Source organism: Benincasa hispida, chromosome 4 (genome assembly GCF_009727055.1).
Source record: "Benincasa hispida cultivar B227 chromosome 4, ASM972705v1, whole genome shotgun sequence".
NCBI lineage: Eukaryota > Viridiplantae > Streptophyta > Magnoliopsida > Cucurbitales > Cucurbitaceae > Benincasa > Benincasa hispida.
Genome location: NC_052352.1, coordinates 68,038,386 through 68,104,683, shown reverse-complemented (window position 1 = coordinate 68,104,683; position 66,298 = coordinate 68,038,386). Strand labels below are relative to the sequence as shown.

Sequence of the window (66,298 nt, the reverse complement as noted above, 5' to 3'; positions counted from 1 at the left end):
CTGGACGACCCCAACAGCAACAGCAACAGCAGCAGGGTAGAGTATACGCTATGACACATCAGGAAGCGGAAGAGGCTCCAGATGTCGTAACTGGTACAATAACTTTATATAATCAATCCGCTTATGCATTATTTGATCCTGGTGCTACGCACTCATTCATATCTAGTATGTGTGCATTACATATAGATAGAGTGCCTGAGCGTATAAATGAGGATTTGTTTATCTCTACGCCTGTAGGAGATACTCTAGTTGTACATGAGTATTACAGGAATTGTGAAGTAATTCTTGGAAATCAGAGTTTATGAGTTGACTTGATTCCATTAGAATTACTAGAGTTTGATGTTATCTTAGGTATGGATTTTCTAAGTAAACACCATGCCACTATAGATTGTTTTAAGAGAGAAATAGTGTTTAGGGAACCAAGTGAAAAAGAAATAACCCTGGTAGGAAGTAAAAGAATACTTCCAGGAAGTTTAATATCCGCAGTGAAGGCTAGAAAATTGTTGAGTAAAGGATGTGAAGCCTATTTAGCCTATGTAGCAGTTTCACAGGATAAGAAACTGAGACCTGAGCATGTACCTGTGGTACAAGAATTCTTAGATGTGTTCCCTGAAGAGTTACTAGGCTTACCACCTGACAAGGAAAAAGAAATAAGCTTGAGATAAAACTTTGGAAAATGTGACTCAGATTGACTCTTTTCTAAAAGGAATAATGTTTAGTTTCAGATGCAGCAAGCCTTTTATCAATCAACTCCTTTCGTTTCTCAAAACATTCTCGTTTTTTTTTCTAAACCAGCAATGCATTAGATGCCCTTCTTAAGATAAATGCTGGATAAAAAGAAAAAATTATGAATTCACTTACCCATGCGTTGTTCCAGGTATCCCACTTTCGTTTTAGCTTGCCCCCACGAGTGTCATGCGAGCATCAAACTACAGGTGAGAACCCTTCACAACTAAACTCATATCTTATATTCATGCGTCTCAAGATACAATTTCTTCAGACTAGATAAAGAAGTTTTATGGAACGCGTTGGTCTAGGAGACTTAACTTCGTTTTGGCTTGCCCCCACGGGTGTCATGCGAGCATCCAACTACGGCTCAGTTCCTGTTCCAACTTTTTAACTCATGCCATTTTGAGGTTTTTCTTTCGAAGTAATGACAGAGGAGTTGTGTTTAACATTTTTCTTATTTTGTTCCCTTTCTTTTTGATGTACTCATTTGATGCGTCTTAACTCAGATTTCCCTCATCCCCAAATTTGGAGATGAGCTATACTCATCCCAAATTTGGAGACGAGTTAAATCCTCATTGCTAAAAGAGAAACAAAATTTCAAAAAGGCTTTGAGAATCCAAAAGGAGTTTAAGACTTAAAGCTTGTATGCGTTAGAAAGAAAACATAGTCTTTTTAGAGAAGTTCAGGCCTTGTTGATTTTCCTAACGCCTACTCTATACTAGATTTCATATTGTTGATATCATTGAGGTCAGGCAAAGCACAAGACTAGAAAATAGCTAAATAACAAAAATAAAGTATGCTAAGGTCAAACGCAAGGAACAAAATGATAGACACTTCTCATTCATTTTCATAGATTCACATGAAACAAACAAACAAGTCAAGCAAATACAAAAGAACATAAACTAAGTCAAAATACAAAAAATAACCCAACACCCCAAAACTCTATTATGCTGGCACGTCATCTCTGCATTCTTCTCCAGGATCTTCATCCATAAAGCGCAAAGGGATTCTAAGATGTGCAGGCAATAGAGGCAGAGCAAACATTCCAAACAAGACTTGGCTGATGTACTGCATTGTATAAACGAATTGGTCTTGCATCCTTCATGTTTGCTGCCTTCGGTAGTCTCTTAGAACCAAGATTTGTTGCTGAAGACCTTCGATGGACACGGACAATGGTCTAAACTGATCACTGATGAAAGTTTTCAACTCTTCTAGGTCAGTGCTGCGTTGAGGTGGTGCTGGTACTTTACTTCTTCCAACTGGGTCTTCAAAATTTGTTGCGTTGCTTGATCCTAACTCAGTTGGTTTAAAGATGGTTGGAGGAGGCACGAGATTGGGAATTGGACTTGGTGAGGGCGAAGGAAGGGAACAAGGGATATCTTGATCCATATGAGTTGGTTCTTGGTGCGTTTGATCAAGACTCCCTTCTGGATGGGCCACTGGCGAGTCATGGATAGTGAGGTAGAGGCTTGGGCGCGCTTCTTCATCCGTAAGTTCAAGCTCTGCTTCAATATCTTCATGCTCTGAAGCTTCATCACTGTGTTCAACAATCTGGACGCGTCTTCTTTTAGGGGCGCGTTTGGATGATCAAGGTTTGGTTGCCACTTTTTTGGCAGGTAAGGCAGGTTGATGCGATGAACTGCGGAGTAAACGCCTTATTAACTTGATATCTATCAAACCATCGATCTCTTCATGATCATCCCCCAGAAAGATGCCCCCACGTTCATATAGTGCACAGATCAGCCATGGGAAGTAGAGTTGTCTTCTTGGTTTGTTGTTGATGGCTTTTATCTGATCCCTTATTATTCTTCCAACGTCTAAAGGGATGCACTACATAATATAATAGGTAGCCAAGACGCATTCCTTTGACAGTGTTTTATCATGCATTGTAGGCATGATGCTCCGTTTGATCAGATAGTACCATAGATTCGCGTCTGGAGTTAAATTCCTGGAAGCTAGCATCTTTGCTCCGTTTCTAGATGTTTGCCACTTGCTTCCAGGTTTGGCTACCGTTCGTAACGCATCTTCCAGTTGGCTTGGCGTTGGCTGCTCTAAGATGCGATTACCTTCCGCGTCCGAATTACTATCGATGTTGAACACTTCGTTGATCTTGTCCGCTGAGAAGTGCACTAATACCCCATCAACGAAGGTGTGTTCTTCTCCATGTCAAACTCGCTGGTGTAGAACATGCAGACAAGGTTGGGCCAAATACGTGTGTGCCCAACGCAGAACTAACTCTGACCCATTGCGTTTATTGTTTCTGTTATGTAGACTGGCAGTGGGTTGTGCTCAGAAAAGAAGCCCTTTTCTACAAGTATGTCACTGAATTGACGCTTTCTTCTCGAGATCTTCTTAGGTAACGTGTCGGTACCTTGCGTTTTCCTGCCGCGTATTCTTTGGCTTCCTTTGCTAGCTCTCTCAATTCATTCTCCAATTCCCTTTGGAGAGCTATCTTCTTTCATCCTTGCCTTGCGGGCTGATAGTCTTCCAAGTCCTTCTCTAGTGCGTCGTGCCTTGAGCTACTCCCATGCGTTGCATCCTCAGGGCCGGATACTGATTGCTCATTTTCTTCCTCCAATATTAACTTTCTTTTCCTTGTCACTCTCTTTGATTTTAAGGGCCCTTCATTCACGTCGGGTTGACGTGATTGAGACGCGTCTGGGCCAATTCTTCCATCTTCTTCTTCTAATTCCGCCTCTAGCATCATAACGTACCGCTCGACTTTGTCCAATTCAAGTGATGCATTAGGTGGGTCGGAACACATCACTTGATCTTCCTCTTGACCTTGATTGAGGCTTACCAAAATGGCTCCAAATACTTCCTGCTCGTCCATTCGAGCCAATTCCGCCAACTCTTCAGGGTTACGCTCTAACGCAAGACTGTCAGACGGGGGTCTGGGTGGAGTGAATGGAGGGGTGCCTGCTGGGGTATGCGGTGGTTAGCTTGACGCGTCTGAGTCGACTGGGTAGATGGTTGCTAAGGGTTGGATTGAAAGTGGAGGCGGTGGACGCATGGCTGGAGATGGGGCATTGTGAATGTAGGCTGGAAGTGGGTCATGCGTTGCACCCACCGGGGTTATGTTAGGAATGAATGGTGGTGGGGCAGGCTTGGTGTAGGGCTTGTGGCTGTCGTATATGACGGACGCAGCTTCCGTTTTGCAGGTGTTTTGGGCTTTGGCTTAGTGGTAGTTTTGGGTTTTGGTTGAGAGGTCTTAGCCAGAAGGGTTACGATGGCTTTGGAGGTTTTGGAAGGGAGTTTTGTGGGTATTGTTGTGGGCTTCGACAGCCATTGAGAGGAGGAGGTTGCTCTGCCGTGCGTGGGTTTTATTTGGACAGGGGCTTTGGAAGTTTTTCTGGGGCTCGAGGGAGGTGAAGTCGAAATGGACGAGGAAAAGTAGGAACTTACCGACGAGTCGTTCCCAAAGCTCATGGCCTGGTTCTGACTATCTGATGCAGACAACATTGTGGCCGGAGAGGAGCTTGAGCAGATCGGAGGTGAGGGAAACGGAGAGGCTGGGGTTTTTTTTTTTTTTTTTGTTTCAGAGAGCTCGAGAGGAAAAAGAGAGCTCGAGAGGAAAATGAAGCGTTCGATTTTTTTATAGGCTGAGAGAGAGTTAGTGGGCTGACATCAGGCGACGCCTGACGTCCATAATAAATGTGAAGCTAAAAGGACGTCTTGGGTTTCTAAGCACTTGAGTGCTTTTGTATTCTCGAGACGCATCCCTTCAATTGGGCCATGCATTAGACTTGAATCTAACGCGTCCGTTATTCCCAACTCGATTATATACAACTTTAAAAAAAAAAAAAAACAAATAAAATTTCCAACTTATGAAGGCAAAAATAGAGAACAATCAATCTTAAAACCGACAAACAAACAAACCAACAAACTCAAACGCATAGGTAAAATACAGAATGCAAAAAGAATAAGGGAAGAGAAAGCGTCCCTGGAATATGTAGCGATGCGAACGCAGGGATGCTTCGACGTGGGCCTCAGTTGGCTTCACGTAGTGTGAAAGATGATTTTTGACATTCCATGCCATCTTCAAAGTATGGCTTCACTCTTTGGCCATTTACTTTGAATGTGTTGGTGCCATCCTCCCGTGTTAATTTCACTGCTCCATATGGAAAGATTGTCTTAATGATGAAGGGTCCTGACCACCTAGATTTTAACTTCCCTGGAAACAAACGCAAAGGTGAATTGAACAAAAGAACTTTTTGGCTAACAACAAGCTCTTTCTTACTGATGTGTTGGTCGTGCCAACGTTTTGTCTTCTCTTTGTATAGCTTGTTGTTCTCGTACACGTTCAATTGCCACTCCTCGAGCTCATTGAGCTAAAGTTTGCGTTGAGCGCCCGCGGCGTCCAAGTTCAGATTTAGCTTCTTAACTGCCCAAAATGCCTTGTGCTCCAACTCTAAAAGTTAGTGACAAGCTTTGCCAAATACTAGAGAGTATGAAGACATACCTATAAGGGTCTTGTAGGCAGTCCTGTAGGCCCAGAGCACTTCATCCAGCCTCTGTGCCCAGTCCTTCCACGTTGCGTTGACAACTTTCTCCAGGATAGATTTGATTTCTCGATTGGATACTTCAGCCTGACTGTTTGTTTGTGAGTGGTAAGCAATAGCGATCTTGTGCCTAACATTATATTTTGCAAGTAATTTAGAAATGATGTGATTAATGAAGTGCGTACCTTCGTCACTTACCAGGGCTCTTGGCTTTCCGAATCGTGTGAAGATGTTCCTGGTAAGAAACTTAGAGACAGTGGACGCATCATTCCTAGCACAGGCCACTGCTTCTACCCACTTTGATACACAGTCTACTGCAAGCAGGATGTATTGTTTACCGCAAGACAGGGGAAAAGGTCCCATAAAATCAATACCCCAAACATCAAACAACTCAACTTCAAGAATATTGTTCATGGGCATTGCGTCCCTTGAAGAAATATTCCCGGTGCGTTGGCAGGGGACACATTTACGAACAAACTCCCTCGCGTCTTTAAAGAGGGTGGGCCAGAAGTATCCGCTTTGAAGAACCTTCACAGTGGTTCTTTTCCCAACGAAATGCCCTCCGTAAGGAGAGTCATAACACTCGGCCAAGATGTGTTGTGTCTCCTCCGGAACGCATCGACGCATTATAGAGTCAGGGCCTTGTTTATATAGAAACGGTTCATCCCAAAAATAAAACTTGCTGTCATGAACTAACCTTTTGCTGAGAGTTGAAGTTCCCAAGGAATTGCTTGGTAGTTAAGTAATTGACTATGTCTGCGTACCAAGGTTCCCTTCCTTCAACTCTAAACAGGCTTTCATCAGGAAATGCGTCCTTGATTTCACTTTCTTGATCTTGCATTTCTTGATTTTCTAGTCTGGACAGGTGGTCAGCCACTTGATTCTCTATTCCCTTTTTATTCTGGATATCAATCATTTTTTTGTCCTTTCGTTTTTCTTGAAAATAATGCGATTTTTTTTTTATAAATGGGAAATAAATATCAAACTCCTGTAACAGCAGCACCCATCTTATGAACCTTGGTTTCGCGTCCTTTTTGCTCATCAGGAATTTTGTGGCTGAATGATCGGTATATATGGTGGCTGACGCACCAACTAAGTAAGATCTAAACTTCTCAATGCCAAACACTACAGCCAACATTTCTTTTTCAGTGGTGGTGTAGTGTTCCTGAGAGTCATTCAGTGTTTTGGACGCGTAAGAGATGAGATGTATCAAATTACCTTTCTTCTGCCTTAACATTGTTCCTATTGCCACATCACTCGCATCACACATGAGAATAAAATGTTGCGTCCAGTCAGGTGCTATTAGTATCGAGGCTGTCGTCAACGCATATTTCAATGTTTCAAACGCGTCAGTGCAGTCTTCATTAAAATCATAAGGCCAGTTCGCCTCTGGTAATGCACTCAGAGGTCGCACAATTTGAGTGAATCCTCTAACGAACCTTCTATAGAAGCCAACATGCCCTAGAAAACTTCGTAAAGCTTTAACATTTTATGGTGGTGGAAGTTTTGCTATGACATCTATTTTGGCTTCATCTACTTCCAACCCAGCCTTGGATACTTTATGGACTAAGACAATTCCTTCAGTCACCATGAAATGACATTTTTCCCAATTCAGCACAAGGTTTGTTTCTTCACATCGAGCGAGGACAGCCTCCAAATTATCTAGGCATGACTGGAATGAGTCTCCAAAGACTGAAAAATCGTCCATGAAGACTTCAGCGGTCTTTTCTAAGAAGTCAGAGAAGATAGCCATCATACACCTTTGAAATGTCCCAGGTGCGTTACACAGCCCAATGGGCATGCGTCTGAATGCAAATGTTCCAAAGGGACAGGTAAATGTAGTCTTCTCCTGATCTTCTGGGTCAATCAAAATCTGGTTATAACCAGAGTATCCATCAAGAAAGCAATAAAATCCTTTGCCCGCAAGTCTGTCAAGCATTTGGTCGATGAAAGGAAGGGGGAAATGATCTTTCTTAGTTGCTGCGTTGAGCTTCCTATAATCCATACAGATGCGTCAGCNGAAAGGAAGGGGGAAATGATCTTTCTTAGTTGCTGCGTTGAGCTTCCTATAATCCATACAGATGCGTCAGCCCGTGACAGTCCTCGAGGGTATGAGCTCATTATTGCTGTTGACTATCACAGTCGTTCCCCCTTTCTTGGGAACGCATTGGACTGAACTTACCCAACTACTGTCGGATATAGGATAGATGACTCCCGCGTCTAACCATTTTAAAATTTCTTTCTTGACCACTTCTTTCATTATGGGGTTCAACCTTCTTTGAGGCTCGATCGACTCCGACTTCCCTTCTTCTAGCCTGATCTTATGCATGCAATAGGATGGGCTAATGCCACGGATATCCGCTAGCGTCCAACCTATTGCATGCTTGTGCTTTTTTAGCATCTGCAAGAGAGAGTGCTCCTTAGGCTCTGTAAGATTTGTGGAAATGATCACAGGTAAAGTGTTGTTTGTTCCAAGGAAGGCATATTTCAGGTGACTAGGTAACTGTTTCAACTCAAGTTCTGATGGTTCCTCAAGTGATGGACGCGTTGGTTTTGTCCGCCGCTCACTCAGACTTGGCGTCTCTGATTCTTTCAGGTTTTCCTCCAACGCGAGGACCTCGCATACATGGGTCTTTTCTTCAGGCAACTCAATACTGTTCAGTTGACAATCTTCACTATCTGGGAATTTTAATGCGTTTAATACATTAAACTTCACCTCTTCATTGTCCACGCGCATAGTTAATTCATCTTTATGCACATCAATTAAAACTTTCCCAGTAGCTAAGAAAGGGCATCCAAGGATAATTGGTACCTCCCTATCTGCTTCATAGTCCAAGATAATAAAGTTTGCTGGGAATATGAAGTTGTCAACCTTTACTAGAACGTCTTCAATCTTTCCTTCTGGGTACTTGATTGTTTTGTCAACAAGATAAAGAGTAACAAAAGTAGGTTGTGCTTCGCCAATTCCCAGTTTCTTAAAAATTGAAAGTGGCATGAGATTAATGCTGGCTCCCAGATCGCACAATGCATGACCCACATCCAATCCTCCTATCGAGGAAGGAACTGTGAAGCTCCCAGGGTCCTTCTGCTTCTTGGGTAGACTGTTGCTTACTAACGCGTTGCACTCCTGCGTTAGCGCGATTACTTCTGTCTCATTGACTCTTCTTTTCTTCGTCAAAATGTCCTTAAAAAATTTGACATATGTTGGCATCTGCTCCAAGGCCTCTATAAGTGGAACGTTGATATGCAATTGCCTTAAGAGCTCAAGAAAGCGCTTGAATTGTTATTCATCATTTTTCTTCATCAGTCATCTAGGGAATGGTGCGTTCAGAGGCACCTCAGGCTTTCTTGCATTAGACATACTGGGTTCTGAATGGCTTGTGGTCTCGGGCGTTCTTTCTTCTTGATCCATTGAACATGTGATGTGTTCTTTCGAAGGACTGTTGTTTCTTGGATTCATTCTTCTTTCTTCAAGAGCTCTTCCACTTCGCAACGTCACCGCATGACATTGCTTCTTTCCATTGTTGCTCCCAGGTGTTTCAGTGTTGCTAGGTAGAACTCCAGGCTGCCTGTTCTTCAACTCGCTTGCTATCTGCCCAACCTGTATTTCAAGGTTTCTGATAGACGACGCCTGGCTTTTTAACAATGCGTCATTCTGGGCTATGTACTCCTTTAATAGGTTCTCAAGTGGAGATCCTGAGCTCGACGCCTGTCCTCCTCTATTAAAGGGCTATTGATGTTGCTGATGCGTTTGTTGAAATGCAGGCGGCGGTCCATTCCTTTGCTAATGGTTCGCCCCTGGGTGGTGCTCCTGATGATTTGCTCCTGTCCAAGAAAAATTCGGATGGTTTCTCCATCCTGGGTTATATGTATTGGAAAATGGGTTGTTTTTAATGAAACATACTGACTGAGGATTTTGTGGGCAATCCGCATAAGAGTGAGGATCTCCACAACCCACATAGCTAAACATGGGCTGCCCGAACGCTTCTACCTGATTCACCTTCTGTTGATTTGATGCGTTTCCTAGCTTTATGTTCTGCAAAAGGCTGGTCATCGTAGCCACTTGAGCAGAAAGTATGGCTAATGCGTTGGAATCGATAGAATTAACATTCTGAGATCTCTTCTTCCTGTCAGCTCTTCCACCATACGTATCGTCCACCCATTCCATGTCGTGTTTAGCAATGCGGTCTAATATCTCCTTAGCCTTGGTGTAAGATTTGTCCATAAGTCCACCACCGCTGCTGCGTCTGCTGCCATCTGCGATGCTCTATTCAATCCTCCATAAAACGTCTCCATTTGGATAGTTAGTGGTAGTCCGTGGTTTGAGCAATTCTTGACCAATCCCTTAAAACGCTCCCATGCGGCTCTTAAGGTCTCAGTTTCTTCTTGTTCAAAGTTCATAATCTCTCGACGCCTCCTCGTGTTGGTGGTAGGTGGGAAGTATTTTTGCATAAATTTCTCCACTAACTTCTCCCAGTGGTGATTTCACGAGGCTCCAGTCAGCTTACCCATTGTTTTGCGTCGTCACGCAAAGAATAGAGGAACAAAAACAGCTTGATTGCCTCTAGGATGATTCCAGGAATCACAAATGAGTTACACGTTCCCAGGAAACGCTTCATGTGGGCGTGAGGATCTTCACCACGACCACCTCTAAATTATCCAGCAGTCTGGAGCATTTAGAGCATTACAGATTTCATCTCGAACCTGGTCCCATCTGATGTCGGGTAGATGATTCCTAGAGAGAAATCATATAGTATAGGGGACGCGTACTCCCTCATGGGACACATGCTGTTGTTCGCCATTAGGATTGGATTCTATGCAGCATGAGCTAGTTGCTGATTTGTTTGTTCTTCCGCCATTGCTCGTTGCCTGTTCTGTTGTCTGAGAAATTGTTGGCTCAACCTTCGACGACGATTAGATCGGTTCCTACGTCGGAAGGTCTTTTTAATCTCAGGGTCATATCTGAGTTTGGGAGTGCTCTCCCTGCTCATAAACGTTCACAAGCTTAAGGTTAGCTTGTAATACTCCCTCGACTGAAATGTTCCTAAAAAAGATACAAACAAAATTTCTAGTTAGTCTTGTTTCTGAATCCCCGGCAACGGTACCAAAAACTTGTTCGTTGCTATCGTGATTCGCTCTAGGAGTGTATTGTATAAAATGAATTGGAAGAATAAGTGCTAAGTATAAATGATGCGTTGATGCTTTGATGCGTTTATGTAATTATAACGCGATGGTGCGTTAGAGATATACAACAAAACGCACAACACTCCTTCTAATGACGTTCAAGTTTTTCTAAACCAGACCCAAGTATAAATCTAATTTAGGTTCCTGGTAAGTCCAGGGCCGAACTCAGGGATTCAGTTAAACGAACGCAGACCTTGCGTTGTATCTATTGTAGGAGTTTCCTAAATTATGAAGAGAAATGTGTTATTTACATTAAAGTTCTGTGTTTGTGCCAGAAGATACAAAAGAGTTGAGTAGTGAGTGATGGATCATGCGAGAATGGAGTTTAATGTAAGTGGCATACGTCGGTCTAAGATGAATGTACACAAACCAGGGTGTGATGGGGATGAGATGGATGAATTGCTTATCTTTGTTTATGCGTTAGACTTTATTCAACACTTCTCAATGCGAATAACATACAAAACCTATCTCTAGGATGCATGCGTATAACACAGAATGCAATAAACACCAGTAAGTCTATCTCTAGATGTACTAGACGTTCTACTTGATGCTGGCTTATTTACTCTTTCGAATAATCTAAGCTAAGGATGCTTTTACCAATTTGGCAAGTCGGCTCAAGTGTTGAAATGAAGTTTTGCATAAAGTATTAATGCATTCAACATAAACAAGAAATAAACAATGGCAAGTGTGATGGATCAAACATATGAATTTTATAAAGAAACAGAGTGTCTTTACAAAAGCAATATTCAATCAGATGAAATGAAAGCGATAAATGAGATGAAGGAAACTTGAGTCAAGCTACAGAGTACAATCTCTTGTATCTCTTTGGATCAATCTCGTTGTGTACAATCACTTGTATAGGAATTGGACGAAGTGTCTTTCTCAATATTGGCTTCCTCTGCTCCCTGACCGGCGGTGGTGGTGGTTCTCAACCCTTCTGATCGTCTTGGCACCACAGCACAGCTTTTAAAGAACTAAAACTATGACTACGCTATTACAGAGAGTAAGGATCTTGATAATTTCTGAACTAACTAACTCTGGAGGGACTTCATCTATTTATAGGCGTTGGTCATGTCCACTTGGTTGATGGGCAGCATTAAAGTCCATGCCCTGGTCAGCCGCCTGACACTCAGAAGCTTTTCAGACGCCGCCTGCTGTAGGTGCTCATACTTGCAAGTGGTGATGTGACAAAATCAGCCTGGATCAATGAATCTTCTCTGCGTTGAACTCCCTCTGACGCATGGCCCATGCGTTAGAACTTTTGCCTGCGACACTTCTTGATTATGCGTTAGCTTCTTGTTAAAATCCTGCAATACAATGCGTTAGTGTCGCAGTTTTTAATAATAAAACTTCTTTTGCATGAGTTTGCTAATGTTTGAATAATTCCATGCGTTTCTTCTAAAAATGAGGAGAATTTATCATTAAAAACCTTAGTTGTTCCAACTTAAGAGCAAAAATAACTTGTATTTCTACAAGTTATCATATATCTATAGTGAGAGGAGTACAACTATTGGGCTTTAGTTGAGTGACCCAGTAATTAACGAATGGTGGTTAATTAGGTTAAAGAGTTTAGCCGGTTAATTGGATTGTTGGAGCCAATGATCTGTAGGTCCATGAGATCCCCTTACTAGCTCATATCAAACTAAACCTTAGAACAGTGTGACGAACGAATTTAAAGAGTTTAAATTCGATTTTTAGAGCAAAGCATTAAATATATACGATATATTTAACCTAATGTTTAATTGCGAATCAAACATAAAGAGAGAGAAAATAGGAGATATTTAAATAAGATTTAAATATCAAGATTATGAACGGGGATTCATATAAATTGGGATTAGTGTTGGATTTAATATTAAATTAAATTAATTAAATTGTTTAATTAATTATTTAATATTGATTTAATTTTAAAATTGGTTATTAGAATTAATTTTGAAATTAAATGAATTGGTCAAAATTGCATTAAAAGTCAAATTGATGACTAGGTAAAAAATGCAATAGAATTCAAATTGTTGACTTTTGATTTTTAAAAGTCAAAAAATCAATTTTTTTGACTTTGGACTTTGAGAGTCAAACTTTGACCAAGTTAGTGGAATGATCCAACATTTGTGAGTGAGAAATTCCAACTATTGAATTGCTAAGTGTTATCTTTATTTGAAGACACTTGCCCCATTTAATCCCACTTTGAGTTTGTGGTTTTTTTAATCTCAAATTCTCATCAAACTCAAAATTGCATGTCATGCATGAAATGGCCTGTAAGTAGAAGAGTTCTATGATATTTGGTTATTCTTGGCAAAGTGGAGACTTATGAGATTTTTGAGAAAATTCTTAGGCCTAAAGCTCTTCCAAACCTTAACCTAGTCCTCTCTAAATTAGTCACTCATCGGATCCCACCATTCCGTTCTAAGGCCAGAGAATAGTCGGAAAGACTCTCGTGGTGGTCTACGAACTGTTCGTGAGGAGATTGATGCTAATTTGGAGAAGATTCAAAGTCTACAAAGGTTATATTCTTTTTCCATTTTTTCTTGTTTTATTGCATGCTTATTCTTTATAATTAACCTAATTAGAGTACTTTAGATCCATTTTTCTTCCATTGTGCATGTGTTCGTTCCATCAGTTGCAACGCTAGGATGCAGCATCACGACGTTGTTCATCCCAGCCAAGAACAGAGCGTGTCCGTGAGTCAGTTTACGCATGAGGTGACAGGTTCGACTGGTCTGGCTTCTTTTGGTCTGGTTTATTCCGGTTTGGTCCGATTCAACATCTTTTGAACCTCTGAAGGTCAGGTCTGAGTCTTGGTCAAGTCAATTCGTGCAGTCCAGATCAGATTTAAAGCTGTTTTTTTTTTTTTACCTTTTTTGTAATAATTTATTATTATTGCTTGCTTAGGATGCCAAAGTTGAACCATATCAGTGTAATTTAAATATTTATGCATATGGTGTATCTTATATTTAAATTAAAACATGTATGTGCATATTGTATGCCATGTAATTTAAAATCTCACCATAAGAAGTATGTTACATGCATTACGTATATGTTATAAAGAGTTATAATATATAGTATGCATGTTCAGGGTTCTTTTGTTTAATATAAGTGTTATATTAATTGTTGAATGCCTTTGTTGAAAGTTATGGATGCAAAGCATGTCTATTTTTATAAGTTGTTATAAAATTAAATTAGACATTAAAATCCATAACGAAGATAAGCTACATGCTCACATAGTTTAAACACTTGTTTTAATAGTTAAAATAGATCGTTATCTTATAAAACACGGTTACAAACTTAACTGGTATATAATCCTTTCTAAGGCTAGAGGTTTTTAAGTTGACGGACTACAGAACACCTCTTACTTGAGGATTATGGCCGAATAATTCAGCTTTGTTAACTGATTTTATAAGCGTACATGAGTAGTGTGAGGTAATAAAACGGTTTATAACCTAGACATCGTAGGTTAAAATCCATTTATAAGTGTTATACTTGGATAAACCACATAGACTTAGAGTTGTTTAATTAGCCAAAATAAACCTGAGTATAAATATAGTCATATAATCGTTAGAACGCTTCAGTGGGAGTTTAATAATATATATGATATATTGTTAAAACATTTCAATGGGAATTTAATAACATATATGATATGTTGTTAGAATGCTTCAGTGGGAGATTAATAACATATACGATATGTTGCTTTTAGTTCTCGCATCCCTAAGAGTTCACATCGAGATTCATGCTTCACTTCGTGTCACCCTGGGAGTGACCTCCATTCGGAAAGTGTTTGCATGAATTAAGATCAAGGTGAATAGGGGAGGTTGTTAACAGTAAAATCAAATATACGATATTTTGATTTTAATTCTCACGTCTCTAAGGAATTCACACCATAAGATTCATGCGACACTTCGTGTCACCCTAGGAATGACCTCCATTCGGAAAGTGTTTGCATGAGTCAATATCAAGGTGAATAAGGGGAAGTTGTTCATTGTAAAAATATGTGATATATTGATTTCAACTCTCACATCCCTAGAAAGTTCACACCATGAGATTCATACAACGCTTCGTGTCACCCTAGGAGTGACCTCCATTCGGAAAATGTTTGTATGGGTCAAGATCAAGGTGAATGCGGGAAGTAGTTCATAGTATGTGGGTGAAGGAAATGTGTCAATGTATCATGTGGCCTCTTCCATTGGTTTGGACCATGAGATTCCTATGTTGCGCCTGCTAGTTAGCTTTAGGCAACCTTTGCTAGTCGTTTAACAACGACTATCCCCTCGGAGGGTTCTAACATAGGATTCGGAACAACTCAAGCTCCAAAAATAGATAGGATTTCTTAGGTCCATTCCCAACCTTGACTTTCCAATTTGGTAGCATCGTTGGGGCCGACCTCTGAAGTCTAAAAATGAAGGGTTACACTTACAGAATTACTAAGTGTTAATAATTTCTGACCGAAAACGGTAACTAAATGATTATAGGAATAAGAGTTATTCTAAATATAGTATTTAATCAAAGTCTTGATTCAATGAAGGAGTATTTAACTGCCCCTCGGTAGCACTTATTCTGACTCACTATAGTATCGTTGCAAACAAATAATGATTATGGGTACATTATTACTTTTTGCTAAAACTTAATTTGGATTTAGTTGCAATTTACTAATAAGATTTTGTTTAAAATTTCAGCATGTCGAATTCTTCTATAATACTTGCTTCCGCTTTAGCTAACGGGAATAACAATTCAACATGCAAATTACTAGCAAATGATGATTCAAAATAAGTTTTAACAGAGGAATGTCCTCTATCTCCCATCTCATCTAAAGTTTTAAATTATATAGATGAGATTGCAAAAATCGAACGACAGAGTTAATATGATTTACTTGTCATCGAAACATGCTTAGTGGAAAACGATAAAAAGACCTGGATAATAGATTCAGGTGCCGCAAATCATATCTGTACTTTCTCTCAAGAAACAAGTTCCTGGAGACAATTAACAAAAGGTGAAGCAACCTTTAAAGTAGGGACTAGGAAGGTTGTTTCAGCTAAAGTAGTGGGAGATATGAAGTTATTTATAAGAGATAAATACATTTTACTTGAAAATGTTTATTACATTCCTTCTATGAAAATGAATTTAGTATCTGTCTCATGTTTGCTGGAACAAAATTACAAAGTTTCTTTTGAAAATAATGAAGTGTTCATTACTTCAAAAGATACCAAAATTTGTTCTGCAAAACTAGAAAATAACTTGTACATGTTAGAACCGATTGAGGTAAAAGCCATTTTGAACATAAAGATGTTTAAAACAACTGAGACTCAAAATAAGAAAAGAAAAGTTTCTCCAAATGCCTATCTTTGGTACTTGAGACTTGGTCACATCAATCTCAACAGGATTGAAAGATTGGTGAAGAACGGTCATCTAAATTAGTTAGAAGACAGTTCATGACCTCCATGTGAATCTTGTCTTGAGGGTTAAATGACTAAACGATCTTTTTCTGGAAAATGTCTTAGAGCTAAAGAACCATTGGAGTTGGTACATTCAGACCTTTGTGATTCGATGAATGTTAAAGTCAGAGGAGGATATGAATATTTCATCAGCTTTGTTGGTGATTATTCAAGGTATGACCATATTTACCTAATGCATCATAAGTTTGAAACACTAGAAAAAATCAAGGAATATAAGGCTAAGGTTGAGAACCAATTAGGTAAAATACTTAAAACACTTCGATTAGATCGAGGCAGTAAGTATATGGACTTAAAATTCCAGGACTATTTGATAAAACATGGAATTTAGTCGCAACTCACAGCTCCTAGCACACCTCAACAAAATGGTGTGGTAGAAAGGAGAAATAGGATCTTGTTACACATGGTTCGTTCTATGATGAGTTATGCCCAATTGCCAAGTTCTTTTTGGGGACACAGTTAAGACTGTATATTTTGAGTATGGTTCCCTCAAAAAGTGTTTTGAAAACACCTTACGAGTTATGGAGAGGACGTAAAGGTAGTTTACGTCACTTCAGGATTTGAGGATGCCCAACACATGTGTTGGTGCAAAATCTTAAGAAGTTGGAACATCGTTCAAAGGTATGCCTATTTGTAGGTTACCCTAAAGAGACAAAAGGTGGTTTCTTTTATGATCCTCAGGAAGATAAGGTATTTATATCTATAAATCGACAAATGCAACTTTCCTAGAGGAAGATCACATTAAAAATCATCAACCTCGCAGTAGGCTAGCAATAGATTAAATGACCAAAGAAATAACAAATGCATCAACAAGAGTTGTTGATCAAGTAGGTCCATCAACAAGAGTTGCTGATGAAACTAGTACTTCACATCCTTCTCAAGAGTTGAGCATGCCTTGACGTAGTGGGAGGATTGTGCAACAACCTAACCGGTATATGGGTTTAACTGAAACTCAAGTCATCATACCAGATGATGGCTTAGAGGATCCATTAACTTTCAAACAAACAATGGAAGATGTGGATAAAGATCAGTGGATCAAAGCCATGGACCTTGAAATGGAGTCAATATACTTCAATTTAGTCTAAGATATTGTAGATCAACCATAAGGGTAAAACCCATCGGTTGAAAGTGGATCTACAAAAGAAAACGAGACCAAGTTGGTGAGTTACAGACCTACAAGGCTAAGCTTGTGGCAAAAGGGTTTACCTAAAGAGAGAGGTAGTTATGAAGAAACCTTTTCTTTGGTTACCATGATAAAGTCTATTAGAATACTCTTGTCCATAGCTACCTTTTATGGTTATGAAATATGATAAATGGATGTCAAGATAGCCTTTCTAAATGGTTATCTTGAAGAGAGTATCTATATGTCTCAACCAGAAGGGTTTATAGAAAAGGGTCAAGGGAAAAAAGTTTTCAAGCTTAATAGATCCATTTATGGGTTGAAACAAGCATCTTGATCCTAGAATATGAGATTTGACACTGTAATCAAATCTTATGGCTTTGAACAAAATGTTGACGAACCTTGTGTTTACAAGAAAATTGTTAACAAAACTGTTGCTTTTCTGGTTCTGTATGTTGATGATATTCTACTTATAGGGGATGAAGTAGAATTTATGGCTGACGTCAAAAGATGGCTTGCTATGCAATTCTAAATGAAAGATTTGGGAGAAACACAATATGTTCTTGGGATCCAAATAGTTCGGAACCGGAAGAATAGAAATTTAGCATTATCTCAAGCATCTTATATAGACAAGATGTTATCTAGATTTAAAATGCAAAATTCCAAGAAATGAATGTTGCCTGTCAGACATGGAATTCATCTGTCTAAAGAATAAAGTCTTAAGTCACCTCACGAGGTTGAGGTTATGAAACGAATTCCATATGCATCAGCAGTAGGGAGTTTCATGTATGCCATGTTGTGTACTCGTCTCGACAAATGCTATTAACGGACCGGTCTTATGGTGTTGCTCCCAAAAGACAGACGTACAAATAAATTTATATGCACCAAACTAACCCTTTATACTAACTAGTAGTACAAGTAGCAAGTCCGGGGTCGAACCACAGAGAGCCAAATATGGATTCCTTAAAAGTTGGAACTTGTAGGAAGTAATCAGGGGGGAGGGGGCATTTGTGAAAATTGTTAATAAATTGAGTAAGCGAAAATTGTGCAATGCAAATAATTGAGAAATTTTATTTATCGAACAAATACTTAGCTTGGGTAATTATGATTTAATCCATTCCTCATTAATTCTATCATAGACCACTCAAAAGATACATGAGATTATTTGAATTAAAAACTTAGTCTACTCAATTAGAATCCTAACTGGTAGTCCATAAAATCAAGTTAATTAAGAGAAAAGCAAGAATCCTTAACCAATCAATTAATCAACAGACATTAAGATTCAAGGCAAAACTAAGCCAATTAATTGGTTTTCATCGTCTAACTAATTATTTGAGCGAAATTTATCTAAGTTAGAAAGTAAATGTAACACTCCGCATTTTTTTTATTAATGTAATTTCAGTAATTCTTATTATTTTAGGGCATTTTTGGAATTTTGGACTTCATGTGTAATTGTCGGAAATTAATGGGTTTGACGTTGAAATCATTCAATTTGGAAATTAATGACAGAAATTAATTTCATTTTTGGGAAAGAAAGGAAGTTAATAAAATAAAGTGGAATAAGGAAAAGAATAAAATATATTTTATTTTATTTCCTTTTAAGTTTTTTAAGTTATTATTATTATTTTATAAAAACAAAATTTTCCCTTCTCCTTTTACCTCACGCCACCCCCCCCCCCCCACCCTGAAAACCCCCACCGTCGAACCTCCCAACAGTCGCGCCTTTCGCCGATCCAAAGCCTCCTCAACACGTCGCCGGTCAGACGAAGCCCAGCCGCACGTTAGCTTCACTCGACATCGTCTGTTAGATTCGTTGGAGTCACACCTTCCTTCACGCGCAAACAAGCCCAGTCGAGCGACGCCACCGCTTTAAGCTTCAACTTCAGTCGCTGCCTTCATGCCTAGCCGCCTCACCATTTCTTCCAGCAGCCACTCGATGCCGCCCAACCCTATTGGTTGAGGCCGAGCTGCTTGTCCAGCCCGTCGCCCGAGCGCAGCCGTCGGTCAATGCCTTCCTTCGCGGTCGTTCATCGGATTTCGGCTAGTGTTGGTAAGTTTTGTGTAAGAGCAGTTGAGTTTTGAAGGTTCTTGGTTGCCTAATAAATTTTGGATTTCTTTTTGGTTGATGCCGATTATATTTGGAATTTAGATCCAAGATTGGAGTACTTCAGAGTGCGCAACGTGCTGTCCAGCGGATTCAAGTTTGTTCGGCAAGTAGTTTGGTAAATGTTGTGATCCTTCTTGTTGGTTGTTGGGCACCTATTGATTATTGGACTAAATGATGGTTTGATTTTAAGTATTTTGAAGGTTCCAAGTCGTCGTCCATTGGGTTTTAAAATCTACTAAGAGGAGATTTTGGAGTCGAAATCTTGCGAGTGTTTGTTGATCAAGTTTCATTTGGGTAAGTTAATTGGTGATCGTTGGATTAAATTTGTATGTTTGGGTCTTGGTTCCAAAGATTGGAATTTAGTATTATGTCTGTATTAGGGGACTTAATTTAGGATTTATTTTGTTGGAGATCATTAGCTTGGATTAATATCTGAATTTGACTTCGAGGTAAGTAATCTTACTACTAGAACTGCCCACAAACCAGACACTAGATATATGGCAACATGATAGATGAATATTATGACAGAACGATAACATGATAGATGGATAATATAGTATGACCGATATATGTTCTTGAAAGATTTATTTGTGCACGTAGATACTTGTATACTAGTAAGAGGTGAAACTTGATTCACTGAGGTTGTATTTAATATGAGGATATTGAGGCATATATGCATGTTGTATAGCCATGATGTTGAGGTGTATATGTATGTTATAGAATCATATTGTGATAATTGTGATGTTGAGACTGTGATAGTGAAGGAAATCGGAAGCGATGATTTCCATGAGCAGCGGAACAAGACTATTCCAAATTACAATTATAAATCAACAAATCATTTACAGTCGACTTCGTACAAGCGGTTATACAATTTATAGAGAAATTACAGCATGAAACAATAAATGTACAGAAGAAGAAACTATACTAACAACAGTAGAAACGTCTCCACGCTCTGATATGCACTATGATCAAACAACAGCAACCACGAGCGCTCGATCTACACGACCGCAACATCGCACGAACACAGCATGAACACTTCGCACTCGTCCTCAATGATCTCCTCGTTCACGGACTCCTCTGCAACAGCGAACGACCTTCGTATTACCACGAACGACCTCCGAAAAACCTCGACGGTGTCGAGTTGAGTCTGACACCACCAACAAGACGACCTTGGTATTCTCGATGTGAGAATCCAGAGGGTGGGCTCTGTTCGGACTTGGTGTGAGGCAGACGAACGGAGGAAACAATGATCACGTACACGATTGAGCAAGTGGTAGAAGTCGGAGACCTATCGTATAGGTCGATGCCCAATCGTTTACGTAAAACTATGCGATCGTCTAGCAAAAGCTATGTGATCGTTTAGCTCTATCGTTTAACTCGGTCGATTCTACACAATCGTTTACCTTAGGCCAGCGATCGTCTAGCAAAGCTATGCGATCGTTTAATAAACACTGCACGATCGTTTAGCTAGCACCTGCATAATCGTTTAGCTCGCCCAGCCATCGTTTAGTAAATTTGTATTTACTTGTCGACTTCCGTGAGTTTTTTTTCGCCGGAGAGAAAACTCAAAATCTTTTCAAAACTTTTGTGAAAACCCCTTTGTTTAAAAAAATAGGAAACCACTTTCCTTTATACTCACGGTTACCATGATTAAATAACCACCCACTACTTTGGTTATTTTAAAAGAAAAAGTGTTAATTATCTAATAATTAATATAATTATAAATATAAATGATAACCAACTTATCATACTATATTTATAATCTATAGTTTTAATATTTCATCTCATGAAACATATAAACCATAGTTCTGGTCCCAGTGGTTCGATCACGAATTCCGTTTGTCATTCGTCAGTGTGTCCCTACTCTTACTTGAAACATAAACATGAGAAAGGATGAGTATAAACTACTCAATAAGTAACCCCACTACCGAGGTCAGGCTAAGCATTTATGTCCAATAAATGCAACATGAACCAAAACTCTATACTAGTGGGACCTGAAGATTTCCCTTACATGGCTCACTCTTTTTCCTTTCCCCTAAAGTGCACCTCTTTCGTACACTCAGTTCCTCTCGATGAATGTAGGAATGTGTACCTCTTTCGTACACATAGTTATGCATACACCTCTTTCGTATACACATAACCCACTGAATGTGTACCTCTTACGTACACATGGTTATGTGTACACATCTTTCGTATACACATAACCCACTGAGTGTGTACCTCTTACGTACACCCCAGATCCTCTCTATGAATTTAGGGATGTGTACCTCTTTCATATACATAATTATGTATACACCTCTTTCGCATACACATTACCCACTGAAGTCAAATAATTTGGAAAGGAAAAGAGGTCGCACCTAACTTCATATTACATATAACTTTCACACAATCATAAATCCTCTAAAATCGCCTTATTAAAGTCATATTAACTAACTCACCGTACGCGTTTAATCTAGTATTGAGGGATCAACTCTAGTACATTACTTTCATGCACTAAATCATCTAAACAATCAAACATTCGAAATTTCATAATACATCATATGGCCTACACATTTTCATAATAAATCACATAACTATATACATCAACAAATGCCTAACTCTCACCCAATTTTAAAACATTCCAATAGTAGTGTCACTTAACTCATAGTTTAGGGTCATGCTCAATCGTCCTTTTAATACGTTTCATAAAAAAATTCTAAAATCATGCTCATACCTATAGCATATTTCAGACATATTATCATATGGTTATATATCTTTTCTAATCAGTCCATTAAATCTCAAAATCAACAAAATTATCCTTATAAAGAGTCTTAGAGTCCTCGAAATAAACCTTATAAACAGCCTTAGAGTCCTCGAAATAACCCTTAAATTTATCGTCTGACACAAAGGCGGTTCCGATAGTAAGATTACTTACCTCGAACCGAAATCCCACACCTAAATCAAAAAACCAAACACCAATAGCAACTTGAAGCAATTCCCCTAATCACAGAAACACAACCTTCAAATTCAAAGCAAAAACATCGATTTTTAAATCTTTAGGTTTAATTCCAAAACACCCGATTTACATCAACCTTTGAGTTTTCCATATAAATTTCAAAAATCCATTTACTCACCCGAATAAGCCACACACCATCAGATAGTGGGTATTCCAAAATCCTCAAGAAATTGCAACAAAACTACTCAAATCTTACCTCAACCAATCAATTTGTCCAAATCCGATGACCAAGACAACAACGGCTGTGAAAACGGACTAGGCTTGCACAGAACCAGCGACGCGGCGCAACTCCAGCTGAGCAGACTAACTACGGCTGACCTGGGACCTCCGGCAGCGGCTCGTCGAACAGAAGCGGCTGGTCTTTGAACCCGTGCTCGACGCGAAGAACGGCAGTGTGAAGGCGAAGGGGCGCGAGGGACGACGGACGCTCGCGACTGGAATGACGCCCAAAGACTGGCTCCAGAGCAGGCGACGAAGCGAATGAGCAGTCGGCGGCTCTGGTCAACGGTGGTAGACGTGCGATGCGGCTGGGAGAGATGACCGACGCGAGGGCGAGTGAGCAATTGGCTGGACGATCGCGAGGTGTAGGCGGTGACGGAAAAAGGATTTCAGCGATTTGNAATTTATTTTTTTTAAAACCTAATAACTATAACTATATATACATATTTACACACACACACACACACATATATTAAAAATTCTTTCCTTTCCCTCTTTAAACTCAATATCAAAATTAAACTAATCCTCCCAAATAACAACTCACTTTTGGTAGTATTTAAAATTAAAATTCACTTAAAAGTTAAATTAATCGCGACATAAGTCCAAATTTTTTCTTTGAACAAACTAAATTTCGAAATTGACAAAATTGTCTTCAAATTTTACGAAAATACAGAATTTAAATTGGGAAAAACTCGGGATGTTACATTATAAAATATCATTTTTCATCCCAACACTTTAACTGGTATTTGTACTTTCAAATATTTAAGTTTAATCTCTTCTCCAATAAATCTAAAAATAATCCAAATCGTTAGTTTATTGTTCATTTTTTTATTGAAAAAATATCGATGTTAACCTTCTTTTTATAAATTTTAAAAATATAGTTATGCAATGTCTATTCTTGTATAAAAATTGTTATCATTATTTAATCACTTTCGATTGTAAAAAAACAACATTGGACTCAATTAAATATTTATGGAAAGTGAAGGGCTAAAGTTAGACAATTAAGGCCATGTTTACCAATCCATAATAAAAATTGGTAGAATCGTAATGGAATTCAATCAATAGATCAATTATAATGAGTCACAATCGCAAATATAATTGGTTTGCTTTTAATCATATTTAGTTAGAATTATAGATTTTTCATATTTACTGTTACTGTTATCGTTTAAGATCAAACAATAACGGTAATAGTAATGACAACCGTGAATGTGACAAATTCATAATTCTCATGTTGTAACAGTAACAATAAGAGTAATTTCTAAATGCAATTGCATTGAACATCCCCACTTATCAATCAATTTGCACTTTTTTACTGTAGATTTAGAAATTGATCGTAGATGTCAAAACACAAGTAAATAAAACTAATTGTACTAAAATGTGACTCACTTTTCAAATTAACATTTATTTATTACATTTTCCCTATAATAAACATGGCTTAAAGGTGGAGGGAGCGGGCTATAATGAAATGCGAAGTAGAAGGGCTAAAATGGTATTTTAACACGAATAAATTAAAAATGAATAAAATATTAAATTATTGGTAACGAAATTTGGCTCCAAAGCGGTTTGTATTGTAAATGAGAAAGATAAACATAACAGTTGGTCACTTCCATAGTTCCATGAGAGCAAGAGAGAGAAATTTCATCCTTTTGTAACCAACGCACAGTTTGTATGTCACCTTCTCCTCGCTTTCTGATCTACCACGCACCATCGGAAAATCTTCAATACATTCATTCTCTCAACGTTTGATCTCTTTCGATCAATCAATCTCCTTGATCTCCATCACTGAACAATCCAAACTTCTCTTCTTTCATCCTTCCGCTCGATCCTACCCTTCCCTCTGTTTTTCCCAGATTTTCCCCCCTCCTTTTTGGTGCACCACCGGGTATTTTCTCTCCGATGATACCGTTTAAATCCAACCACCCTTCATTCTGATTAGCATGGCGGATTTGATGGGGCTACATTGAGTTTGCATGGATCGTATGGAATGGAAGCTTTTCGATTTATGAGTTCTTATTTTCAACTTCTCCTCCAATTTCAGCCATGGCGGTTAGTGGGCCGGCTTCGAGTTCAGAGAGAGCCTGGAGTGACTCTCACAAGGGCATGTCCAGTGATAACATCAAGGGTTTGGTCTTAGCATTGTCTTCCAGTTTCTTCATTGGTGCCAGCTTCATTGTCAAGAAGAAAGGCCTTAAGGTTGCTGGGGCTTCTGGTGTCAGGGCAGGTAAATGCACTTTTTATTATCTCTTCTCTTTTCAAACCAATTCGACTTTGATGAATGTGTGATTTTTGGATCCATGTTAATTGGTTGGCTTTCCTTTACTTAATCTCAACCTTTTCCCTGGCAGGCGCTGGCGGTTATTCTTACTTGTATGAACCATTATGGTGGGTCGGCATGATAACTAGTAAGTTTCTCCAATCTACGTGGTTGCTGCTGTGTTTTAATTACAGGCTTGGTTGATATGAAACTATTTCGAGAATTATAAGCCCCCAAGAAGAAGTAACTATTGAAGTTATTCTATCTTTGTAGCATTATAAACTAGTAGATGATGAATCATACTGAAGTATTTCTGCCGTTCTGGTCCTTGGTGGCTAGCACATTGATAAACTGATGCATTTAGGTCCTTGCTTTTGATACCAGTGTCCTGGGAATATATTATGCACGTGTTTGTGTGCGTCTTTTGGACTAGAATAAAATCTGTAAGTTCGTTCCATTTTGTGGCTGGTAATCATTGGCTTCTGATGCTTTTTTGTTCATTCTTCTGTTCCAATTTAGCCAATGTCCCCTTCTCCCAGATTCCTTGCTTCTTCAGTTACTTCTATATTTGTCCCTCAATTTCTTCTTAGGTGGATTCTTATATACAAGGTAGGAGCAAGTAAGAGAATACTAAAGAGAATTATTTGTTGCATTATGATCTCCTTTTCCTTTTGCTTTTCTTTTTGAAGTATTAAGCTGAGATGCTCTTACTTTTCTAAAACCTTGAGTATTGAATATTTCATCAGAAAGATTTGTATTCTAATGGAAGTATTTTTCACTTGGCACTTGGCACTTGGCAGTGGTTATAGGGGAAATTGCTAATTTTGCTGCTTATGCATTTGCACCAGCTATTCTTGTAACTCCCCTTGGTGCTCTCAGTATTATAATCAGGCAAGAGGACAAACTGTGGTTGTTGTTGTTGTTAACGCATTTTGGCATTCACCGTGTTTTGACCATTTTGTGGCATGTTATGTGCAGTGCTGCACTTGCTCATATTATATTAAGGGAGCGATTAAACATTTTTGGTATTCTTGGTTGTGTGTTATGTGTTGTGGGTTCGACAACAATTGTTCTGCATGCACCTCAAGAGCGTGAGATAGAATCTGTCAAGGAAGTGTGGGATCTTGCGACAGAACCAGGTATACACTAAAGGACATTCTATTTCTATTACCACGTTTACTTTTTAACTTTTGCGTGAATATCAAATACCTTGACTTGCTTCTTAATGTAACATGTGCATGTTTTCTGTAGCTTTCCTTTTGTATGCTGCTTTGATGATAGCCACAACTCTCGTACTCATAATCCACTTTGTGCCTCACTATGGGCAGACATATGTAATGGTCTACATAGGGGTTTGTTCTATTGTGGGGTCACTTTCGGTATGTAGTTTTTCAGGCATTTTTTTCTTTTAGTTTTTACACCGATCTATGTAAAGTTTCTAAAGCCGTTTTGACAGGTGATGAGTGTTAAAGCACTTGGCATTGCCCTGAAGTTGACGTTTTCTGGAATGAATCAGTTAATATATCCTCAAACTTGGGCCTTCACAATGGTTGTCATTACTTGTGTGATCATTCAAATTAATTATCTAAACAAGGTATCCATCTTTATATTTAAGCATTAAATTAATTATTTAACTACTTTTGACTTTTGAGGGATCTTCAGAGTGGACGAGTTTAATCGTTTGGTAGTTGGCACAATATAGTTGATTAGCTGTATACATACGTTGGTGATTGGTAGTTCCAGCATGCTGTATGGGTTGAAGTTGGGCACATTCTTGGCAAAGTCCTCTTGCGCTATTTCACAATTAATTCCTGAATCTTCTGTTATGGTCAATTGTCAGGTCGTGGGATATAGTCACAACTATTAAGTGATATTATGTTCACTTTTCAGAATAAAAAAATGACATCATGTTCTAAAATCCCAAAGTCCTACACTGAAGCAATTGAAACTTTCATCAGGTTACTGGTCACATAACCTTGATAAATGATTTACAAATTAATCAATTTACGCAATGTGCCATGCAGATTTCTAAATATACCACTTTAATTATCAAAATGATTACGACGTTATCATAATTTCTCTAGTTGGACATGTGAACTGAGAACACAAATTATCAGGCTATGACCTGGAAGAGATGAAAAATTTTCCTTAATTCTGATGAACAGCCTGATTATGTTTTTAAAAAAGAATTTGAAATTTTCTGATGGTATTTTATTATTGTAGGCTCTTGATACTTTCAACACTGCTGTAGTATCCCCTACATACTATGTGACGTTTACATCCTTGACCATCTTGGCTAGCATAATTATGTTTAAGGTAAAGACATTTAGCTATTATTTGGCTTTGGCTTCATGAAACATTATTGATTTCTTTTGTCCGATAAATTTAAGAGGCAATGAACGCGTTATGTTCAAGATTTTCACTTGTGAATTTGACCAATATTCCTCTTCTTTTATGCCTGCATTTCTGTTTGTGTGTTGTAAATTTTTAGGGAAATCGAAGTTGCTTTCGATGAGCAGTTTTTTGTTCAAATTTTCAAATATAAAGTCAACTGTTGTATGCTGCTGTTGCCTGATTTCATGTAACTATGGAGGCTATTAGAAAGTCAATTGTCTTGTTTGCTTATTATGTAATTATGTTCTTTAGTCTCAAAATAATAATAACAATAAATAAATAAATTTATGTTCATAATCAATAATGTTTTGTAGTTTGGCAGTTGTTTTTTAGAAACTGTCCTGTTGTCTTGGACTTTCCTTTATTTGTTGTGGCCTTTTTACCCTATATTTTTCTCAAATGAAAATTAGACTTTTCTTCTCATAAAAAAAAAAAAAGGTTAAAAGAGTGCGCAAGTAAGGTAATTGCTTGCAGTTGATCTTTGAGAACATTGGAGAGTAGCCATCGGTATCAAGATTCGATGAATTAAGTTCAAGGTCATTAATTCATGTGGATATGTGCGATCTGAGATAAATCCAAAAGTATGTAATCCTGTAAAAAAATATTTTCTCCTGGTTGCAAATGCCTAATGCTTGTGGAGAAAACCTTTTGCATAACTTCAAAAGATTCTGGATTTCAAGTAAAAACAGTTTTCGTTTTTTCCTTCAAGTTTGTGATAACTATCTTGAATAGATAAGCTTCTACTGCCACAGTTACAGAGAAACTCCTGGCCCCTAAATTTCCAGAATAGCTTACAATCCAAGTAAATTCCCACTAAACCTTTCCTGCTTTTTCGTTCACCCTCATCTTAACTAACCAGTTCCTTGCCCACCACTATGCTTCCTCTTCTATCAAGGCAGCCAGTTCCCGGAGTACTTTATTTCTCTCACTTTACTGCCTTTTTACTCTTTTAACGTAGGTATTATTTTGTACCAGGGGTCTATCATCATTCCCCTTCCAGAGTTCCAAACTGTGAAAAAGCTTTTCATATGCCTAGCATGTTTATCATTTCTATCAATAATTTGAGCTCTGGGGTCAATTGAGATAGGAGGGAGGGCCTCTCTTCTCTCCGTGAATCTTAATAGAATAGCTAAAAGCCAGTCTCGACCGAAGCACAAGATCAATGCACCCGGTAGAGGGTAAAGAGAAATGATAAAGATTTGAAGCAAGCTTCTTAGGAAGGCATTGTGGCAGTAAGCCAGTAACTTCTGTCTATTATATTTTGTTTGAGGAATACCTGATTCTTACCTTAAAAGACAATGTCTTTCTTCTCGTTTCAGTCGAATGTTTCATTTGATGTGCTTCCACATTAAATTTCATCAGCACATCTCCTTTTCGTAATGTGCTCAACAGCATCCAAAGGAAAATCGCTGTTTTGATGAACAAGGGCGGATGGATCCTTACCTTATATTGCCTTAAAAGGGAGTAGTTGAGTTTTATTGATAAATGAATAGAGATCAGAGACTAATCCTCAAAGGATACAAACTCTACCGGAGAAATAATAAACTAATGAAAAATTACAAATATAAAAGCATCCCAACAGAAATCCTGAGAACACCAGCGAGGCTTGGGAAGAGAACATTAAGGAGAGGCCTTTAATCAGCTGGCACGAAACAATCTAGTCAAAGAAGTTTGTGCGCAAAGGTGATTAATTTTCTTTCCAGGCAAGACATCACAAAACTCCCGATAGTGCTAAAATCCACTCAACAAAACCTCCAGAAAAACCTGTTGCCAAACACTTAATTTAAAGTGAGAGAAAATCCACACTCCTCCAAACTACAGAAATGCTGAGCCAGCAAAAGGAGTAGTGAGTTGGAGAATGAAAAGATGTTGTATGAAAATGCGACTGTAGCATAGCAACAACCATACGTAATATCCAAGTTCTGTCAAACACGTAGCAGTGCAAATAGATTCCAATAAAATGACCACATCCGACTGTGCACCACAATTGTGGATGGGAAAAAGGTACTTGTCTTGAGCTTTATCCATTGTAGTTGTAAAAACTCAAGGCAGGAAGTGCTAATCCAATATTTGAAAGAACTAATCCGTAGCCGCTCCTCATTTTACCAGTGTTACCTAGACACTCCAACTGTTCTCTAGGAAAAGGCATCCCATGAAGTTGGCATATAATGGTGCTGCTAAAGAACAGTGAATATGACATTCGGATGCCATATGCGATCATTCCAATTCTGAGTTTAAAACAAGAATGTCTTGAAAGCACCAACCTTAGGTATGCTTGAATACTCCTTTAGTCATTGATTAGAAAATGAGTACCAGGTGTTCATGAGGCTGAACATTGAACAACATCAGTTAACATAGATATCTATCGTGCTTGCTGATCTGACAGCCTGTCTTATGCACTCCCTACTCTTTAACATGAATTTGGTGGAGACCTAATTTTAGGGGTCTAGCATGATGATATGGTTGCTCCATGTAGCTCATCTTTAAACAGGACTGGAAACTTGACTAGCAGACTATGACCATTTCCTTATCAAGAGCATATCATTTTTCCTTAAATAATACAGGCCTGAAAAAGGCGCTTACATTTGGTTGGATTATACCATATCAGTAAGGAGAGACTATGGAAGTTTCACATATCTTCCAGTAGTCTGCTACTGCCTACTTACTGCCTACTTCATAATTTTCTTGAACAAATCAATTGAATGTCGTGGTTTAGTCTTCTATTGTTAACTGTAGTTGTAACTATTCGGATCAATTGATAGAATTCACTACTAACGCTCATGAATTTCTGATCCTTGTGCGCACTTCTTCATCCAATGTGCCAAACTAACCTTCCTCTTTCATTCTCATTACTTCATTACCCTTTCCTTGTTGCCTTTTCCTATTTTAATTATGCATGTTAAGGCGCTAGGCGTCAATTATTTTTTCTGTTATAATACTTCTAAAGATAATGAACTTTATTTATTTTCCTTTTAGTTTTATGTTATGTTTATTATTAACTTTTGGGACTCGTCCAGATGAATTTTCATTATTGATGCAGATTAACTTGTTCCTTAACTTTCTATCAGGATTGGGATCGACAGAATGCAATCCAAATTTTCACACAGATGTGTGGTTTTGTGACAATTCTCGCTGGTACTTTTCTTCTTCACAGAACGAAGGATATGGTTGAGGGTGGGTCGTCACTTCCTCCTTCCATTGTTTTAATCCATATAAGTTCCAAAATATCTCATAAGTGAAGTCTTTTTCATTGTAGCATCAACGACACCTTTTTCTATGCGACTTTCTAAACACATAGAAGATGGTTGTGAACTTGAAGCCATCCCACTTCAGCGTCAAGCATCATTGTGATGAGATTAGACATTAGTCATTAGATCCGCGAATTCACTCTTATCATCATGTCACATTTCGTGCATAATATCTTAGGGGAAGCTATGGCCGCCACTGGTCTTGTGATCATGAACATTATCAGGTAAATTTGAAGGGGATACAGGCATATGGCTGTGGAAGGAAGGTAATCTTTTTTTTTTTTTTTCTCTGTTAGGAACCTCGGTATTCTATATACTATGTTATATCATTCATTCATTTTCACCAAGAAATAGACTCTTTCAAGGGATGTTTGGCTCATAGAGTGGTTTGGTAGAGTAAGCTGGAAGAACCATTTATATACTTGGTTAAACTTCACTCATGTAATCCCTTTTTCTTCACTTCTTTCTTCATGTATTAGAAATTCATTCTACCATTGCCCACATATCATGTACTTATTTACCACTTGAATCCAAAAATATCTTATATCATTGTTGCATTTATTTGAGAATGACCCACTCATTATTTGAGAATGACCCCACTTATTAAAGGATGCCATCCATAATCGTTTTGTTTATTAAAAAACAAAGTTTTTTTTTTAATCAATAATTAGAAATAGAACTGGAAAGAAGTTGAAAATATAATAAAATCTTGGCCAAATTTTGGGAATCTTACCATCTAAAAGCATCTGGCAGTGACATTGACATCACAACAAGAAAACGATGAGTTTAAAATTTTCAAAATTAACCTATTAGGTATGTTTTTTTCACCATTTTCTGCAATTAAACAGAAGTAAAGAAACAGCAAAAAAGAGAGACATTAGTGGGTAAAAAGTGAAAAGTTGGCAACAAGAACTAAACATAAGAAAGAAACAAATGAAATAGCATCAATCCTATAAATTTATCCAAATTGATCTCCATGGTGAAATTATAATTATTACCAACAATTCAAGTGTTCTCATTATCTGTTTCCCCAAGTTTTCATCAAATACATCCAAAGAACACCTTTAAAGTGCAAAATCAGTTGATTTTGTAGCATGAGATTTCAAGCTTTTAGAAAGTACTTTATAATTTTTTTAATATTAATATTAAAATATTCTTTTGGTCCTAAACTTCTAATCTTAGTTTTAAATTCATCATTTTATTCTCAAAATTTTCATTTTCGTCTATAGTTTTTCTATTCTTCTACCAGAATAATGTATTAGAATAGACTAAGATTCATTATTTTCTACTTACTTACCAAACTGCCACGTTCTTAAAATAAAATGTTAGATAATAAAGTTGAAGGAATTTGTAAGGAACTAATCCATTCTTAAACCAAATGTCAATTAGAGTATAGTTCAATAGAAAATGTTGCAATTACCATTTTAGAGGTCAATGTTTCATTAAACTCAAGGAATAGAGTTAAAATTAACCCCACTAAAAATGTAATTTAATCTCAAATTTAAATTAAAATAGGAAGATATATGATGCGTTGCAACTAATCCACATGCAACCCTTTCTATACATGGTAGAAAAAGAAATCATTTTTATACATGGTAGAAAATATATAGAAAATCATTTTTTTAAAAAAATTGTCACATGACAGCATTTTTCATTTTTTTTTTTTTTCACTTTTTATTGCAGAAAGTGATGCCCACCAGCCCTTCAATGCCTTTCCTTAAATTGGAGGAATGACAACGGACAAACCGGTTTGCTTCATATGGCTGTAATTACTTCCATTTGTGATGTGAACTGATCAAACTCAAATCATTTTTTGAGTTGTAGTGCCATCCTTTTCTCAAGCTCCCCTTTGTCAACTCCATGATTCAATGCAATAAAATCAAAACCCACCTCTCAATTTCTTTGGCTTTATAAATAATCTCAAACCTCAACTTTATCAAACCATTTCAACCAATTCCCACCTCTTCTTTCCCCAGCTTTCACCCATAAATCCACTACCATGAAATTTCAAGAAGAGTTTAGCTTCCAACCCATCAATGGCGGCTCCACCCCCATAACTGAATCACTTCCTCTCTGTAGCCTGGCGCCAAAATCAATAGATCACCATGAGAAAGAAGACCATGGTGATGGAAATGTCGATTGTTCTTCGCAACGAAGAAGTAATGGAGCTCATAGAAGGAGCAATTCTTGCTCAGGGGATAGCAGGACTAAGGAGATAGCGATTGATAGCAATGACAAAGAAGATGAGAGGATGGATATGCTGTGGGAAGATTTCAATGAAGAATTGCTGAAGAATTTGAGTTCCAGATTTGGGTCTCATAGGTTGCCAGAACTTGAAGACTTGGAGTCGGAGGAAGCAGAAGAAGAAGATGGCACCGGGGCGTTACTGTCAGCGAGAATGGCGAGTGTGGTAGTTATAATGAAGGTGCTGAAGAAGCTTCTGTTTCTGCATAACTTTCGCAGGAAGCTCAAAGCTCGGACATGGATTTAAGGATTCAAGAAGTTTGATTTTTGCAGAGTAACGTGTTTTGCAATTTTGGGATGAAATAAAATAAATTTGTTTGGTTAAGATTAGACTGGAGGAATGCTTTTTTTCCAATTTCCATATATACATTGTGAATAAGTTGTAAAAGGAAGTTATCTTGAAATTTTGCTCCATGATATGTGTATCTTTCATCCAAGGCTTCGAGATTATCATGATTATGTAAATATAATTTAGCAAGTTACGGCCTTTTGCTTGAACAGGTGAACAAGATTGGTTCTATAGACTGTACAACTGTGTCTTTAAGTTCTTTTAAGTTAAAAATATCAAAGATTTGTAGTCAACGGCTACACCACCTGGAGATGAGAGGTGTGAAGATGTGTATAGTGTAGTTAGCAATTCAAATACACTTAAAAAACTAAGGGCCAAAACGAATCTAATGGGATATTGTAGTCAAAGGATACGCCACATAGAAATGAGAGATGAGTGAAGACGTGTATAGTGTAGTTAGCAATTTAAATACACTTGAAAACTTACAACCATAACGAATCTAATAGGATCTTGTAGTCAAAGACTACACCACGTAGAGATGAAATATGAGTGTACAAGTGTATACTGTAGTTAACAATTCCAAATATAATTGAGAACTTATGACTAGTACAACGAATCTAATGAGTGAAGATGTGTATAGCTGTAGTTAGCAATTCCAAATACACTTAAAAAACTTACGGCCAAAACGAATCAAATGGGATCTTATAGTCCAAGGCTAAACCACATAGAAATGCGCAACTCAAACTTGTAAAAGCAGAGAACAGTAAGGAATGAAACATACAGTTTTCTTCAAATGAACTTCATATCAATTGGCTTGTGAGACATAGTATTACACAATTTATATTGTCACAGAAATGGTATAAATGAATTTGAACTTTCTTACCTCCGAACGAAGCAACGAATAGAAAGTAAAATTGGTATTACGAAAACAGCAGTGCAGCTCCCTGCCCTCCTCCATGAAGATGTTAAGTAATAACTGCATCCTCAACTCTGTGTATAACAATTTGCTTGTATAAGATGTTCAAAAGTTTGTAAATCTCAATAGCAAAATTTGGTTTAGGACTGGCAGCATGTCCATCACTGTTGGACCAGGGATATATGTATATACTCAGTACTCACCAAGCACTCGCCAAGCGAATTATGTCAAACCAGCAACCATAACAATATATAACACGTTACTCCATTGCAATTTTATGAACGGTTCGCTTCTCATCTGACCTGTGACGAAACAATTTAGCTATTTTTCTTCTCTCGCAATCCTGCAAAAACAGGACAGGTTGAAGAAATTGTTGTTTCCAGAGTTCCAGATTTTAAGTATCCTTATCCTATGTTTCACTCGAGCAATTTGTGGATGCTTTGTGAATAAATTTGTACTGAAAATTGAGTGTATATTCTGCATATTTGCTCACCTTGAACATATTAAGATAGAAAGGCTTTCCTGGATTCATCCTTCTTAATTTTTGGTATGTGTATGCAAAACTAAGTTGATCTCGGGGAGTAAATTTGTCGACCTCGTTGAACCATAGACAAGAGAACAGATTAGACATTGGAGTGTGGGCCCTAATGATGAAAGACCCTTCAGGCACATCTGCATTTGTCGACAGAAAAAAAAATGTCAACGACGCAAGAATGGAGCAATAGGGGATAGCTAATAATATGCAAATTACTCCAGAAAAAGAAAAAAGAAAAGGCTCTTGACAACATACTGCTGGGAAGAAGTTTGTTAGTGTCTGATGCATTAAACCTCTTCAATCCATCAGCCTGGTAAAATGCAAATTGTTGATCTATGATACTATGGTTGTACTTGTTTAATCTCTTATTCTGAGCCACCTCTTCCCATACACAATGTCTGTCGTAGTGATTTGAAATTGCAAATTCATAACCTTTTCGCCACAAGAAGTATTCCAAGATTAGCAGAGGGTCATATTGAAGCCGTAACTTACTATCCAACCAGATTGAATACCTGAGACACGTTTGCAAAATATTAGACACGAGTGTTGAATCTTGTTCACACAAAATAACCAATTATCTAAATTAGAATTCAGGAAAACAAACTTCAGGTGAATACCTTCAAGTTAGTTCTAGGGAAAAGGAAGGGGGGAGTTGGACTGAGGCTGCCAGCCAGAGATTTGTAGTGACAAGGATGTTGGCTTTGGATTTTTTATTTCTTTTTTTTAAAAAAAGATTAAGCCACGTGAAAAAATGGCGGCATTCAGAAAAGGAAAAAATGCAAACCCATTTTCCAAAGACCAACATCCCACAATAAATTCCTCAAATTGTAGTAGATTCTTACGTAAATAAGCTATGACCATAATTTGGAATAGGTAACAGAAGAATATATTCTTGGAATTCATGGTACACAAACATATTTGATCTTAAAAATAAAATAACTAATTGGAAGCACATTGGGACAAACAACCACAATACCTTACAGGAAATCTGAAAAGAGATAAGATGGTTAATGTCTAAGTGAAGAATAGAAAGAAAAGAGTACTTCTGCACTGGAATAATCCAGGGGTTCTCTTATATAGTAAGTTCCCTTATGAAAGAAAACATTTCTTACAAAAAAAAATTACTTAATAAAAAAAAATGAAAAGAGGAAGGAAGAAAGTAGAACCCCCTAAAGCTTGTGATAAGGATAATAAGCACCATGTTCAAACGTTGTTGCATTCTCACCTTGCGGAAGGAAAAATTCGATGTGGCAATAATTTTGGTATTTTACCAACTCTTCTCATATCAGTGTACGGTAAATTTTTTACCACAACAATCTTCCATAGGCCGATAAAACCCATTCTATCAACTGTTTGACCTTCTGATGAAAGAGTTTCCAAGGTAACTTCATCCATAAACATAACAAAGCAGACATTTTTTCTTGAGAAACGAGTAACCTGAAACAAAGACAAACTGGACTCAACTACTGTCTGCCATAACATATGATATGTTTATAAACAATATGAGATTTTTAGGAGCAAATTTGCGTAAATCTTTGACTTACACGAATTCACAAGCAAAATAGGGAGAAGAAGAACGTCAATGGAATAAGCGGAATATATAGGAGGTGTAAATAAAGAGAGCACTGAGTAAAACTTGATAAAGCTAAAAATCTAAAAATAAAACGTATGATCATCTCAAAATCTATTTTAACACCAAGCTTCCTTAATGCAGTTCAACAGCATGGCTTTCCAATTCTGTGATACGTGGCCAATAACATATATAGCATGAGACCATCGTATACAATGAATAATAGTTTGATCATGGATAGGAAGAAATTGTATTCCTTAAGACTGGAGAAAAAGTACATTGTAAAATCAGTACTTGTCATCTTTCATTTTACATTTTAACTCCTCTCTAGGTTGATTTAGAATTAAACATCAGATGCAAAGTGCTAACTAGAAAGAAAGGAATGTTATACCGCTTTCCCAGTAGGTGATCTCAGGTGATCTGAATTCCCAAAAATACAGGAGATCACGGCAATGTGGCATCTACTGATATAATTGGAATCATCTTCTGCCAGATCGAAGCCTGTACTTGGAAAACTTTTAGGACCTTTCACAAATCCACAATTTATCTTTTGATCTTGAGCATAAAATGATGTCTCTCGTTCTTGCAATGTCTGATGCCCTGCAAATCTAGGCATCCATTTTTCTTGATTGCTTGGCTCTTGTTCTATGTCAGTGTATTGCAAAGTGAATCTAACAAATTTTTTACTTTCAATAGGTTCAAGAATTTGTGCAGTAGAGTTCAAGAACTTCATCTCACATGATGAACCTGCCAGTTAGAGTATCAAAATATCATTTTAAAGAACATTTATTTCGGATCCTAACGAAAATGTATTGAAGTAAAATGTCATAATCCAGTCATGAATACCTAAAGCTAAGCTTTATAGATATCAAGATTGCTTGTCCGATATGCATATGGTAGAGTAAACAAACTCCAAATCTAGAAAGAAGCTGTTCTATATATTATCCATTAAACCCTCTCATTTTTCACATAGCAGTACCTGAAAATTTTCGATGTTTTGGCTTCTTTCTCGGATCCAATTTTGACCTCTTTGTATGCTGACCATTAGCGACATTAACATGTTTGGAGTTCTGATTAACCTTATCAGCATTTTGGGAATTCGAAGTATAATCCTCATCAAACGAATGGTTGGAAGTCTCAACATTCTCATTATCTTGCTGATACTTGGTTTCTCCATCATCCACATTGAGGGATTTCCCGTGGTCATCATTGTGGGGTTTTCCAATTTCAACAACATTAACTGATTTCCCAGAATCTTCCTCTGTCAAACTCGTTGAATCAGAATGGTCCCCTTTCAGTTCTGTATCATCATCTTCTTCCACAGCATGATTTTTACTATCACTTTCATTTCCATACTCATCATCCGTATCAATAATGTCATTCCAATTTTCCAAAGCATCTTCATCAGATACCTGGTTGTCTTCATTTCCTTCTTTTTCCAATCGACCTGAGGTCTTCACTGAAGCCTCATATTCAGCTTCATACTTCCTCAACTCCTTTCGGCCAGCTTCATTATATAGTCCAACGTCTTTCCTGTCTAAACTGTTTTGAGAATGTTCAAGAGATGGTTCTCTGTAGCCCTCACTCACTTTCACTGGAATATCTCCCTTTTCAGTAGCCTTATTGGTAATAGCCATATGTTCCACCACATCCTCATTGTAATCTTGGTCCCTTCTCCTATCATCCCCATCCCAATACCTCGAATCACGCCCATGCTTAACTAAACCATTACCAAACTTGACTTTGGTTGTCTCTGTCCGAGTAACATTTGCAAGAAAATCAGGGTCGTTCTTTAAGGCATCATCCTCAACATTGGAGTTACTAATCTCTGCATCAATGCATTATCAATCAGTTAAATGCTACCTAGATTTCACAAGGACTTCTGTAACCAGAAAATAAACAGACATCAAGCAGATGACGCAAACAAAACAATTAAAGCAGCAAAATACGTAAGTAAACAAACAAACCACTATTCAAACTATTTGCATCCGGATTACACATAATTTCACCAAGTAATTCTCTGCAACAAACCCATTTTAGATTAGGGGAGATAGAAAAACAGCTATTTCAAAGTGACCAATAGGTATTCAAGTCGGGGGAAATAGAAAGGCTTGTCACGTGCGTGAGGACTAACTGATATCAATTCCAATCGAAGATTAAACTAAACCCACTGTACTATAAGAAGTGAATTTCTACATCCCTAACATTCCAAATCCAAATCTGTAATGTATGTTGCATTCTCTTTTCTAGCTTCTTGCAATGTTGAAACTCAAAAACCCAGATAGGAGAAAGTAAAACTGACCTTTGGTGTCTCTCAATAAATAGTAATAAGCTAAAACGGTGACGACAAGAACAAGCGAGAGAACAAAGATAATCGCCCCAACGGAGATCCCTCTGCTCTTATCGGAGCGAGCTGCCCTACGAGCCCTAACTTGCTTATAAGGCGTAGAACGAATTCCAACCGCAACGTGATCGGAAACGCCATTGTTGGTTGAATGGAGCGCATCATGTGAGCGTGTTCCATATCTGTCCGTTCCCGACTGCCTGTGCTGCGCCATTTACATATTCAATCATCCAACCCCAGCAAGAAACCGCTTCTCTTACTCGAAAAAGGAAGAGTGGAAGTTCATTCGATTCTGCAGAATCCGGTGAGACAAAGAAGATCACAAGAAAAAGGAGAAATGGAGGAGTATCACGAGTAACTCGACAGATCTGAGATTTGAGAGTATGATTAAAGGGTGGGATTTTGTCGGATTGAAGAATTAATATAAGAATTAGTGGTGCTTATCCATGGCGGATTAAAAAGAGAAGGAGGGAGATAACGGAATTCGTTTGTGTTTGAATTGAAATGCTTTCGAACACTCTCACGCAACTCTGAAATCGTTGAATTCAATCAACGATCAATTAAATCTGCACACTAATTCTGTTTTTAAAAAACATTAGGCTAAATAATCGCATTAAAATATTAGCTAGATTGTAAACTTAGTCTCTAAATAGTAAATCCCCCACTTTTTTTAATTAAAGACAACAGCTAAATCTACAGTTCCTCAAAAAGGAATAATTGAAGTCTCTAAAGTTTGTTGGTAAAGTTTATGCAAAATAGGGATTATTTATGAATATTTACCTTAAACGAAAGTAGAGAATCCATGTTTTGTTTAAAAGAAGAAAGACCTGTTTTTGTTTTTTATTTTTTTAAGAATAAGTGGATGTAATTTATAATAATTAAGTACCATAAAAAATGTTTTGATTAGTTTACAAAATCTATCGAAAGATCAACATTTATTAGACAATTAGAAATTAACAAATATTACGTCTATTTATAGTTCTCTTCTCTTACTTTAATGCTACAAGGAGTTTTTTTTCTTAAAAAAAAAAAAAAAAAAACTAACATTTGAAAATTTTAATTTAGTTTTCAAAATTGGTTGATTATGATCTTGTGGTAAAAAATTATAGATGCGTATGAATTTTGTAAATACAAAACATAAAATAAAATAAGTATCAAATTTGGCATTTCAAAGAAGAAAGGAGATATACCAAACTCGAGACAATGGTGGAGAGATTTGAACCATATACATATTGATTACTAATAAGCCTTCATTCATTTTAAATCTAAACATAAATAAGGGTAGACTTCGTTCGTTTTTAAATCTAAACATAAATAAGGGTTTCAGTTTTAACTTTAAAGTGTTACAATTTTAACGATTTTAATCATTCTATTATTTCAGATTGGTTCTCCTCTGCTCTTTTGGCCAAGGATTGTGGCCCTGGCTAGTTCTTGAATGGTGATCTCTTTCAAAACAAAAAAACCCATCTAATAAGTTATCGATCAAAATAGTATTTTATACAATATGATATGACTTCTCTGGAGAAAAACATTAAAGTGTTGAAATTTATGGATTTTGAGAATGCTATTCTCAATGGTTAATTTGTTTGTTGGTAAAGTTTATTTTTATGTGAAACGTTACACTTTATTTTTTAAAAAAAAATTACTATGTAAATCAGTTAAAATTGTATATCAGGGTATTGTTATTTTATAATATAGACATATTAGGAATATATATCCATTTTACTTCTTTTTTAAAATATTTTAATTTTTTTTGTGTATGTGATAAAAGTAAGATGCATAAAGATTAATGCATATTTGATGTACTCAAATATTTATAGCCAATAAAAAATGTCACCAAATCTTCTACCCTTCAAGTGCCTTTAGTGTCGAGGAACATGTATTGGGGTGTATATGCGACTTGTTTAGATCATAGGTGGGAATAGGGAAAAATAAAAGGATATTGTACTTTTAGAAACTATTTAGGAAAATATTGTTGTTTTCAAACTATTTGTAAAAATATTGTTGTTTTAAATAAATCGAGGGTTGAAAATTCAATTTTGAACCCTCGACCTTCTTTTTTTTAGGAAAATATTGTTGTTTTCAAACGGATTTTGTCATCTCAATAAGTCTGATTAAATAACGAGCTAATGAATCTCCTTCTTTTTGCCACTGAAGTTCCCAATCAAATTCGAGAGCGAGATTATGAGAGACAATGAGAGTTTGAGCGTGAGCGAGTGTGCGAGATGGTGAGAGTGGAGGATAGCAAGATTTTGTAAGAGAACGAGAATACGTTACAAATTTCCTTTTTTTTCCTTTTAATTATTACACATTCCATCTTCTTCTTTCTAATCCTTTCTTTTTTTAAAAAAAAATTATTTTATAAAAAAATTCTAAAATATTTATTATTTTATTTTAAATTCTAAAAAGAATAAATTAAAAAATAATAACTCATAAAAATAAAAAAATGTAAATTAAATATCTTCATTTTAATAAAAAATAATTACAAAATCAATGTGTCCCACAAGGTGGACGTCGTCGATTTCGAGCTGGTTGTCGTCGTCGACTTCAAACTTGAGATTTGGCTCGGTTCTTCTTAATGTTGCTCTGGTACCTCTACAGGCGCTTCATAATATAAATATTCATTATGCTATCCACGACCCTGACCATGTCTTCATGCACGTATGAAGACGAAGACCAGCATACTGAGTTATAAAGTCCTGAACCAAATGCTGGCATCATCATCATCGGACTAACATAATCATTTTGACTCTGTGTCTGCGTCATAGGGGGCAACTCTTCCATATTATATGCAACCTCATCAAACTCATCCTTCCCGAACAGGTCCTCTTACATCTAGGACTGTAGATAGAGACGATAGGTATCATCGTACATATAATGAATTTCCCTCCATAATGCTTTTGGTTGTACTACATAAGCAAGAACCTGGTTCAGATCATTACAACCTCACGGAGTCTACTGTTGTTCGATCTCTGTGAATTATAAAACAATTAGACAATATTTAAAATAAATTTAAATTAAAAAAATTAGATAATATTCATTCATTTATCAGATGACCCAACAACTGCTCCCGGACGAGTGACGTAAGCGCCTTGTGATATTATTATACCAATGAATAATATCTGGAGTGAACATATGTGTCAAACTGTTCAAGAGATTGTGTTCCTAACCATATAAACTTAACCTCAATCCTTTACCTTGTCGGCAGGTGAGGTCGCACCGAGGTACAATTGAAAACTTCTAACCAGTATCATCGTACATCACTCCGGTGACCGGCTCACCAGTCAACAGGTAACCCCAACAACACTTCTATTTCTGTAAGAGTGTATAGTGCACTCTCACACAGACATATGGAATATATGTGTCTCGGGCCTCCCATCTCTCGACCAAGGCTGTGATCAGAGCTAGTCCAACTGAATAAATCCTAATCTGGCAACCCATAGAATCTAGATGTGTGCAGTAGCGGTAGTATTTGAGGGTTGGCAAGGGATAGTGCGTTGGAGAACTGCCTCTCGACGTTTGCAAGATATTTCTCCAGTAGTACAGATCTCACCATACAACAATATGCATATAATTGATCGATAAATGGACTGGTCGAACAAACATCGGGATCAACAGTCTTGGGTTTAAAAGCCATGATCTGAAGAAAAAATATTATATTAAAATTGACTATAATTGATAGTAGAGAAAAGTGTGAGGGTAAAGAATAATGTAAAACTTATATTGATGTTACAATAAAAAAAATTGAATATACGATAGATTTATTATAAAAAAATTGAATATACAATAAATTATAATTAAAAAAAAATGAATATACACTAAAATGAATATATAATAACAAAATTATTTATTTTCAATCCCTAACTATCTAGAGCCCGTCTTAGTAACAAAGGACACTTCCTTCGATTATGTCCTAACTGGTTACAGAATCCACATCGTTGTCAAGCGGTTGGTTCTGTCCAATCTATCTCGTTGTGATAACGTGAACTTTTCGGTCTACCAGGTTTCTCAACAACGATGGATCAGGATGTAAGACGGCATATTAGGGTGCGTAATCTAGTAAATCTTCATGCGGTACAGGTTGAAATTGAGGAGAGTAACATTCAGCATACGTTGACAATTTGTAGTAGTCCTCAATTAAAAACTTCTCGTAATTCACGTTAAAATGTGAGCAAACAGTTATAAAATGCGAGCATGGAATGCCGAATGCTTGCCACTTGTTACATGAACAGTACCGCTCGGACCTTGTTTAGCCTCAATATTTGAACGTTTTCTCCTTTGGCATTGAGACTATGACGTCCGGTCTTCACATGAAACACACCTTCATACCGATCGTATGATTGTACTTCGTGTTTACTAGATCGTGCAGCCCATATTTATTTATTTTGTCGGTGCATACCTGGATTTTTACTCCACTTAGTTTATTATAAAATATGTTTGAAAATATATAATAATATATATATATTATATATTATCATCGCGTATATATTTATCTTGACGCTGCCAATGCATCCCTTATTTCTTCTCTTCTTTTCTCGAAATAGTTCACGCATTTGAAGAATGTTATCTGAGCAAGAGCATTTATAGGAAACATTCAGATCCTTGAAGACTCCATTTATGCACTCTGATAGATTTTCTAGTCATATTATCAACGACTCATCAGTGTGATATATTCTCACTCTACAATCTAATAATGTCTACATTCGCTTCAAACTATTTCTAAATAATCTTCATATCATAGTCTAAGTATTCTAGAAAATATCAATATAACATATTTACAAATATATAATTATAGACAAATAAATTAACAAAATAACAATATTAAATATTTTATAATACTTTACTATAATTTAATATACTTAGTTAACTATCACAATAATTTGTGTATTAAACTATAAATATCAACTTCTTAAACATAACAATAAACTAAACATTTTAACACTATAAAACATTAAAGTTAATACTAAAGAAATCAAATATCATATGAATAAACTAAAATTTTCAAACTATATTAAACTTTTGAACTATACAAAACTTGTTAACTATCACATAATTTTGTATTAAATTATAAATATCAACTTCATAAACATAACAATAAACTAAACATTTTAACACTATAAACATCAAAGTTAATACTAAATAAATTAAATATCATAAGAATAAACTAGACTTTTCAAATATCATAATTCAACTCATAGATTCGACGGTAGTTCTCTTTTTTCCTTCAAAGTGACAACATTCGCCTTTTTTCCTGTTATTTGTTATCTGACAACAATTACAAAAAATAAAAAAAATAGAATCTATAAAAAAAATAATATAAGAACAAAAATAAAATTTATAATTATTCTTAAAAAATAAAAATTTAGTAGAGTAACGAACCAGTATAGTTGTGTGAGAATAATTTGTATTAAACGAAATACAAGAAGAGAAATGGAAAATGGAAATGGGAGGAGAGGAGAAAATGATTTCGAAGGCTTATTTTCGAAGGTAGTGAGGGGGCAGTGAGCTATGAAGGGGCAGTGAGCAAATCAAGGGGAGAGGAGTGAGCAAAATCAAGGGCAGTGAGTCTTCAAAAATTATCGAGGGAGTGATTGAAAAAAAATAAAGAGGATGGTGGTTTAAATGGATGTAGGTCGAGTGTTGAACACTCGACCCATGGGTTTAGGGTAGTTGAAAAGGCATTAAGGCTATGGCAGAGGGGCATGAATGCGTCAATTAATGCATGGAATCGGAGCAGGGGAATCAGATAACGTTAATGCATGCAGGGAAATCGGAGTAGGGGCAGCTTGGTGATATATATGCACTTTTTCAGACTTATGGAAAGTAAATAAAGTGTAGACGATTTCCATGTGGCAGACCACGTCAGCTGACTGGTTGGCCGTTTAATCCATGTGGCAGACTCAATCTCGCTCTCGCTCACATTCTCGCTTTCTCCTACAATCTCGCTCTCTCAATCTCGCCCTCTCCTACAATCTCGCTCTATCCTACAAGCTCGCTTTCAATCTCGCTCTCTCAATATCGCTCTCTCCTACCATCTCGCTCTCAATCTCGCTCTCTCCTACAATCTCGCTCTCTTCTACAATTTCGCTTTCCATCTCGCTCTCTCCTACAATCTCGCTTTCAATCTCGCTCTCTCCTACAATCACACTCTCTCTTACAATCTGCTTCACCCACTTATCTTCATTGTCAAAGGTTGAAGTTTTGACTTATGTATGCCAAAACTTCAACCTTTGACAACCTAATATACAAAATTAGCGAGATTCCCTTTGAGATTCCCTTCTAGAGCGAGATCCTCATCACAAAATTAGCGAGATTTCCCTTTCCTTGTCGAGGGTTGAAGTTTCGACTTATGTATGTTAAAACTTCAACCCTCGAAAACCCTAATTTACGTATTGTTTCCATGTTTTTCTTTGTTTGTCGAGTTCTCAACGTTCGACCTCTACATTAGTTGAATCTTCAACCCTCGACTTCTAGCCTCGAAGTCCCAAAACAACAATATTTCTCTAATAAGTTTTGAAAACAACAATACTAATATTAAAGATATGTGGGAACAAATCATAGGTGGGGACAAAAGAAAGTATGAAATTTTTTTCAGCGAATAGAATAAAATGAATGGAATAAACTCCATTCACTATCTAAAAATAAATAAAAATGATTTTTTATTACTATATATATAAAATAAGAAAAAAAAATTACCATATCACATTCAATTAAGAGGTATAAAAAAAGAGTTATAGAAATGTTTTTTTTTTTTGAAATTTGATTTGGTTTTTTAAATATCGATAAAAGATAGATAAAAAACGAAGAAATTTAAAAATAAAAATAATATTAGTAGATATTGTAGTAATTAAAAAAAAAAAAGAGTTTTCCGAATAATTGTTGAGGTAGACAATTCTTGCAGCCCGGTGGTGCTAAAAAATAATACGTGGACGAACTTTTTTTTTAAGAAGGAAAAAGAAAAGGAAAAGAAAGGAGCGGTGAAGACAAACCAGAGCCTGATGGTTTATGTGGCTTTAAGCTACAAGCAAAGGACAAGAAGATTGGTGTCTTAGTGTGAGCCAATCTGTAGTTCGCATCTTCATAATTCTCGCACTGCCTCACCCTTCTTCTTCTTCTTCTTCAACCTCAACTCTCTACGCTTTTCACTTTCAATCCCTCCAATTTCAGGTACCTCCTCCGATTTCATTCAATCCTTGTTTTGTTTCTATAATACGAAGTAGCTTCTCTTAATTGGACTTGTTAACTGTTTTGTTTCGTTTTCGCATTCAGTTTTGATCGAAATTCCAATGCTCAAAAGAACCTCCTTCTTTGTGCTTCACGCAATTCAGTTCAATTCAATTCAATTAAGACAATATTCAAATCCAAGCTATGATCCACTTCTCTTGGAGGAGAAATGCCATTGGTTGAATTTTTTGCTCCATGATATAGTCATAGAACGCAGTATCCATATTGCATATTTGCATAATTCTAGTGCATTGTTTGGGAGATCACCTCATGTCGTGTAGCAACTTCTTTCTGTTTACGCTGGAGTTTTCGCTATGAATTGTTGCCTTTACTCTGGCAGCTCCACGAACAAGATTTTGATTATGACTACCTTTTGACGACTGGCAGTGATGGGATAAACACTATGTCTTTAGGATCAATTGTCTCTTCTTGTGTGAACCTAATTAGAAATTAGTCAAGCAGAAACAATAATGATAATCAAACATGGGACATGAACAATTGTAATGTAGAAACACCTGCTCAAGGCGAGGAGCAAAAAACCAGATATTTTAGTCAAAGTCTTCGCTATAATCATTAGTGGGCTACAAGGAGTTCTCCCTAGTCTCATGAATAAGTCTGGCTCTTTGTTTGAATGATCCATGAATGTGATTGAACTCAATCCCAAAAGTCAATGACTGCATATCAAATGCCCTCTAAGAGGCTTCTGAGGATCTCAACCACTTTTGTTTCACTTTTCATGTACTTATGTTTTCTTCCAAGAATTCTTTTGAATGCTCTATTTTGAGCATGGTCACCAATCTTACCTGTGGAACTGAATTTGAAGAGATCCTAGTTAGCCAATTGTCTACACAGGGCTGCCTCTTATTTTATGACAGCATTGTTATTTCGGTAGTCAAAACCTTGTACTCTTGAATGATTTCACTGTAGCCTTCAGTCAACATATTTTTGTGGGAGCACTAGCACCTACTGTTTTATCTTTCTGGAGGCATACTTGTGAACCTTTATATTTTTGTTGGGTCCAATTGTCCTTTAGTCCAATTTCCCATGACTTTCTTGATCAAAGTACTTTTCTTCTCTTGAACTCAGATACTGAGTAAAGTTGGCCATCTTAATAGAGTGAAACATGATTTTGTGTGGAAATTTGTCTACTAGCTTGTTGATGAACTTCTATTGGTAGTACCACTATTTCAAAAATGCTAATGTTGGAGGTAATTATAATTTGGAATTTGAAAACTCTATCTTTGATAGAATAAATCTCTTTGCATTAACTCACTTGGATCTTCTCCATATTTGAGTGGAACTCATTGTTGTTTCAAATAAAATGTTTTAACAAAATTTAGGAATTGGAGGAATTTTTTATGTGAGATGAGCCATGTTCTATAAATGGTAAATGTGTTGTGATAATCACATTTTTTATAATTGGTCCCACTGGTTCTTACCAAACTTCTTAATATGGTACAGGCATGCTAGGAAAATCGTTGGTGTCTCCCATATCAACCATTGATTCTGCTACTCGTTTCTGTTGTTCTACTGTGAGTAGCAAATTTTGCCTCGTATCATGCAATACTATGGGAATAACACATTATAGAGAACGTGTTAGGTGCACAAACAATCCCGCATTGGTTAAGAAAGGGAGAGATCCATAATGTATAAGTGAAGACAATTATCTTTATTAGTATGAAGTATTTTTGGTGATTTCAACAATCATGCCATTGAGGAGATATGTGAAGGTTCTGAAGTTTTCTGTAGAAATGCAATGGGAAATGGGGAAATAAGTGTTACATTATTTACTTCATACTCCTATTGTTTTGCATTTTCTCAAACAATAATTTTAAAGTCTCTTTTTAGTATTTCATAACGTATTCTTAATTCTCAACGCAGCGCAGCATTGCCACAGCCATATCAGATGCTGCACGTTCAAATGTAAGTTTCTCCTATCATCCTGCGAAGCATATGATAAAGGATGTGAGAAGACAAACTCCCTATCCCAGTAAGTGGGAAATCTGTTCGACTACTCAAGTTGAAAGCTTGACATTAAGTGATGAGGATAGGAAGACATGGGAAGCTTGTCGGCAAGCTCTGTCTGTGTTCAGCTTCAGTGTTGAGGAGCAAGATAAGATGCTTGGAAAGGCGTTCAGCCACATTCATTCACCCTACTGGGGTGAAGACAGAAAGAAGGAAGTTCCTAATATTGAAACTGTAAATGACATACTGGAATATCTGAGGACACTTGGTCTTTCGAATGACGATCTCTCTAAGCTGCTAAAAAAATTCCCAGAAGTTCTTGGCTGCAATCTTGAGCAGGAGCTTAAAACCAACGTACAATTGTTGGACAAAGAGTGGGGAATTCAAGGCAAATCATTAAGGAATCTTCTTCTGCGTAATCCCAAGGTATTGGGTTACAATGTTGATTGTAAAGGAGACTGCATCGCAAAGTGCACCAGATGCTGGGTTCGATTTTAGGTACATTTTCATTTTCAGAATTTCTTATGTCAATCATAATTCATATACATGAAGCTACCTATTGAATGTTGTTATAGTTCTATTGTTAGGGTTTTCCATTATTGTAAATATCTTGTTATATTTTCCTTTTCTATGCTTTGTACACTAGTATATATTCACGTCTTTGGTGAATGAATAGAGTATTATGATTCTCTCTCAAACCTAAGAGTTTTACAAATGTCTTGCCAAATCATGTATGAATTACCCGTTTTCAGTTATTTGAACCATTGTTTTCAAGTTCATAAATGCACAACCTGTTCCGTCTCTCTGTTCTCTCATTTGTGTATTCTTTTAACATAAAATTATTGAAGTTTTATCCGATGCCTTGAACTGTTAAGAGCATATTTGGAAATGAAGAGCCACTATCTTTATTTTATTTACTTTTGCTTCCATTATTTTGTGAAAAAATAGTTTCCATAACTTTAAACATTTCGTAAGGAGTTAGTTTGGGGAAAGCAATTTCCCATTCTTTTTTTTTTTTTTTTTTTTTTTTTTTTTTTTTTTTTTTTAACGGAATAAGCAAATACAATGAGCCAAAATAAGCAAGATAAAGCAAATGCAACCAAAAATAGTCTATAGCTAAACTAGTCCATAAAAGTAAAGCAAATACAATGAAATACAACTCATAACGGAACAAATTGGCTCTTTAAATGAAACTCCAAAACCAGTGTATCTGAAACTAAGAGAACAAACAACCATGTGATGAGGACAACTATTAGAAGATAATCCGAGGGAGAGGAAACCAGCTTCAACTTCAACAAAACTGATAATATAATCAACATTCCATAAAACCAAAGCTGTAATAGGAGATCAAACTACAAGAGCAATCGTCCATTCTTGTTAGCTAAAAAACAAACAAAATTTTTAACTACAGTAGCTTATAACATATTTTTACCCTTTTTGAATAATCTCATTGATGTATGAAATATATCCAATGGAGTACAAAAAGGGTCCTATTCAAAAGGTGTATGAAAGTTGTTTCCAATTTGCAACAAGGAAATTTAAATTGTATTCTTTTAGAGGCTGTGATTTTTTACACCAAAAGACAACATTGTAAATAGCCAACTCTAAGATGTCTTTGGGGAATCTTTCACAGTTCTTGAAGATTCTAGCATTCCTTTCATCTAAAAGCTTGGACAACACCGCACAAACAATGCAAGCCTTTGTCACTTTGAAAGGGTGATCCAATAAGGTCATTCTAAGCCAGCCAATAGAATCACTCAGAAGCCGTGGTCTAATTAAAAGAGTTAAACAGTTGGGCGTGTATTCTTTCATTTTCTTTCCCAATGAAAGTTGTTGATTTCATAAAAAAAGAAAAAAGAAGAAGAAAAAAAAAAAGAGTGAAACAGTTCAGCCCATATATCACTGGCAAAAGGGCCGTGGAAAAAAAAAGTTGGAATTGGGTTTCATTACTTTCCTTGCAGAGGCAGCACTATGATCGGGAAATATTAATCCATGAGCATCTTCTTTGAAGTTTATCCGTAGAATTAAGACAAGAATGACTAACTTCCCACAATAGGAATTTGTTCCTTTTAGCGCAAGGGTGCTTTCGTAACTTGTTGTATAAGTTATTTTGGGAAGAAGGTCCATCAGATGACAATTGGTTCATGAGGGACTTGGTGGAGAAAAGACCCTGCTTTCAAGTTGGCAAGACCAAAAATCCAGTTGGGCAATAAGCTGGATGCTAGGGACGAGGTGTGTGAAACTGGCCCACCATTCGTTGATGTCATTGTCTTTGAGGAATCTTCTGAAGTTTAAGGTTCAAGAGCCTGTGGGTTGGTTCCAAACCTCTTCAATTGTGGCAGCTTTCGACTCAGCAATAGCAAAGAGATGAGGGAAGCATTGTTTGAGGGGGGCAGAACTAATCCATAAATCAGACCAAAAAGCCGTGGAGGAGCCATTACCAACTCTACAAAGAGTGTTGTAGTAAATAAGGCCTTTTTAGTTTCATAATATGCTGCCAAGTATTTTTAGATGAAACATTGCCATTGTTGGATGGTTTTTTTTATCAAAATGACAAGACACAAATTTCGCCGTGATAAAATTTCTCCAAAGAGCCTCTTTTCCTGGACTAAAACGCCAAATCCATTTAGCCAAAAAGGATGTATTTCAAAATATAATGTCGAAAATCCAAGCCCTCCCGCATCTAATGATTGCTTGAGAATATCCCATCTGAGGAGATGAGTGGTATTGCTAGTTCTGTTACCACTGTAAAGAAAATTTTCGAACCTTTTATCAATAACCTCTGCCACCTTGGAAGGGATTTGAAAGAGTGACAAGTAATTCATAGGCAACTTTGATAGTGTAGCACTCAATAGAGTCAGTCGACCTCCTTTCCAAAGGAAATTGTGTTGCCATGATTGTAGCCTCGTATGACTTATCAATCTTGACAAGAATGGGTTGCCAAAAGGATAGAGATGACATAAAGAGGTAACCCAAGATAAATAAAACGCCAAGATCCCACCTTACAATCATACTTAACAGCAATGTGATCAACCCACAAACTATAACATATTTTTACTGAATTTGTGTTCATGTAAGTGAAGTTTGTTCTACGAAACAACTCACCACACAAGTTATTTCTTTAGTTCTTAAGCAACTTCTAATTGATTTTGATATGAGCAATGCCTTAGTGCACAAAGTTTGCGTAGTAGATTTAATATGCTTTATGCCGTTTGTGCCTTTCTTTTATTAATGGAAAAGTAATATTAGACTAATAATATTCCATTTATATATATGTTTAACAAAGAATCATATGAAATTATTTTGAAAGTACTCCAACAATTCCACGTATATGCACTAAAAACATGTTATCAATCCATCCAAAATTTCTGTAATAGCAACATTTAATGACTTTTGGAAATATCATCTTCTCTCCCGGTCTCTAAATGGGCTACCTCAATGCCAAAAAATTCTTGGTTATCTTTTTGCTTGTACACATACACAATGTATGTTTTTTCTGCAATAAAAGAATATTCTAAATCATTTTTTTTTTTACTTTTTTACTTTATTTTTTTTTTATCAATTATTTGTTACATCATTCTCTTTTGCTTCATTATCATCTTTTTCTTTTCTTTCTTTCTTTTACAGAGCTATAATGGGTCTCAATCTATGGTTGAATATTCTCAAAAGATAGGTATGCTTTTGATTTAATTTATTATCTTTGAATATTTTGTCAAAGAATATTCAAAAGTATGCGTGAGTATTAAAAAGCCGAATATTTGCATAAGAGCTAGCGAGATGTGCTGCAAAAGATTTCTTAAATATACTATCAATTAGAAAATAAGACCTTATAAAAAATACAACACCGATTTTTATTCCAATTGTAAGCAACACAAGCCGCTTATATATAGTACAATAGGAGTGGGGGAATCAACATAATCGGAAAAAAAACAAAACATGGTAGAGAAAATGCAAAGCAAAATGCAAGAGAAACCCTTGGCCTCGATATATTGATAGGTAAAATAACACCAACCCTATATAGATGGCCTGGGAGAAAAACTCTTGCAAAACACGCTCACCCATAACAAAAGTCCATAATAGAATGAATTTTGGGAGAAGAAGGACCCAACTAAGCTTACTGAGCTGTTTTAATAGGTGAATTCAAACCATATACATCTGGATCGATAACACATCTATTATATTTGCCAGTTGAGCTATGCTCGTTTTGACATTTTTATAGACATTAATAGTATTTAAAATGTATAAGCATAAGTGGAAAATACGTAGAAATTAAAGCACCTCCAAATATATAAATGAAAATAGTATTAGAAAAGTAGAGTAATAGGAAATTAGGGGCACTTGGGCTTATTGCCATGGGTCTTGAGGCGAGCATAGCAAGGACAAGCTTGGTGGTTGCCGTAAGTGCCGGGCGGAACGCAGTGGCAACGACTGCAGCAAGTTCCACATGCCCGCATACATATCTTCTTTCTGAAAACTTTACTGCATCTCCTTGAGCATTCCCTTTTGCAATCTAACCCAATCCAATCCGATCTTTAATTTTCTTTATATAATTTTTTTTTTGTTATGTTACATGTTTAGTTTTCAGAGTTTTGTTGGGTGACGATTTTGATTTTCTGTTTTTGAAATTTATGTTTATTTTCTCCTAAATTGCATATTATAATTATCGAATTTCTTAATCGACACTTAAATTTTTAGTTAAATTTAAAAAATTAAAACAAGTTTATGAAAATTATATTTTCTTTTAGTTTTTAAATTTTGTGTTTAGTTTTTTAAAATATTAGAGGAAAATGAATAACAAAACAAAGAAGCTTATAAATGGAAGTAATGTTTTTTAAGCTCAATTTTAAAAAATCAAAAATAAAAAACTAAGGCTCCATGGTGACAGTTTAGGCATTGGTAACCATTTTATTTTTTGTTGTTGTTTTTTAAAATTAAGTCCTATTGACATTGCTATCCCCTCCAAATTTCTTTATTTGTTATCAACTTTTTGCTAATAGTTTAAAAAACCAAGCCAAAATTTGAGAACTAAAAAAAGTAGCTTTCAAAAAGTTGTTTTTGTTTTTGGAATTTGGCTAAAAATTCAACCATTGTACTTAAAGTTGTAAATCATTGTAAGAAATGTGATGAAATAGACTTAATTTTCAAAAACAAAAACAAAAAACCAATACTTACCAAACGGGCTTTTAGTTTTTGGTTTTTGAAAATTAAGTTTGGTTTTGTTTCAATTTCTTACAATAGTTTTCATCTTTCTAGAGTAAAAGAGTTGAATTTCTAGTCAGATTTCAAATTCCAAAAACAAATTTTTGAAGACTACTTTTTTAGTATTCAAAATCTGGATTGGTTTTTCAAGAATTATGTTAGCAAAAAGTAGATAATAAGGCAATAAATTTAGAAGTGAAAATTGAAAGGAGTGTTTTTATAGACTTAATTTTCAAAAACTAAAATCTAAAAACAAAATAAGTATCTAACGAGTGCACAAACTTTCTATTTCATGTCTAATATTTCTTTGAATTTTATGAAGTGTCTAATTAGCTCTTATACTTTTGATTTTGTATCTGATAAGTTTTTTAACAAACTTTTTATTTGTCTAATAGAACTTTGACACATTTTTTAGATTAAAAAAAATTAAAATTTATAGTTCTATTAGACATGAAATTCACTTTTATATTTAATATATTTGTTAATTTAAAAGATAAAATGGTGAGAGTTTTAGAAATCTATAAGGGCTTTGACGATTTTAAAGTTTAGAAACTTATTAAATAAAATATAAAAATTTAAAGAATAAAGTTCTTTATTTACATATATATTATTACTATTATTAGATTACATGGCAACTTACTGATTTTTGGATGATAGTGATACTTTTTGGTGAGAGCTACTGTGTTGGTCCCTTCATCCACCTGAATCCAATACAATGTCAATATTCATATGATTGTTATAATTATTTTCATTCACCTAACTCTTTTGTTTTTCTAATAATTTAGGACATGTTATGACTTTTGTTTAATTAATCAGTTAAAGGTTGAGAACTAGGCTTAGAAATCACATATATTCTTCTTTTAACTCTTCATTTATTCAAACTACGCCAAACATACATATGCTCAACATCTTTCTTATATATATAAAGCCGAAATTGTATCTCGCACTTTGATATATATTCATACCATGTTAAAATTTTCCTAAACAAAAATAATTTTAGTGATTAACGGGCTATTTAGGTCACTGAGTGTTGGTTATTATAGTTCATGAGTATTATAGTATGTGGATTATTATAAGATGTTTAGGGTGCATACTACATTTAGTTTGGATTATAATAATTTGTGTTTGGGGTGCGGATTATTTTAGACTAAGTTATAAATATGGACAAAGGATAGTTACAAAATAATAAACATTGTAGACAAAATAGTAGACACGGTGGATAGATAAAGGAGATTTTTCAAATAGTTTTATTATAACTAAGTATGAGTTTTAATAATTGGAAACCTCTATTATAATGAGAAACCCAAATATCGGGTGGGTTATATAATAGTCCACTCTACCAGGCAAGTTTGTGGTTTAACTGCCCCTAAGAGACTAGAACAATAAGTTGGAATTGTTAAGCAGTGGTTAATTATTTTTAACCATATTAGCTATAAGCCTTCCTTATTTCAAAATTTCCATCCAATTAATTCCAAAAACTTAGAAAGGTGATGATGGAAGGGATAAAGGGAAGCTAGAGAGAGATGGAGAACACTCACAGTAGTGAAAGCCTCTGAAAAACCCTACAATAAAATACATAAAGAAAATTCATTAAATGAAAAAGTTTTAAATTGGTTACTGGAAATAAAAAATGTAAAATGTAAAATCATATATATATATATATTATTACCTGTAAGAGAATGGAAAGAATAATGAAAATGCAAAGAAGACTGAGTGGCTTCATTTCTCTAAAAAGATATGCCCAAAATTTGATGGATGAACTCAGGTGTGAAGATGGAGGGATATATATAGGTTTTATTTTTTCTTTTCCTTTTATTTTCATTATAAGACAAATATGAGTAAAATTACATACTTGTCCTTAAATTTTTCATATTCACATATATTATTTGGTTTTTGTGTTCCTTTTTTTTTTTTTGTAAATAAGTTGGTCTCTTTTTCCTTATTGTCTTCTTGCTGCCATTAACCCTTAAAAGAAAGGGGAAAAAAAGTCATCCAAGCAAAGTTTTGTTCCTTTTAACTTTATGCCAATCGTAGTGCTTTTCCACATTCTCATGGAAACAATTCAAAGGCTTGTTTACAAAGTGGAGTGGTTTAAAAGAAACACCTCTTTCACAACGCTTTAATTTATGGTCTCTTTATACATATTTATGTGTCAAGTTAGACAAATTTAATTTAATCTAATAGATGTTCTTCAATATAGACATTTATTATCTATCCAAAGGTTAGAGTTTCAAATCTCCCATTTTATATATAATTGGATTCAATAATTAAAAAATAATAATAAATAAAGGAATTGATGTCAGTATGTTTATAAATTTCAATTGTCTTTATACAGATGAGAATAAACAGCTGTGTTTTTCTGATTATTCTTTACATGAATCCAAAAGGCCAACATTTATAAAGCAAAAAGGACACACCCATACACAGGTTGGGTCATTCTCCTACCACAAACACTCCAACATTATCAATTACAAGAGGCTTCTGTTGGAATAAAGGGTAGGTAGCTCTTCATTTGGGGTGACATCTTTCTAATTTCACGAGTTGTATCGTTTCATAAATAGGTACGTTTTTTTTTTTTTTCATAGTTAACCAATTTGAAAAAGAGACATGGTTATTCGAATGGCCACGAATCAGTATATAAAATATGTCTTTTCTTCAAGTTACATTTTCACTTTTTTTTTCCGCAAGCACCTTTCTTCCTTTTGTAAATTATAAATTTATTCAAGTTTTGTTCATTGGATTTTGTGGATGAGATACTAGTTTCATATGAATGATAATTTGCTCTATCCCAGGAGACAATTACTCTTGAAATTCATGCATTAAAGTGAGTAAATTTGTCTTTAAAGAGACCGTGAACTTGTTGGGCTCAAATTCTCTCTTGTATACAAGGTTATTTATTTTCCAATATTATGTGATACTATTCATGTAACAGTTTTCTATCAGTGGAAGATCCAAAGTTTCAAGTTAGGAAGACACAATTTCATATAAGATTAGAAGTTTAGTCATGAACTTTTAGATCTGTATCTTTACATGGTCATTAAACTTTATAATGTGTATGATAGATCTTTAAATTCTCGAAACTTTTTGTTTGGAAATAAGGTTGCCAACAACTGCAAAATAATATCTTGAGAAAAAAAAGAGAAAATAAAAGATCACCCAGGGCAAGGAGAAAGGAGCTAAGAAGAAATACGCTCTTCCAATGCCCTACTTGCATGAGAATGAGCCATATTGTGACATCGTTTCACATGGGAGAAGGAAACAAATCCCAATTAACTCACTGTAGACTTCACCTCTTGAATTAAAGTAGAGACCACGGTAAGATTTGAAGACTCCTCATTGTGAAGAAAGTCTGACTCAACTAGAGATATCTATGGGGCGGGGTCAAGGATGGCTTCCCCATCCCCCATCAATCTAAAATGAAATAATTATCAATCAAATTATTCATATAAATAATTTAAATTTAAATGTTCAATCCAAACATATTCATTATCTGACCATTAATCAATAAAATTTAAAATTTAAATATAATATTTATATAAGAATAATAACAACAATATAAAATTAATTTGCCATAATAATAAATAAATAAAGAGACTAACGGGACGAGGACGAAGAATGTATTCCCCGTCCCTGTCCTCTTTTAGCCAATTGGAATTCTCCCCTTCCCATTCTCCACTTAATTGGGGGAATCTCCGCCCAATTAAGAGCGGATCCCACCGAAAAAATGGACATCTCTAACTCAGGCAAGGAAAAGTTTAATTTAGAGGGAGAAGAAGAGGTAAAAAAAAAAAATGCATAAATGGGGGAAGGGCCATATCTTACCATCTTGTACATTTCAAAGGGTCTAGTATTTGCAATAAATAATTTAAAAAATTTTCAATTTACATCCTTACATTTAATCTAAATTAATAATTATATCAATTTATTATGAACTTTCGTAAATGTATATCAATTAATACTTTCAAAGTTTAGAGGTATAAATTGATATAATCTTTAAAATTTTTAGTTCAATAATCTAATACTTTACAATTAGAGGTTCCAAGGTGCAATTGTAACCATATAAATATTTCAGTAGTTTATCTAATTTTTTTTCTTCATTATTATAAAAACAAAAAATGAAATAAGAATCAATTTAAAATACAAAAGTAGAGATAAAAAGAAGTATCCAACAGACAAATTAAATGGTTGGATCAACATCTTTAGAAATGAAATTTAATATTTCTTATCAATTTTTTTAACAAAAATTTAGAGCCATCTGATAACATTTCTTTTGTTGTTTTTGGTTTTTTAAAGTTAATCATATTTTTTTAATGATTTACATTTTTCTTAAGTACAAAGATTGAGTTTTTAGCCAATTTCCCAAAAAAAAAAAAGTTTTTAAAAACTACTTTTTTTATTTTTCAATTTTTGGTTTAGTTTTTCAAATTATTGATAAAAAGTAGATAATAGATGAAGAAATTTAGAGATAGAAATAGTGAAGAAATTTATAGAAATAGTGACTGTAAACTTAATTTTCAAAAATAAAAACTCAAAAACCAAATCGGGGTTAAACGAAACCTTATTTAAAAAAAAGAAAAAAAAAGTCATATACCGTCAAATAAGAACTTATGTCGAATATTATTATTTTTTTAAAAAAAAAGGAATATAAAAAAAGTTAAAAACATATTGATAACCCAAGAATGATATGAATAATAATTGTCATTTTTTTTTATTTATATTCGAAGCATATCAATTATTTAGTTCTGATTATTTTAAAATATATTTGAGACACAAGTCGATTTCAGAAGAGAATTTGGAGGGAAAAGTATCTTTCAAAGAGTTTGTAGGTTTGCATGAAATGGCATGCAAACCAATTGCTAGCTGTAATGGTGTTGACACTTTTTCATTTATTCAAGCTGTTGATTTTATCCCATCTTGGATGTCTTTGTCCTTCATTTAGATTTGAAAATGTCTTTTTCATATATATATATATGATTTTCAAAAATAAAAAAAAAAAAATATTTATACAAATAGCAAAATTTAATTCTAGTTGTGATAGACATTGTTGTCATTGTCTATTACAGATAGACGTTGATAGAGTCTATTGCCGTTATCGGTGATAGAAACTAATATAAGTCTTTTACTAATAGATGGTGATAGAAGTTTATCTGTGTCTATCAATGATAAAAACTGATTGAAGTCTATCATTGATAAAGAGTGATAGAAGTTTATTAGTGTTTTTTAGTTATCGAAACCGATATAAGTCTACCATTGATACTATCAGTAATATAAATTGATACAAGTCTATCACTGATAGACGTTAATAGAAACTAATATAAGTTTATTATTGTTTTTTCTTTTTAATTTTCGTAAATAGTTTGACATTTTTAAAAATTTCTTTTATATATAATAATAGAAAATTAAAGAAAAAAAATCAATAATACTGCCATTGTACATACTATTGCCTTCTACACACATCATCCACTAAGTGGGTCTCATTAATTGACCATTATTTTTCAGCTCTCTTCTTTTCTATAAGAAGTATACATTATATACAAGGAGATTCTAAACTTTAATGCACTAGAGAAAGTAGAGATCTATTTACTAACAATGAATTTACTCAAAAAAAAAAAAAAAAGTTTATATTGAACTATGCTCATATCTGTTAAGAAATCTACACATAAAAAATATAGAAAAGGTAAAGTAGTAGTTAATTAACACACAGTAGTTTACTAAAACAATGTGTTATAGCGGGAGAAAAAATTTATCAGAAAAAATATTACGGAATACAGAATAGTGACGTCTTTAGAGTTAGAGAATTTATATAGTGCACGTCTCTAAACTCTATGGTTATAATCATAAATAAACTATAAATAATTAAATATTTAAATACGAATTCAACAAATTTAAAGTTGTTCAAAACGTCAGATAACAGATTAAAGGCACTCCAACGATATCTATTATGAGGAACACCTAATTATGCCACTTATATGTGATGATAATCGAAAAAATATTTGCAAATACTTCAATGTGTGGTTGCCATGCAAATCGTGATTTTGAAACTATTCGTTGAGTTTTTTTTTGGAAATGTCAAAGTTATTTTGGATAATTTAACCGAGGTTGAGTTCGAAATGAAGGCAAAGGCAAAGAGCATGGCTATTGTTGACAAACAAAGGACAATAAGGGTATGTTTGAAATGCATTTTCAAGTGTTTAATTTAAAAAATAAGTCATTTAAGAAAAAACTAAAGTATTTTGACAACCACTCGAAATAACTTTTGAATATTATTTTCAACAAATTTTGTCAAAAATATTTAAATAAAAATGAGTTTTTTGAAAAACACTTTTTTTCTCAAATCAATCCAAACGGACTCTAAGAAAGTTCTCACAATTCAAATTCAAACAATACATGGAAGTGGATATATATTGAATCATTGACACTATTATGATGATAATTAATATTTAATTCACTAAACTATCTTCAAATCGACATGAATTTATTAGATTACATAAGTGAAATCTATAGATCTATTAAATAAAAAATTAAAAAATTAAGGACATATTTAGCATAAGTATGCACACTAGACAAAATATGAAAGTTTAGGATTTAGAAACATATTTGATACTTTTTAAAATAGTCTTTGTAAATTTCATTATTTCATATTTTAATCCATCTACTTCACATGTTCAATTCTAATTTATGTCACTCGTATAAAATTGGCTTTGAATGTCGGTAAAAAGCTGACATTATAGGAGCATGATAATGAACGGGTGACCAACATCAAAGAACAGTGTTATTGTAGGTGTTTAAACGATGATCACCTTTAATGCTTCTATTAGTATATATGTACTATGTAATTTGATTACTCAGTGGGGTAATATTTCAAATAAGCTTCAATTGGTTGAAATGGAACGTACCTTAATGTTTTCCAAATCCATAGATGCTTTTTTTCCATGTATAGAAGGTTTGTAATCTGTTTGATGGATCGTGTAATATATAAGGTATGTTTAGTTTAACTTTTCAAGTGTTTAATTTTGAAAAAAAAATTATATTATTTGACAACCACTCAAAATAGTTTTTGAAACACTTTGAGAGTGTATTTTAACCCATTTTTATAAGGGTAATTGTTTTAAATCTCAAAATTGTATGAAATATTTTTAAATATAACAAAAGGTCACTGTCTATCCTGTCTACCGATAGCCAGTGACATTGCTATATTTGTAAATAAGTTTGTTCATTATCCTATACTTGAAAACATCCCTTTTTATAAAGATGACTTTTCCGAAAAAAATTTTCTAGTCAGTCCAAATAGACCCATAGTTATGAGAATGGTTGGAAGTCTCATGGTTAGTGAACGAAAATGGGAAATGGCATTGAGTATTTTACAAAATATTAGAAATGCAACTGTCATATATTGGAAAAATTCAAAGAAGTGATGAGCTCAAATTACTATAAAATGAGCCTATGCTTTTGGTTTCAAGCTATCCCAGTTAGAAAACTTTAAACTTAAATGTGCTAACTAGTTAAATTCCCTTTTGTATTCTATTGTTTGAGAGTGGGATTATTAAATTAAAGGGCGAGTAATACAAAAACTTTTAGAGAGTGCTCTTGTAATTGGGGTCAGGAGAGAAAATTGTTCTATGTGATTGTAATAATTTTTCACGTAGTAGAATTTTTCTAGTCTGTGGTTTTTTCCCTCCGATTTGAAGATTTTCCACATTAATTCTCGTGTTTCTAGTTCTATTGCTTTTTTTTTTTCAATGTATTTTTTCTGTTTAAGGTTTGTTGGGGGATTGATCTTAGGTGTTGTAGTGGTTGCATGAAGGAGATGTTTATAATGATTGAAAAATAGGTGGATTACAAGGTAGCTATAATGTTACTAACAATTGTAAAGACAACAGTAATCACAATAAGTAAGAAAAAGAGATAAACATAGAATTGTTAACCTAATTTGGTGTAACCATACCTATGTCTAGGAGGTTTTATGCCTTAATGAAAAGAGATTCACTAGAATGAAAAGTGTTTACAAAGTACAAATCAACTATGTTTCAACACTATCAGTTTTGCACATATCTGAATGCTAGTGAGTAGGTTAGACTCCCATAACTTGATGCTGCACATATCAAAATGAGCCAGTGGCTTGGACAGACTAAGTTTTATAGTTCAAAATTTTTTCACTGTCTTCTTGGATCACCACCACAACATTTATAGTTATTTTTTATTCAATTCCATGACATACCCTAAAACATGAGCAGCCCCAACAATATATAAAACCAGAAAGGAAAGAATCCTATAGGAACAACACAAATGTAAACAAGGAAATAGTCACCAAAGAAAATTTGCAACCAGAAAGGTAAGGGAACTAAGGCAAAAAATTTGCACCTAAAGACAGACAAAATATTCAATCAGAGAGATAAAAGAAAATATTATGCCAACCCAAAATATAACAATCATGATTTCATTAATTGTGTTGGAGGTGGAAGTGTAGTTGTTATAAATATGTTAAATTAGATATAATGTAGATGCTCATTATTAGTGTTTATTGGTCATGTGTTACTCATCCATTACCTCATATGTTGTCTATATGTCTAAGATTACACACTAGTGTTCATGTAATTCACCTCCTACTTGCCAAATTGCCTATAAATAGTGACATTTGGTGGGTTTTGAAAGACACATATTGGTGATCAATATAAAAAGATTGGAGAACGTGGAGAAATCCATTCTTTATTATTTTATTTACTTTTTTATATTTATTTTATGTATTTATATATTATATTATATTATTTTATTATATATTATTATTATATTATATTTTCTCTATATCCATGTTCTCGGCGTGCACCGTTGTGCTCTTTAAATTCAAACACGTTATCAGCACGAGTTCCTACCGTTTTCTTTGCTAAAGATAGGTTTTAAATGTATGTTTTTCCTTCTTCGTTATAATTAATAAATTTAACGTTATTTTTCATATTTAATATCTATTAAATTTCTAATATAAATACAATATTTTATGATAGTGCTGTCATGGCAAAGCTCACAAAATTAGAATTTGTCGCCCTTGATATTAACGGCAGTAATTATTTATCATGAGTATTTGAGGCCGAAATCCACTTGGATGCTTTGAATCTTGGAGAGACTATTAAAGAAGAAAATATGACATCTAGTCAAGACAAAACAAAAGCTATGATTTCCTTCATCATCATCTCTACGAAGGATTGAAAAATGGAGTACTCACAATAAAAGATTCTCGTATCTTATGGAAATTTTTGAAAGAGAGGTATGATCATAAAAAAATAGTTACTCTTCCTAAAGCTTGTTATCAGTGAATGCATTTGAGGCTACATGATTTCAAATCATTAAGTGATTACAACTCCACATTATTTAAAATTAGTTCAAAATTGTTGTTATACGGAGAGAAAATTACTGATGTTATTATATTAGAGTGGACATTTTCTATATTTCATGTCTCGAATAAGCTCCTGCAACAGCAATATCGAGAGAAAGATTTTAAACAATATTCTGAACTAAGTTAATGTTTTCTTGTGGTAAAAAAATAATAATGAGTTATTAATGAAAAATCATGAATCTCAACCAACCCGAACGACAATTTCATGAAGTGAATGCTGTGAATTTTAATAATAATTGTGGTCGTGGTCGAGGTCGTGACTGTGGCAGAGGAAGAAATAGTTATTATTTTCGTATGGTCGTTCTAACCATTCAAATTTCAAAAGAATCACACAAAATGATGATCACAAAGGAAAAGCTCCATAGATAAGAGTTCAAAAAATGTTGAAAATAAATGTTTCTAATGCGGAATGACTGGGCATTGGTCACGTACCTGTCGTACGTCAAAACACTTAGTAGATTTCTATCAAGCATCCGAGCTGAAAGAAAAAGAGAAAAATGTAAAAGCACATTTTGCATACCAGGATAATGACATATTTGACACATTTCATATGACAAATTTGGATGTGGCGGACTTCTTCGAATCTCTTGAAGAGAAAATCGACAGAATTGATGGAACATCAAGTGTTTCCTTCAATTTTGAAAATATCTAGATTTAATGTTGTTTTTTTATCCATCTCTATGTTTTTTTTCCTCTTAGTAGATGTTAACTTTTGTATATTCCAAATGTTATTTTTCTTATTGTAATTATTTTCTTTTAATGAAGAAACCTGGATCATTTTCATATATTGGGTGACTAAAAAATGAGTAAGAAGATCTATGTCTGGCAGACAGTGCAACTACACATACAATACTTACAAGTAGAAAATATTTTTCCAACCTGACAATGCTGGAAGCAAAAGTCAATACAATATTAGGTTTTGTAAACCTAGTTGAAGGGTTTGGAAAAACAAATATTATTTTGCCTAAAGAAGCAAAATTTACAATTGACAATGCATTGTTCTCTAGTCAATCAAAGAGATATATACTTAGTTTTAAAGATATACATTGCAATGGTTATCATATTGAGATTGATAGAAAGAATAATATGGAGTATCTTTATATCATATCTACTATCTCATATGAAAAACATATATTGAAAGAGTTGCCTGCTTTAGCTTCTGGATTATATTATACTCATATATGTGTAATTGAAACATATGCAACAATGAACCTGAAGTTCATGAATTCAGACATATTTACAATTTGGCATGACAGATTAGGTTATCTAAGGTCTATAATGATGAGAATAATTATCGCGAATTCAAATAGACATCCATTGAAAAGCCAAATGATTCTTCAATATAATGAATTAACATGTGATGCTTACTCTTAAGGAAAATCAATCAATGGACCATCACTAGTCAACTGAATCACCTGCATTTTTAGAACGTTCATGATGATATATGTGGACCTATTAATCCACCAAGTGGACGATTTAGATATTTTATGGTATTAATAGATGCATCCAACAGATAGTCATACATGTACTTATTATCAAGTCTAAATCTTGCATTTGCAAGATTACTTGCTCAAATAATCAAGTTAAGAACACAATTTCCTGATTATACCATTAAGACTATTCACCTTGATAATGCTGGTGATTTTACATCCCAAGCCTTTGATAATTATTGTATGTCAATTGGGATAAGTGTTGAACATCCTGTAGCTCATGTTCATACACGAAATGGTTTAGCGGAATCAATCATAAAACATTTGCAGTTAATTGCTAGACCATTGCTTATGAGAGCTAAGCTTCCTACATCTGTATAGGGACATGCTATTTTGCATGTAGTGTTACTTGTACATATTAGACCAGTATCTTATCATAAGTCCTCGCCATTACAATTAGCTTATGACCACGAGCCAAATGTTTCCCATCGAGGATTTTTTGATGTGCAGTATATGTTTCAATTGCATCTCCACAACGTATTAAGATGGGTCCTCAAAGGAGGTTTGGAATATATATTGGATATGATTCCCCATCAATTATCAAATATCTTGAACCCCTGATAGTGATATATTTATTGCATGATTTGTTGATTATCATTTTAATGAGATAAATTTTCCAATACTAGGGGGATGAATTAAGAAGTTGGAAAAATAAATTACATGAAATGCATCGTTATTGTCTCATTTAGATGCCGTAGAAATCAATGTGAACTTGAAGTTCAAAAGATAATTCTTTTGAAAAATATAGTAAATCAGTTACAGATGCATTTATAGATATAAAGTAACTAAGTCACATATACCAGCTACAAACGTTCCATAAAAAATTGATATCCCAACACAGCAAGTTGTCACTAATGAGTCTAGAATAAGCCAAAAGCGTGGTAGACCAATGGGTTCTAAAGATAAAAATCCTTGAAAAAGAAAAATAATTAATAGTCAAGAAGACTTGGTTGAGAATCCCATGAAGAAATTCATGACATGACTAATGAGGAAGGCGGAATATATAAATATAATAATGAGATTTCAATAAACTATGTCATGTCAGGAAAAAGATGGAACCGAATTCATGTAATTACTGACAACATTTTTGCTTATAATGTTGCTCTTGATATTATATTTGAATATAAGAATTTTGAACCAAAATCTGTTGAAGAATGTCGACATAGAAAAGATTGGTTTTAGTGGGAATAAGCAATCGAGGCAGAATTGAACTCACTTTCAAAATGTAAGGTTTTTGTACCAGTAATCCAAACATCAGAAGGTGTCAAACTTGTAGGATACAAATGGGTATTTGTGAGGAAAAGAAATGAAAATAATGAGGTCACAAGATATAAAGCAAGACTAGTTCCACAAGTTTTTTTTTAATTTTTTACAAAGACCTGGTATTGATTATGAGGAGACGTATTCTCCGGTGGTGGATGCAATTATACTAAGATATTTAATTGATCTGACTGTATATGAAAATCTGAATATGCATCTTATGGATGTAGTCAGAACATATTTATATGATTCTCTTAATAATGATATTTATATAAGAATCCTAAAAGGATTTAAGGTACTTGAAACATATAAATCAAATTCCCATGAACTGTATTAAATAAAGTTACAAAGATCACTATATGGATTGAAACAATCAGGACGAATCTGGTACAATCGCCTGAGTGGATGTTTGGTTGAAAGAAGGATATCAAAATAATCCAATATGTCCATGTGTTTTTATAAAGAAATCACAGTTAGAGTTTGTTATTATACTGTATATGTTGATGACTTAAAGATAATTGGGACTCTTGAAGAGCTTTCAAAGACAAAATAATGTCTTAAGAAAGAGTTTGAGATGAAAGATCTCAGAAAAACAAAAAAATTTCTTGGTTTGCAAATTGAGCATTTAGTAAATGGGATATTTGTTTGTTAGTCAACTTATACAAGAAAAGTTTTGATAAGATTTTATATGGACAAAACACATCCATTGAACATTCCAATGGAAGTTCGTTCACTAGATGTGAAGAAAGATATATTTCGATTTTGAGAAGATAATGAAGAACTTATTGGTCCTGAAGTATCATATCTTAGTACAATTGGTGCACTTATGTATCTTGCTAATAATACAAGATCAGATATTGCATTTTCAGTAAATTTATTAGCAAGATATAGTTCTTCTCCAACAAAAATACATTGGAACGGAATTAAGCATATACTCCATTATCTCCGAGGAACGATCGCATGTGTTTGTTTTATTCAAATAAATCAAATTTTGATCTAGTTGGTTATGCAAATTTTGGATATTTACCTAATCCACACAAAACTAGATCTCAAATAGGTTATATGTTCACATGTGGAGGAAGTGCTATATCATGGCGATCAGTGAAACCGACTATAACAACTACTTGTTCAAATCATGCTGAAATTCTTGCAATTCATGAAGCTAGTCGAGAATGTATATGGCTAAAATCAATACTCAGCACATTCGTGGAACATGTGGTTTGTCTTCTAGTAAAATTTTTCCAACGATATCATATGAAGACAACATCATGCATATCCTAAATCAAAGAAGGATATATTAAAGGAGATAGAATAAAACATATTTCACCGAAGTTTTTCTACACTCATGATCTTGAAGAAAGTGACAACATCACCATACAACAAATTTGTTTGAAAGATAACCTGGCAGACTTATTTACAAAGGCATTACCTACTACGATATTTGAAAAACTAGTGCACAACATTGAAATGCGGCGACTCAGAGATCTCAGATGTTTCCATGAAGGGGAGTAAATACACTTTTTAAGAGTATCAGATTATATGATATATGTACTCTTTTTCCTCCACTAAGATTTTTTTCCTAGTGGGTTTTTTCTTAGTAAAGACATATTTCATATATAATGGGCATCTAAGAAGGAATTTTATAAATATGTTAAATTAGTGTAATGTAGTTACCCATTATTTG

At 35.0% G+C, this 66,298-nt stretch overlaps 5 protein-coding genes across 7 annotated transcripts; 2 read left to right on the top strand and 3 right to left on the bottom strand.

Moving 5' to 3' along the window:
* Nucleotides 1-5,916: 5,916 nt before the first annotated feature.
* LOC120076299 lies at nt 5,917-9,456 on the bottom strand. The gene is given in 4 exon segments (XM_039030066.1): nt 5,917-7,225; nt 7,295-8,456; nt 8,595-8,862; nt 9,136-9,456. Coding segments are annotated over 4 exon segments (3,060 nt in total).
* A 14,305-nt stretch (nt 9,457-23,761) lies between these two features.
* LOC120076847 (probable magnesium transporter NIPA4) lies at nt 23,762-30,803 on the top strand. Its single transcript, XM_039030790.1, has 9 exons — nt 23,762-24,515; nt 24,640-24,696; nt 25,349-25,439; nt 25,527-25,687; nt 25,800-25,927; nt 26,005-26,142; nt 26,772-26,864; nt 30,011-30,116; nt 30,199-30,803. The coding sequence occupies exons 1-9, from the start codon at nt 24,335-24,337 to the stop codon at nt 30,291-30,293; spliced, it is 1,050 nt and encodes a 349-aa protein (XP_038886718.1). The 5' UTR covers nt 23,762-24,334; the 3' UTR covers nt 30,294-30,803.
* A 2,636-nt stretch (nt 30,804-33,439) lies between these two features.
* On the bottom strand, nt 33,440-38,671 carry LOC120075672. Of its 2 annotated transcripts, XR_005481380.1 has the most exons (8): nt 38,047-38,671; nt 36,724-37,572; nt 36,136-36,491; nt 35,400-35,611; nt 34,430-34,686; nt 34,133-34,311; nt 33,843-33,982; nt 33,440-33,713 (listed from the first exon to the last, which is right to left on the bottom strand). XR_005481380.1 is itself a non-coding variant. In XM_039029275.1 (7 exons), exons 1-7 carry the CDS (start codon nt 38,300-38,302, stop codon nt 33,899-33,901), a joined length of 2,193 nt encoding a protein of 730 aa, XP_038885203.1. In that variant the 5' UTR covers nt 38,303-38,671; the 3' UTR covers nt 33,440-33,898. The 2 variants fall into 2 exon arrangements, 1 of the variants encoding a protein (XP_038885203.1); XM_039029275.1 differs by having other exon boundaries at nt 33,440-33,982.
* Nucleotides 38,672-45,022: 6,351 nt separating this feature from the next.
* Nucleotides 45,023-55,135, top strand: LOC120075592. 2 transcript variants are annotated; one of them, XM_039029129.1, is made up of 5 exons: nt 45,023-45,255; nt 46,774-46,844; nt 47,194-47,775; nt 50,905-50,950; nt 54,864-55,135. In XM_039029129.1, exons 2-3 carry the CDS (start codon nt 46,776-46,778, stop codon nt 47,773-47,775), a joined length of 651 nt encoding a protein of 216 aa, XP_038885057.1. In that variant the 5' UTR covers nt 45,023-45,255; nt 46,774-46,775; the 3' UTR covers nt 50,905-50,950; nt 54,864-55,135. The 2 variants fall into 2 exon arrangements, with proteins under 2 accessions (XP_038885057.1, XP_038885056.1); XM_039029128.1 differs by having other exon boundaries at nt 54,812-55,135.
* On the bottom strand, nt 51,105-54,278 carry LOC120075593 (gibberellin-regulated protein 9-like). The gene is made up of 4 exons (XM_039029130.1): nt 54,146-54,278; nt 54,015-54,038; nt 53,117-53,177; nt 51,105-51,787 (listed from the first exon to the last, which is right to left on the bottom strand). The coding sequence occupies exons 1-4, from the start codon at nt 54,197-54,199 to the stop codon at nt 51,606-51,608; spliced, it is 321 nt and encodes a 106-aa protein (XP_038885058.1). The 5' UTR covers nt 54,200-54,278; the 3' UTR covers nt 51,105-51,605.
* Nucleotides 55,136-66,298: the final 11,163 nt, after the last annotated feature.

Coding starts and splice junctions, on each gene's coding strand:
- LOC120076847 (XM_039030790.1), top strand. CDS start 24,335: ATGGCGGTTAGTGGGCCGGCTTCGAGTTCAGAGAGAGCCTGGAGTGAC. Junction 25,440..25,526: donor GCTCTCAGTATTATAATCAG/GCAAGAGGACAA, acceptor TGTTATGTGCAG/TGCTGCACTTGCTCATATTA. Junction 30,117..30,198: donor AACGAAGGATATGGTTGAGG/GTGGGTCGTCAC, acceptor TTTTCATTGTAG/CATCAACGACACCTTTTTCT.
- LOC120075672 (XM_039029275.1), bottom strand. CDS start 38,302: ATGGCGCAGCACAGGCAGTCGGGAACGGACAGATATGGAACACGCTCA. Junction 37,573..38,046: donor TTTATTGAGAGACACCAAAG/GTCAGTTTTACT, acceptor GCATTGATGCAG/AGATTAGTAACTCCAATGTT. Junction 36,492..36,723: donor AAAACATCGAAAATTTTCAG/GTACTGCTATGT, acceptor TCTAACTGGCAG/GTTCATCATGTGAGATGAAG.
- LOC120075592 (XM_039029129.1), top strand. CDS start 46,776: ATGCTAGGAAAATCGTTGGTGTCTCCCATATCAACCATTGATTCTGCT. Junction 46,845..47,193: donor CTCGTTTCTGTTGTTCTACT/GTGAGTAGCAAA, acceptor TTCTCAACGCAG/CGCAGCATTGCCACAGCCAT.
- LOC120075593 (XM_039029130.1), bottom strand. CDS start 54,199: ATGAAGCCACTCAGTCTTCTTTGCATTTTCATTATTCTTTCCATTCTC. Junction 54,039..54,145: donor TTCTTTCCATTCTCTTACAG/GTAATAATATAT, acceptor ATTTTATTGTAG/GGTTTTTCAGAGGCTTTCAC. Junction 53,178..54,014: donor TTTCAGAGGCTTTCACTACT/GTGAGTGTTCTC, acceptor TATTGGATTCAG/GTGGATGAAGGGACCAACAC.